The following is a 72,089-nucleotide window of genomic DNA, read 5'->3' as shown; positions in this document are numbered from 1 at the left end:
GGAGAAAACAAGAAGTGGAGACAGGCTATCAAACCCGAAGGCGCCCTCCCTCTAATGTTGTGCTTCCTCTAGTAAGGCTCAGCCTCCTCCAGGTACCATGGCCTGCCCAAATAGTGCCACCAATTGGGGGCCAAGTGTGCAAATACATGGACTCACAGTGGCAGGAAGAAATGGAGCTGATAAGTAGAATCAGCCCTGCTAAGAAGCTTGGCATACTTGGTCCTCTTTTGTCCCCTCCCCACTTGCCTTCCTGGCCCCCAGTGCACTTTCTAGTCGCTTCCCTTTCTTTCTCCAGTTAGTTGTCCTTCAAACTTGGTCTGCTTTTCTATTACACCTATCCTGTTGCATTCTCTACTTGCTCTCTGTTTTAAGATCTCTGTATACCTTCCAGTCTTGTGACCTACACACATGCACATATACAAAGAAGTGCATGTATGAGGTCTGGGGGGCGTAGTTCAATCGTAGAGTGATTGACTAACATTCATTCAGTTCCCAGTACTGACAGGAAAATAAAAAAGGGGACCTTTGACTTGATGTTGCTTTGATAACACTTTAAGGCTGAGACTGTAGATCTCTCTCTCTTTCTCTCTCTCTCTCTCTCTCTCTCTCTCTCTCTCTCTCACACACACACACACACACACACACACACACACACACACTTTAAATCTAGGTTCTCCATATGGAGGAAAACAGTGTTTGATGAGATCATAAGAGGTAGGGTTGGTACCTACTGAGTAGTAAAGTAGGAACTATTCAAGGGCTTTAGACATGTTAAGTGTTCTCCATTGTCATTCCTTCTTTTTTTTTCCATTGTCATTCTTTCAACAAATAGGAAGTCAACTAGGCAGGGAGGCCTAGAGGCCATATAAAGGTGGCACATATTTAGACAACATGAAAGACCAGAAAGGAAAGATTGGGGGGGGGGGGACTGTACAGCTGTACAAAGTGGAGGGCAAACCAGCAGTTCACAAACTGACCAGTGAACAACCAGTGAACACACATATACACTTTAGTTACAGCCCACTGCTCCAGACAGACCTAAGTAAGCAGGTGGAGGTTGGCCTCCCAAAGTTGGAGCAATATAGAGAACCAAAACCCCAGGAATTGAAGGCTGTGTGAGAAGGATTTGTAACCACAGTCGTGTGGGATACAAAATGGGTCTGTGCAAGACATACCAGTCCGAGGAGTGGGACTGAAAGTTACAGGTTGATGATGGGTTAGGCTTTCTGGAAGAAAAAAAAAACACTGTTGGATCATGGACACTGGGAAGGTGAAAAGGAAGGGGGATGTTCAGAGAGCTGGGAACTCAGTGGTGGGCACAAAGGGGTCTTAAGGTGTTAGGGACACCGAAGCCAAGGTTGACAGACCTGCCGGTGCTGTCCTGTGTTCTGCTTCCCAGTTTCTTACACAGATAGTAAGTTCCCCGTGTTCATGTGAAACCCTCGCTGCCTTACTCCAGTTTATCCCACCCACGGGTTTACTCCATTCTTCCTCCTGTGGGCTCTCCCTGACTCAAGGTCTGGCCAAGAGTAAGGGATGCTTGAGAATGCATTGCTCTAAGAAGCCACTATGCTCCTCTTGCTGTCTCAGCTCATGCACTATGGTTTGGGTTCTACCCTCACTCCCTCCATATGCAATTTTTTCTCTTGGAAATGAGGACTGTCACAGCTGCACAATGCTTGGCCCCTGTGCACAGCCTGGGTGCCATGTCTTCAACTTTACTCAGTGTGACAGTCAGTTGACTTCTTGTTGCCTTCAAGATGTAGGACTCTCAGCTCCAGCCTGTATGCTGTCATGCTCCCCTTCGTGATCATAATGGATTGAACCTCTGAAACTTGTAAGCAAGCCAGCCTCAATTAAATGTTTCCTTTATAAGAGTTGCTGTGGTCATGGTGTCTCTTCACAGCAATAAAAACCCTAACTAAGACAAACATCTTGTCATGTAAAGCTGTCCCTTCACAAACACACACGCACACACACATACACACACACTGCAACTAAAACAATGTATGCTTTATCATAACCCAGTGGGAGGAGGGTGTCTCCTGCTCTGAGGATACATTAACAAGGCTACAGAGTCATTACATTCTACCAGCACCAACTGAAGACTTTTGGGCATAGTTAGAAAAACTATGAAGGGACCCTGCTGAAGAGAAAGGTCTACATACATCCACCAAGACATATGTCAGAGTGTTCACATCTTTATTATTCATTTATTTACTTTCACAGTGACTAATCTTAGAAACTGTCACGGCTACTGTTCGTTGCCCACTTGACTAGATTTAAAATCGCATAGGAGAAGGTGAGAAATCTCCAGAGAGGTTTAAGTGAGGAGGGAGCACCCATCCTGAAGGTGGGAGTCATCATCCAAGCAGCAAGGGCTCTGGACTGACTGAAAAGGAGAAAGTGAGTGGGCCAAAGCATTTGCTTCCGTCTGTGGTTACCATGTGACAGTTCACAGTTCTTACAGGGTCATGTCCACCGTACCTCTGAACTGTGTGAGACACACACACACACACACACACACACACACACAATTCTTCCTTCCTTAAGTTACCTTTTGTAACTAATACACAACTCCAAGGCTCAGTGGTGGAGTAGATAGATTGAGTGTGACGTGTGATGGCACTCACAAATGAAGACATTGTACACCAGTGAGATGAACCATATAGAATCACATGCAAACACACAGATGGATCTCATACACTCAATGCTTTGCGTGAGTCTACCACCACATCCCTAGTGCTGAGTCGCCCGGGCACATGGTAGGCTCTCAGCGAATGTTTCTTGGATGAATTGTCTCATTTTACCCTCAGTTCAGCCCTGTGAGGTCAGGAGGACAGGCATCAGGTTTCCTCTCACTGATGAGGAACTTGAGAGGGAGAGAAGCCACATGACTTGTTCCAGGTCACCCGGAACGTGGGTGCTCATCAGGATGCCTGTCACACAGCCCGCCGAATAAAATGTGTGTCAGAGCAACATCGCTTCAAGTCACTTGACTCTTCCCTTAGTCCTTTTAGCACAAATAACATATTTCACGTTCTTTTGTTGTTGTTAAATCACCTTCTGAGATCAAACTTGGAGATGTTTATTTCCACGATGGGACATTTTGGACCGGGTTCTGAAAGGGAGAAGGCTGGAGGACTGCACCGTAAGAGAATGAGGCTTAAGGTAGGGAGAAAGCTCATCCGAGAGATTTATGGCAAGGAATTACGGCAAGCGCTGTCATTTGGTCTGAGTAAGTGTGGCTAGCAACAGGAAGGGGAAAACAGGATCCTGTGGTAGAACAAGGCTTAATGGAATGTCAGAGGAACAGATGGGATGGAGCTGTCCTGGGAACTGTCAAAGGAAGCAGTTGGAAGAGGCCTTGGAAGAATCCCTGTGACATGCAGGTGAACCAGGACAGTGACACATGCTTCCTAAAAATGCAAAATGGGTTGTAGTGAGGTATGGAAAAGGCAAACACAGGCATCTTCTGCAAGCTGCTTCTGAAAAAGTCTGCACCAGGTCAGAAAAAATAGGGGCCCAGGTATCTAAAGTGGGCAAACCTGCCCAGATGTGGCTTTCACTGAAGGAATAGAGTGCAAAAAAAAAAAAAAAAAAAAAAAAAAAAAAATCTGGGGACTGAAGGGATGGCTCAGCAGTTAAAAGCACTTGCCGCTCTTACAGAGGATCTGGGTTCAAGTCCCAGGCTCCTACGCTGGGCGATTAACTCTAGTTCCAGATGATTCAACACCCTCTTCTTGCTCCTGTGAGCATTGAACATGTGTGATACACACACACACACACACACACACACACACACACACACACACACACACGCAGGCACACAAAAACACTTGAATATAAAAACAAATTAATATGTTTGGCCTGGAGAGATGTGAAGGCGTAAATCACAAACAATCCCACACCAGTTTGGAGTTATGATTAATAGAATGGTTATTTATTAAAAGGGGAAAAAACTTACAGATCACCGTCCCAGCCAACAGCCCTCTGGGCAATCAGGAAGGGAGCCTAGTCGCTGGAAGCAGAGCCAGAAGCCAGAGAGGGAGCGGAGGGAAGTGGCCGCATTTTTAAAAAGAGAGACCACGCCCCAATGGGCTGGTATCTCAGCGGCTATTGGCTGAAGGAGCAGAAGGAGCTCCCGCAACAGAGATGGTTTAGTGGTTAAGAACACTGGCTGCTCTTCTAGAGGAGCCAAGTTCAATTCCCAGCACCCACATGGCAGCTTACAGCTGTCTGTAGCTCCAAGCTCCAATCCCAGGGATGTACATGCAGGCAAAACACTCGCACATATAAAATTTTAAAAAATTCTGAAATCACCAATTATATCCTTTTAAATTCCAACAGTGCTTGCTGGGAACAGAGCGAGTAGAGTGAGTGACCCTGTGACTTCCCTGAAGTGCATACCACTTTAACCTTCACAGTACACAGTACACAGTACACATGGGAATGGAAAGGATGACAGGCAAAACAGTTCCACGAGATGCGTTGCGACTGTTCTGACCTTCAAAGTGAATTAATCTTACCCCAGAACAGGAGATGGAGTCTTGGGGTGATGTTTGCTGTTACTTGGTACCGCTGAATGTTAACAATAAATTTAAGTTTATTTATAAGACTTAAATGTTAACTATGTAAATTAATAATGCTTAAATATTGGTAGAAAGTTTAATTATCTTATGATATAGGAATTAAGAGTGAAGGGAATGCAAAGGGAATTGCTTAGCATACATATATGGATGTGTTTTTAACAAAATAGGCAGGAAATATTCATGATAGCCCTCATTTCTGTAACAGGTTATGTATCTAAAGCTCATACTTATAAGCACATTTTCTACTACCCATTCTATACTCTCTGCCCACAGCAAGCATCCTGGATCATCATCATTCTTTACCTTGAGAGATGACCCAAGCCTTCATTTCTGAAGTGTCTCTAAGCCTTAGTAGGTCTGTATAAGTTGGATTGTTATAGTTTCCCACTGGATTTAATCGACAGGCATGGGACATTAAGAGGCATCCTAGCGAATGTACTCTAAACGTACTCTCTCTTATGTTCACTGTGGGGTAGCAGAGTAGTTTTAAATAGTCTGGATCAGTTACCCTAGACAACATACTATTCTTTTAGCCTGTTGCTAGGGAGGATCAGGATCCCTAGGTTGCCTTGACTTCCTGCTTAATGTAAGTTCAATGGGCTTCTTAGAGAAAAATTCTTCCCTCTGAGCTAGCATAAAGTCATAGGATCTGGAATCAAAATTTCTACTAATGGTTCATTAGGGGTAAAGCACAGTGATAGTGTTTATAGAAACACCAAAGGGATTGGGGGACCGTAATAAATAGATAATGGCTGCAGGGTTTCCAAAATCCCAATACCTATGCTGTATGTCTGAAAAAGCCTTCAGGTAGCATTCCTATCTTCCAAGATGCTTCCGAAAACCATAGAATCTACTAGATAGTATTTCTCAAGTGGCACAGCAGTCTGCACAGCCACAAGGACCTATTTTGGAGCCTTCCTTCTGTTCTAGGTCTCACTCAAAACTAGCAGCTAAGGTCACTTGTTGTTGGAGTAGATGAAAATGCCACAACCCTTCAAAATTCAAAGAGCCTACCCTGCATTATCTCACTTTCTTGGTTGTTATGAAATAATAATTTTGTACACTGTAAAAATGTGTCTTTGCCAAGGCACCTCCTGATTGGTTTAGTAAAGAGATGATTGGCCAATAGCTTGGCTGGAAGAGGTTAGGTGGGACTTCTGGCCAGGGTGAAATGGAGGCAGTACGGGAGAGATGCCAGAGGACACAAAGGAAACAGAAGGTGCAAGATGGAAGAGAGGTAAAAAGCTATGAGGCAAAATGTAGATTAATATAAATGAGTTAATTTGAGTTCTAAGGCTAATGGGACAAGCCCAAATTATAGGCCAAGCTTTTAATAATAATTAATAATAAGCCTCCATGTCGTTTTTTATAAGCTGGTGGCCCAAAGAAAAATCTGTCTACGCTTGATTTTCTTGTCAGATGCAACAGCACACCCTTTACCACACAAGGTATATCTCCACGTATCTACACTACTGGGTCCTAGAAATTTCATTAAGTGAGAAAGACCCTGCTTATTCCCTAAATTCTGACATAAGAAAATCTCACCAAAATCTAGAGCAATTATCACTTTTTATCACTAGACCTCAGTGCTATAATGTAATTGATATGATAGAATGGTGTTCTACCTTGTGGAAGGGAAGAGCGATCAAGATAGAAGCAAACCAAATAGTGCGTAGAGATGGAAAGATGGTGCGTTATTATTGCAGTGAGTTCTTGCAGTTCTTGCCCCAACAGCTGGAAGCAAGCTGCTCTGAGTGGGTCTTATGGAAAGGGATGAAAATGGGCATTGTCCAGGTCAACGGCTGCACATCAAGTGCCAGTAGACGTGATCTACTGAAGTAGTGAAAGTATATTGAGTACTGTACCAGGCCCCTAAACCTTAGTAGCCCCCAAATGTTATGATAGAAGCACCACTTTGACCTTAGAGCTGAGCACATAGGCCCCTAACACCTGTCAAAACAGGAACAAAGAAAGACCTAGTCTATCAAAGACCTAGCTCGTAGTCCCAGAATCCAAGAAAATCCTTAAATGTACCAACCTTGCACTTTGGTTCCTGTAGTTCTACCTCTGCAGTGTTCTTGCTAATTGAGGTGTGTCAACCAGAACGTGGTTGTTTGTTTTTGTTTTGTGATAAAAGATAAAGAACTGTGAGGCTTGGGACTGTATGATTTGCGAAAGTTTCCCCTGCAGTTGCTGACTGGCAATATAGACTTTCTTTTCAACTTTAAGAGTGTTCATGGGGGTTTCCTGGTGGGCTTACTTTGCAACAGTATACCACCTGTATTGTAATTACCTCTTGATTAAGCTTAGGATAACCCATTGCCATTCTCCAGTTCCCACCCGTCTTTTAAATGCCAAGTAGGAGAGCGGATGATGTCAAGAAGAGCTCCTAGTTCTCTTGAGTTCTGAAATGCCTCTAGGGGTGGGTTTTGTTGCTGTTCACTGTTCTCTGTTCCCTTAGCTATAGGAAACTCTGTTGGTTCCCATTTGGTTCTTCTTATGAAACCCAGATTCCACAGGTCCTATGATAATAGTTAATATTTTTCTTTTTCCTCTGTTCTTTTCTCCTCTTTTCCTTTGTGATTGTTAACATTTATTGCTAAGGTTCTAGATGCCCAGAGGAAAAGCCTCTAGTTAGTCTGTAAGAGATTATCTAGATGAGATTAACTAAAGTTGAAAGTCTCTTCTAACATGGTGGTTCCATTCCGTGAACTGGGGTTCAGGATTGACTACAAATGAGAAAGTGATCTGAGCACCAGTGTTCGTCTCCCTCTGCTTCCTGACTGCAGATGCAATGTGACCAGCTGCCTTTAGCTCTTGTCATCATGCCTTCCCAGTCATGATGGACTGTTCCCTCAAGCCACGAACCAGAATCAAGCCTTCCTTCCGTAAGTGGATTTTGTCAGGTATTTTGTTGCAACAAAGAGAAAAGTAAATTATCCAGACCAGGAAACCAGTGTAGGGTTCTGCCATCTGTTAAGCATGTATGTTTCAATTATGCATTCTGAGTTGGGAAAACAGCTATCAAATGGAGTTGGGGCTTCAGTGACTACATCACACTGTGAATCAAACTTGAACTAACACTGCAGGTATCACCTGGGTCCTGATTGGTGAGATACACTGGCCTGTCAGTCTCCTAGAATCAGTGTCAGTTGAGACCCAGTCTAGTAATCTCCTATAGGTCTAGCTGTTCCCCTTTCTATGCTCAAGTGTCCTAACAAAAAACTGTAGCCTTCTTTGGGAAAGAAGTGGGAGAAAAAGTAACAGTATTTTCTCAGTGATATCCTGGAATTCTTGGGGTAGATCCAGACTCCCCTTCATTCAAGGGATTACAGTCCTAGAAAGTGGTCAAAAGCTCTAACAGCTTACATTTAGTCCTTCCATCATAACAGACCTCCTTCTCTGTAGCTCAGGGAACCAGTGTAGAGGTTCTGATATACTCCAAGTTTGTCTGTTTTGGAAAAATGAGCACTGGGTGTTTTTTTTTTTGTGAGTGTTGCTGAACATGTATTCATTTAACCTGGATGCTTTCTGCTTGTACAGATCTGCCAAGAATTTAGTAGGATGGCTTTTTATTTTGGAACATCGTGATTGACCAGGCAACACTGTAAATCTCCAGGGGCCAGATCATCTTGACTGCTGCTTTGCTTCTGCCCATCACAGTGATCACTGCCCCCTTGTCTTTGAGTGTTGAGCTCTTCCATGTGTCATCTACCCTCAGGGCATCAAATTAGACTCACTGCATTTAAGCCTTGCAGTTGAATCCCTATGGCACCCACTGTAATTTGTTGGCTGTGGAGAAGAAACTGCAGTCTTCAGCAATGCTGGGGCTCCCACCAATCTACCTCCTGAAGGACTGGTGGAAGGCACATGTTCCAGATACTCCTGTTATAGGTAGATATGTTTTATGTGATGATAGTCCCATCTCTCATGCCAATACCCTGAGGCTTTTGAGTCTCTTCTCTGTAGTAAAGGAAAGGGAATTAGGCATCTCCCGTTTGCTTGTACTGGGCCATCCTTTGACCCATGTTGCAGTCAAACAGATGGATGAGTGAAGGAATGAGCAAAGCTATTAGTACATTTCCTAACTCTCCAAGTTATAACAGTGAACGCAAAATCTGCCCTATACCACTGTATTTTGCCTGAAGTAGCTTTGCAGTCTTTCCATTATTATTCTGCATCATTAACATTCATTTCCGCAAGTTTCCTTGGATTTCTGCCTGTGTAAGTTAGAAATCTCAAGTAGATCTTTGGTGATGCAAATAGTGATAGGATTAGAAGTAGAGAAAGAGGTAGTAGTGGATCCTGAGAAGACTCAGTTTTCTTTCTTGACAACTGCCTCAATGGAGGACATTCAATGTCCTCAGGTAGAGGAGAGAAGGCCTGTGCTATGACAGGAGAGGATGTGTCTGCGTGAGAGGTTACTTCAGGCAAGGAAGTCTCATTAGAATGATGATATCCACATGATATCCACAGTCTTGTCTCGTCTTCCCATGCATGCCCATTCCAACTTTCAAGGATGTCTTTCTTTTCCAGACAAATTCCCTCATCACCAAACCCAAGTCTGTTCACTTGCTACTCAAAAGGGCAACAGAGAACAAGTTGCTAGGGCAGGAAAAGCAATTAATCTGGTAATCCAGCAAAGTTGAGAAGATGGTGGATTAGCATTCTGAAAAGACCATTTTAACTGCACACAAAGTTTTAAAAAAGATTTGTTCATTTTATTTTTATATTTTCCTACATGTGCATAAACAGCAATGTACATGGAGGGGTTTGGAATCCCCTAGAATTGGAGCTATGGGTGGTTATGAACACCATATGGATGTTATGAACTGAACCCAGGTCCTCTGCAAGAACAAGTGCTTTCAACCAGCGAGCAGTTCCTTCAGCCCCTCAGCATCAAGTTTAAGCTCCTCTATCTTTAAGCAAAGGTGAAGAGAGGCCATAAGGTTAGGGAAGGGTGTGGAGTGGAGACTCATCAAGTATCACTGATGGTTTAGAATGGATTGATGTGAAATTTGACAGTTGGCACTCATTTATCAAAAGGTAACAATGCCTCTGGAAATATGTATCCCCATATCTGCCATCAGTGTTGAAGGGGGAAAGAGATTAGAGACTTTTTGAGTATATTTATATTGCATGCATGATAGTTCTGGACAATATTTGTGTCTATTGGAGAAAAGAGTGAGGACAACCCAAAGCTTACGAAAGCAAAGAGTCAGAGACAACACGAAGGCAGAGATGTCAAGATTTTGGTTCTCTTTAGTATCTGTGAGATACCTGTGCCAACTCAGATGATATGGCTGTGTGCATGGCTGTGATCCCAGCCCTGTGGGAAGTGGGGTCAGAAGCATCCCTGGCACTTCCTGTCCAGCAGCCTCCTTCCAGGTTTAGTGAAAGATCCTGCCTCAAAGCAATAAGACAGACAGTGACACAGAAAGACACCTGACATCTTTCTCTGACTTTTGAACTCATACGTATATGTGCGCCCAACACAAACATACTTAAATGTAAAAAAAAAAAAAACTTTAAAATTTCTCAGGTCACTTATGTGGATCTATGGCCAAAAATTAATATCCTGAGCAATCCTTTTCTTTAATCATTTGGCTAGTGACAGATGCCAGAAACAACCAGCCAACATCATCTTTCTTTTTTCTCTAGAAGTGTTCAAAATATGTCACATATAATTACCAACTTGCTTGTCTTCTTCTAAGTGGTGGATTAGGAAAGAAATGTAAAAGTCATTAGAAGCTAAATGCTGGCACTTGTGTGTTTCCTGCCAAGTGATATAAATAAATCTGGGAGGTTATGAAATAAAGGTCCTTATGTGTAAATGCCTGGTGCTGGAACCACTAGTCTTTGGAGAGGCCACCTCAACCCCTTGCTGTTTTGAACATAGCCTAGCAGCTGTGTTTAGCCTCAGAGTGACATTGTTCATGGCTGATTTCCATGTCCAGGAATCATTATTCAAGAACTCCTAATGCGGGCTGGAGAGATGGCTCAGTGATTAAGAGCACTGGCTGCTCTTACAGAGGTCCTGAGTTCAATTCCCAGCAACCACATGGTGGCTCACAACCATCTGTAATAAGATCTGGCACCCTCCTCTGGCGTGTGAGCATACATGGAGGCAGAATGTTGTATACATAATAAATAAATAAATCTTTTAAAAAAAAAGAACTCCTGATGTGATCTTCCTTATTTTTGGCACGAAACACCCCCATCCTCCTTGACTGTGCCTTTCATTACTGTAGATGCATCTTTTCACTGTGATGCTCTGCTATTCCCTTTAACATCCTTTCCCCCAAAGGGAATAGCATTATTCTTTAGAAAAATCATTCTCTGATCTCTTAAACTTTAGGCTGATATCTACAAAGAGTTCATAACATGAACAGGGCTCTCTGCCCTACTCGAAGTAGAATTCTCAGCATTTTCCGGTCTCATCAGATAAAGTTAATTCCACAAAGCCCCAAGTGATTTAGGCAAGCTCAGCCTTAAAGGTCTGTTCTTCAAGTATGATTTTTGGTTCCCAAGTCTGGATTAGTCAGTGCTCTCCAGAGACACATAACTAATAAGATAGCTGTCAAAAAGAAACAGACAGAGACAAAGTCATAGCAATGGGACAGGGGATTTACTAGAGAATTGGCTCCCACAATTATGGGCTCCCACAAAGGTGGTTTGCAGGCTGAAGACCTTGGGTGGCTGAAGCATGTCTCGGTGCATTTTTGAGGCCTTGGAACTAGAGAAACCAATAGTATACCTCTTAGAGACCCAAAGCTTGAGAACCTAGCCTGGGCTGACTGGCATAAGCTCTGGGGTCTAGGGTTGATAGATTAGAAATTCAGGGACAGGAGAGGAAAGGCATATGATAGTTATGGAAGACAGACTGATTTCCTCCTGCTCCCCTATCTTTTCCCCTCTTTCGCCCACTCCCCCTTTCTCCTCCCGTTGCTTCTCCTAGCCTTCACCCTTGACTGGCTGCCTGGCCCCATCAGCAGCACCATGGATATTCTTCACCCAGTCATCTCAGACTCACAGGACAATTGCCACTGGACTCACCCTGAAGGAAATGTTCAAAATAAGCCTTGCCAAGTTGCTAGGTCTTCTTTAAGTTGACATCTAAACTTCCTCATCACAGAGCAAGGCAAACCATGATGAAATGACATTTTAACTCAGAATTATTGTAAAAAAAAGACAATGCTGTGGAGAAATGGGAACTTCTCTGCATTGTTAATGTGAACATGCATTGATACATCTGTTATGAAAAATAGCAAGATATCCCTCAAAAATTATCAAAAATTAGGACCAGCCCGTGATCCTGCAATCTCAATTCTAGTGTGTATCACAGGGATATGAAAGTACTGTAGCTAGCCCGACTTCAGGAAGATTCTAGAAAGTCCGACTCTGCAAGCCGGAGTAGAAAGCTGTTGGTCAGTGGTTCGAGGGTATGTCGGAGGGATGGAGAGATGATGGCCGGAGGATACAAACTCTCCTTTGTAAGATGCATACTGTCTGGGGATCTAATGCATAGCATGGCCACTAGTTACCGTATTGTCTATTTGAAGTTTGCCAAGATCTTATGTAACGTTACCACATACGTGGTGTGCACAATACTAACTACACGAGTATAACGTGGAGCAATGAGCTTGATTGAGATCAAAGAGAATACATATCATATCACTCAGAGTTAGTCTTCATTTAATTATAACTTCAGTTTTAAAACTATAATTTTCCTGAAGGGAGAAAAAAAAAGAAAAAGAAAATACAGTGGCCAGGTTGCTTGGTACGATGGCTTTATGGCCTCATCAGTCAGCAGCCAATGTAGTCTTCAGGGTGCCTACAGATAGTATTGTGTGAGAGGGTGTGTAGAAAGGAAACTACTGTCACGACTGCTCCATTATCACCAGGGAAGGTTTGTATTGTGAATGTGAGAGAGAAGATATCCAGAGGCATCTGGAGGAGTTTTGAGGAGAGAGAAAATAGGAAGCCGACTGACCATGGCCAGGGCTAGGGAGGCAGAGAAGTGGAAGAGAATGGTGGAGACAGTGAGAGAGCAAGAGAATAGCTAGACAGCAAGAAGACAGCAAGGGATGGAGAGAGGGAGGGAGGGAAGGAGGGAGGGAGGGAGAGAGCACAAAAGATGGAGATAGAGTATATCAAGAGAGAGAGTATAACAAGAGATTGAGAGGGACAGAATGGGGTGGAAAAACCATGCGGACTACATGGAAGACAAGTAGTTGTAGGGAGGGAAGGGTCTAGATGCTGATGTGGAGTTTGAAATGTATAACAGGTGCTTGTGGTACTGAGGGAACCTAGAGGTCAGTGTGGGCTTGATATGCCAATGTCACATATGTATATGCCAATCGAGAATCAAGGAGCACTTCACAAGTTTCTGAGGAACACTGGCTTTTATCTAACCTCCAAATCCTGCTATAGTCAAGCTGGATATTTGGACAGCTTGCAATCTAACAACTATAAACTGATTGTATTAGGACACTAGTGGGTTTGTAAAGTTCTGTCCTGAAGAAAGTTTTCTCTCTCTCTCTCTCTCTCTCTCTCTCTCTCTCTCTCTCTCTCTCTCTCTCTCTCATATACACACACACAAACATATACACTTCATTATTTCTTTTCTTCTTCTTCTTCTTCTTCTTCTTCTTCTTCTTCTTCTTCTTCTTCTTCTTCATCTTGTTTTTCGATACAGGGTTACTTTGTGTAGCCTTGGCTGTCTTGGAATTTGCTTTGTAGACTAAATTGTCCTTAACTTCAAAAAGATCTACCTGCCTCTGCCTCCCAAGTGCTGGGATTAAGGTCATGCGTACCTCTGTGCAACTGAAATGTTTATTCTTTAATAGGGGCACAACCTCAAGACTAATGTACTGGCTAATTTTATGTCTTTTTTTTTTGACACAGAGTTTCTCAGTGTAGCTTTGGTGCCTGTCCTGTAACTAGCTCTTGTAGACCAGGCTGGCCTCAAACTCACAGAGATCCACCTGCCTCTGCTTCCCTTCGCGAGTGCTGGGATTAAAGACATGCACCACCACTTCCCAGCTTTATGTCTACTTTTTACATCAGAGAGGAGGGTGCCTCAACTGAAAGATTGCCTCCTTATGACCCCACTGTAAAGCAGTTTCTTAGTATCAATAGGGGAGGGCCCAGACCACTATGGGTGGTGCCATCTCTGGGCTGGTGGTCCTGGGTCCTATAACAAAGCAGGTTGAGTAAGCCATGGAAAACAAGCAAGTAAGTAGCAACCCTCCATGGCCTCTGCATCAGCTTCTGCCTCCAGGATCATACCCTGTTTGCATTCCTGCTCTGACTTCCTTCAGTGATGAACAGCGATGTGGAAGTGTGAGCCAAATAAATTATCCTTCCCTCCCTAACTTGCTTTTTGACCATGGTGTTTCATCCCAGCATTAGAAGCCCTAAGACAAGTGCTAGCGAATGGTTCTGAACACATGACCTATTTTAATGGGATACAAAACTGGTGTTACATATAAATTAACATAAATTAATGATGCCACATAATGCATAATAATCCACAGTTCGGATATGGTGTAGCGATGTATGTATGCGTAGCTAAGAGAGGTGGCAACATTTGACTATGAGGACTATTGGGAGTGACTTTCTTCTCTGCTTGCTGATCTCCACTTTTTTACAATTCAGACATGACTTGATGATAAGTCTCATAATTAAACTGTTGACATTTTATAACATCTGCTTAAAAAAAAATCAAGCACATTGCAAGAGGATGAAAGAATTATAGTCCACTGGGCACCAGCTGGGTGAGACGGAGGAAGCCTTAAACACAGCAGTGATGATCCTGGTGCCAGACCCACTCTTGCTTGTTCATGTCCATAAGCAAGCTATTTGGCCACCATACATGCCGATTCTTCCAACAAAGGCTGCTGTGAGACTCTTGACTTGTGGGCTTTCAAGGTGATACACAATATTGATTTCCATGGATGTTGTTAGGTTCTATATATGTTGGGGAAGAACACTGGATTAATCGGATTTTTATTTTTTTAATTATGTGTTTCTGTGTAGGTATCTGTCATAGTGCCACCATGCTTGTAGAGGCCAGAGGTGTTGGAGTTCCTTGCAGCTGGAGTTATAGGTGGTTGTGAGCTACCTGACATGGGTGCTGGGAACTGAATTCCGGTCCTCTGCAAAAGTCGTATTCACTCTTGAGCACCGAGGTCCTGTCACATTTTGTTTTTGAAACAGGGTCCTAGAACACCTTATGTAGACCAGGCTAGCCTCAAACTCACAGATCTGCCTGATTCTGCTTCTGAGTCCTGGGATTGAAGGCACACACTATTATGACACGGAACTTCAAAGTGGAAGGACTCTTGAAAGCCTTATCTCCGGGAACCAGTGCTTTATGTCATGATTTTCTGTCTCCTCCAGTAAGTTTCTGAAAAGTTGATGTGGTGATAAACATGACACCTTTGCCCCATCTTCCAAGCTTAACTTCCAAAATGCTCTTCACTCTGAATTCAAATTTGCTTGAAATATTTTATACTTAAAACCTGAACTGCATAGCTGGCCAGGCGTTAGTCCTTTGTCCCTTGCTGTGTTCTGCAGAGGTATCTGTACAGCAGTTCTGGCTTGTCACTGCCACTCCTTAAGCCTTGGGTTCATGATGCATCCTGGCATGTGCAAAGTCCTAGTAGGACATCTACTTCCCAGAACTACAGTCCTGATGGTAAGATGCCCACGGTAACACTTCCTTATCCTGAGTATGTGAGGGTAGGTTTAAAGATGACTGAACAGTGATTTTTAGAAAATGTAATGTGTGCTTGTGTCAGGATGAACAATAATAAAAGCAAACAAAAAAACTAAAGCAAACTTTTTTTTTTTTTTTTTTGCCTATCAGTTAATACTCTCTCCTGGGATCTCAAGTGAGCTGAGTTTTCATCTTTTACAAAGATGCCTGGAAGAAAGCTCTGTTACAGCTAGTCCTGAGGGCAGCGGGCATCTGCAGAAAGTTCATCACCTCCTTCCTATGGGCAAAGGAAACAACCTTCTGGACTAGGGCTTGGAGACAAGTGTGGTTTCCACAGTGCATCAGCTCACTATTAGGGGTGTGGTGCTCCCTGCTGGCTATTCCTACTTAGGGTGAATGTGACTAGGTTGAGCTATTTAGGAAGTCTGGATGGTGGGAGCTAAATTTGAGAATCTGAGGAGGTAGGAGGGAGGCCAGAATCAGAGATAGAGAACTGGTGCAGAATTGTCTGTATTCTGTCATGTTTTAAATAAACGCTGCTTGGCCAGTCGCCAGGCAGGGAGTATAGGCAAAATAACCAGAGAGGAAGTAGAGACGGGGGAATGAGAACAGGCGTATTCTGGGAAAAAGGAAGCTCTTTCCGCAGTCCTGCCCAGATCACCGAAGAAGCAGGATGTGACCTGCCCTGCTGAAAAAGGTGCTGAGCCATGTGGCTAACACAAATAAGAATAATGGGCTAATATAAGTTATAAGAGCTAATATGAAGCCTGAGCTAATGGGCCAATTAGTTTATAAGCCTATGGAGACCTCTGTGTGATTTTCTTTGGGACTTGCCGGCTGTGGGAACCGGGCAGGACAGAAACCCAAACAAAGCAGGCCCGCATGCTACAGAGAACACTAGTAGGCTATGAGCAAGCAGGTGTCCTCTGTGGGCCACAGCATCCTGGCATCTTCAGTCATGGGGTACTCCACTAACTTTGATTATAGCTCTGTAATGGAGGCTTCTGAGGTAGTGGGGTGGTGGCAACATTAAGGCCAGCAAAGAAACAGCTGGAGATCATCTGTGTTTCATAGTGGTTAGTAGGAGAAAGTCACACGTAATTTGAATTGTGTATTTTTTTCAAATGTTTATGTGTATGAGTGTATTGCTTACATTTATACATGTATGCACGTGTATGTATGCATGTTCACCAAGAGCATTCCCATGAACGAGCATCAGATCCCCTGGAACTGGAGTTATGGCTGGTGGTGATGGGACTTGGGGCTTCTGAAGCAACAAGGGGTCTTAACCGCTCCTCTATCTCCAGCACCTGAGCTAGCTAGTCCTTAGGATCCTGGGACTACAAGTGTGAACTAGGATGTCTCATGCTCCGAGTGCTTCCATTTTGCTAAATACTTTCACCATCAAATCACGACGAAGAACTGCTTCTTCAGATCTGCAATACCTCGTATCCCCTAGGGTTGCTTCTTTTCTCAAGCTTGGCTTCAGAACACTGGAAGTTACTAAGAGGTAGCTGACTACCCCAACAGACTACTTGATACAGTTCTACAGCCTGGTTCCACATGTTAGGAGGCAGTTTTTCCTCACAGGTCCAAATCAGTCTCCAGGCATCTCTATACTAGTGAGTACTGGCTTCACAATGAGATTGTGTTCAGGTGTGCACTGATAATGAACCAACCAACTTAACATTGTTACTCTAGGAAGAACTGTTGGAATTCAGCCTCACTTCGAACTGTAACTGGCTTTTAAGATATGAGGGGAAAAAAAAGTTCTTGTCACTCAAGTTTTAGGGAAACATTTTATAATTTATATATAAAATTTCAGTAAGAAACAATGTAAAATGACAAGATTATCCACCTTACATTAAGAGTCAAAATAAAATAAAACCCAAATTTAAAAAAGACAAAAAACCAAAAACCCAAAACAATGAAAAACCCACACACAATGAATGTAAATTTTAATTATAAAACAAGAGTATGAACAGAGCATTTAAAATGATCTCAATCATTTGGCAACTCATCATATCATTGCAAGAAACAAATCTGATATTAAGAAAACATTATTTTATGAAAAACTTAAGTTGGACAGTTTGTTCATTATGGGAGTTAAAACATGTTTAAAAAAGAACCTGGAGATAAAACCAGTTTCTATCCTGAAATAACTGTATAAAACAACATGACATCTTGAAGCTGAATAGACCGGAACAATCTCATCTTCAAGCATTTCCCTTCACTGAAACAGACAGTATGGAGATGGGGCAGAGACTTGGGAATAGCACAAAGGAGAGGAATGAACCCACAGAGGGCGTAGGGCACAACTTTACCTGAACCAGTCATTTATGTTAATGGAGCTGGTGGCAAAGCCACAGAGGCAGGGGTTATTGGAAAACAAGTTACATTCTTTAAAACCGGTCACGACTGTGGACGGAAAGCGGCGGAGTCCTTTCTTCACCTAAACTACTTGACTTGGATGCATGCGTGAATTTCTGTTTCCTGCCAGGCCATATGCAGATAGTTACAGGGCAGGTAGAGTCTTAGAACTCTTCTACTAATGACTGCATAGCATTTAAAACCCCTTTTTCATTAAAAAAAATAATAAAATAAAATAAACAGATATATAGTAAAGTTCACAGATAAGATTTCTCTGTAAAATAAATAAAGTGTTCATTGATTAGCATCATACATTGAGTAAAATACAGCCTATTTTTACATGTTTATATATTATACACAGATCCCCAGGGGGTGGCCTGGTGTCTGATGGGCTGGAAGGATTGCATTAGTGATGTGTCTCATTGGGAAACCCCAATTTCCACTGTTAAAATATACACCTACTTTGCTGAGTTCAGATACAAAGTAAACTTATCTTCCTTTATCTGAAGTGAATGTACATAATACCGTCTATGAACAATGGTTTATAAAGCTGTTTAAAACATAATAAGAACAAGCTTGCACCTAGGAACTTATAGCACATGCAAATCCTTTCCTTGTTTTAAAAAAGAAAAAGCCCATGGGGCAAGGTTTGTCCTTTTTCTCTCCACTGGGTTGTTCTTCCAGAAGCCAGGGCCAGGGCGTCAGCATTACCGCTTTGCCTTTTTCAGAGGGGTTTCGTCCACTCTCTGCTGGCCTCTTGTTCGAGCTCCAGGAGGGCTGACTTCTCTCTTGCGCTTGATGGAAGGAGAGAGCTGCACCTTTGATCTGCATTGAACAAAAACCAAGGCAGTGAGGAGAGTTAAAATCTGCTGCTTCAAATAACTTGGGAGTTCTCTAAAATGTGACACTGGAGGAAAAACCTCACAGTACCTAATACTAGAAGTGGCTGGAATGGTCTGGTTCTTTAGAACGACCTTGAACAGAGCACAGATGGGGCTCTGGAGGACCACAGAACCCTGCACTGTGTCCCAGCTCATGAGGTGCTGACCTTGGTCTTATCAACATCCTTTCCTAGACCCTTGACTGATTGAACCACACACAGTCCCAACTTGAAACAATGAGCAAGAACACAGCAGGACTTCAACCCAGCATCTGGCAGAATCAAAACCTTGCTGCACCGAGTAGTAAAGAAGCCAGCTGGCAAGGTAGGAGGTTTAGAGGAGCAGGGTAACTGACCTCAGTCATATCACCATCCTCAAACATGTACAACTCTTGCTGGATCTCTGAAGCTTCTAGGACAAAGTGAGCCAGAGCACAGTGCATGTCTTTACACAACCAGCTCCCTACTTTCAGCACTCTGCACTGCTGTCCAAGCACTACTGTGGTCAAACAATCCTTCTTTCTTCATGCTTTGACAAGTGATTTCTTTTCCTCTTTTGAGATAAAGTGTTATGTAGCCTAGGCATGCCTTGAACTCCCTATGCAGCACAGGATGCCTTTGAACTTCTGATCTTCCATGGTGATTGACTTTACATGCATGATCACGCCCTGCTTACGTAGTACTGGGAATCCAACCCAGGACTTCATGCCCTCTAGGCAAGCACTCTTCTAACTGAGCCACTTGCTCAGTTCTTATTCCTAGTCATCCTCTATGACCCATCTGACCATTTTTTTTTTTTTTAGCTCCAGCTCAAAAGCCGTCCTCTTGGAAGCCTTCTACAGCACAGAACAAGCAGCTTCCTCCCCAGACACTACACAGAGCTTTAGACTTTTACCACAGCACTAGCCTGTATAACTCGTCCCCTTTGCTTTTTCAGACTGTAGGTTACGATCAGTATTTTAAAGCAATGTGGTAATAGAGGATGACAGAAAATGCCACTGTCACTACCACTATCAAGTTTTACTAGTGAGCATTTGGTTTGTTACAGTAGTTAGAATCTGAGCACCAGTTGTACTACTAAATATCAACTGCGAGTTGCTATCAAAACTTTGAAAGTCTCATGCACATTCATTTCTATTATTAGAAGAGTTATTTCTTTGGGCAGTTGCTAAGATAAATCATGTTATGTAGCTATACTGCCAATATCTGTTCATCACATGATAAGCAAGCAGCAAATTCTTATAGATGAATTAAAAAGTTGAAAAACTATGGCTGGGCTGTGGTGGTGGCACATGTCTTTAATCCCAGCACTCAGGAGGCCGAGGCAGGCAGATCTTTGTGAGTTTGAGGCCAGCCTTTTCTACAAGAGCTAGTTCCTGGACAGGCTCCAAAGCTACAGAAATGACATGCTTACTGTTCATCTGATAGCAAAAGAAATCACACCAAGTTGAATAGTGTTGCAGATGATATTTACAGGTTATCTATGAATGAGCTGAGAATAGCTAAGGAAGATGTTTGTTAATAACCTATTCCAAGCTGTGATATGGGAAGCCATAGGCCACAGGGAACACTAAGTTACTATAGAGCTGCTTACTTACAGCAGGAGCCAGTGTTTTGCTGTGAGTTGTTAGCAGGGAGCAGAATCTCTAGTCAGGCTCCCTTTTCCTTCTTGTGGGAGCTTGGTATGTTGATCAAGCCCTTTCCTTATACCCAGAAGCCTGCTGGAAGTACAGACTTAGAGGTCCAATGCTTAACAGTCACAATTGGCATGTCCACCATGTGATTCCTCTGCACATTCAATTCTGAGAAACATGCAACCAGACTGTCCTGATATTCTGACATATACATGGAAAATAAGAATGAATATTTTATCTCACCCAGCAAGGATGAGAATTTTTTTCCTTTCTAAGACTGGTTGATGGATCAGAGTACAAACATATGACAAGTGTGCTATGAGAATCGATCACTGTAAGAGAGTGCAGAACAATCTTTGTATTCATGGAATCATCTTTTGTTTATGAATGTTACCATATACAAAGAGCAAAACAAGTTCCCAACATCAAAAAAGAAACTTAACAGTTCAGGTGAGAAGCAAAATTAGGCTACCTACACCACTGCCACCTGCCATTACCAACTGTTTAGTGCGGATTGCAGATGCAATAGGAAGGAGATGAGAAAGAGCTGCGACAGAGAAGAGGCCCTGAAGGAAGGGGGCTTGAAGACCTGACTCACCAAAGCAGGCGGTGAGCACCCACTGCTTTAGCACAGCAGAGGCAAAGAAGGACTGTGGAAGCAGAAGAGAATCAGGCTGCGGTGGAAGGTGCAAGCTGCAGGTGGCTGTTTGAGAGTGCTTTTGTTCTGTTACCTCTACAGTACTCTAAACCAGACATGACTAAGCTGTGACATGCTTCACCACATGGTGCAGATTAAACTAAGCACTCAGACATGCAATCACTTGAGAAGAAACATGCCTGACTTTAGTCTTTGTACATGAAAGTCGACCAGTAAGGCTCACAAGAGTCAGGGACAAGCCTGTATATCTAGGTTACATGGCAAAGACACTTTTATTTTAGGCCTTCCTATTTCTGGAAACCCATGATTCCCCCCAAGACAGCTACTCTTAAGAAAATAGGAAAACCATTACTTGGGAGTTAAACAACTTGAAGTGTAGGCAGGGACTTACCTTCCTAATGGGGGAGATTTACTAACTTTTTCGCTGGTAGGTAACTTCTCTTTTGCTAACTTTTGGCGATTTCTAGGAGAAACTGTTTCTGGGATGCCAAGTTTTGATGTTGCACGTGTAGATGGCTTGCTATGATGCTTTCTGAAACACATTATAGAGAAACTGGGCAATAGCAGCACTGGATTCTCTAGGCCATTGGACTACTGGAAAGGAAGAGACTTCTCATGGGCCAGACAGCTATGGACACTCAAAGAATCAAAGGATCTGAGTCTCTTGATCACTGTTATTAGAGACTTCAGTGTCAGTCAGGACTAACTCTACCTCCAGGACATTTTCTTTGCATATTTCACCAAAATTGAGAAGATGACCCTGAAAAGAGCAAATATGTTGGCTGGACAGCAAAGAGTTTATCAAAACAGAGGAAGAGGCTGAAGTTATTGATGACATGAATCACAGTGCTAAATGCACAATAGTCAGTTATAACAGAAAGAAATCAGATTAGGAAGAGCTAACTTTTAAGAGAAAAGGAAGAGAAGGAATTTATTTAGTGTACGATATAGTATAGGATTCAATTAGAAACAACTCCAATTTGAATGCATATTAAAAATCAGTTATCTATAAGATCAGAAAAACCCTTCTGGATTATTTAGTCCACATCTGATATGGAGCATTTGTTTCTTAGAGAGGATATAGACTAGAGAGCAAACAATGATTAAGATGACAAGGAAGTGCAGGACAAAAAGAAGGCCTGGAAACTGTCCTCAAATACTTAAAGGAAATCATTATGAGGCACCAAGAGATGAACTTGAAACAAGAGCAGAAGTCATAGGGAGGCTGGCTTCTACAGTGCACAGGAAGAGAAAGCCAGGGTGGAAGAGTTTCGTCTGCCCCTGAGTGAAAGAGCAGGACTAATACAGCGGAGGTGCTGGGACGTAGGTGCTCAAAGTTAGCAGTACCAGAGGGTCTCAAACTGCACAGCTGACAATGAGGATCCGGGAAACCACAAAGATACCAGACTTCTAGGACCAATCAACAGATGTTGAGAAATTTAAACCAAACAGAAAAGCATCTGTTAATAAATAATATAATTCAGGCTGGAGTGGTTCAGTGGTTAAGAATACTGGTTGCTTGCTCTTTCAGAGGTCCTGAGTTCAATTCCCAGCAACCACATGGTGGCTCAACCATCTATAGTGGGATCTGATGCCCTCTTCTGGCATAAAGGCATATATGCATACAGAGCACATTCAATAAATCTTAAAAACAAACAAAACAAAAACCAACTCATGTTTTATAACATTGATAACTCAAGTAATCACTAACTTATAAATTATGACTTATTCTTTAAAAAATGTATTTTACTTATTCTTAAATAATACCATGCATGTATATAATGCAATTTGGTTATGGTTTTGAAAGGCAAGCCTACTAGTGATTGTTGGATACACTCCGGAACACAGAAAGTCTAAGGAACTTTCTATAGTTGAGTCCCACTACACTGAAGGATTTCTAGGATTGTAAGAGGGAAGCAGAGATAGGGTGCTACACTCTAGCATGTTCACTATCTCACTAGGGCTCTTGGCTCAGTGACTCCTATTAATCTCAGCTGTCCCTCCTCTTTAACGCTTTTCTCCAAAAGCCCAAACAGTGGGCCACTTTAACTTTAGCCATGTGAGCTCCTGATTTTGTCTTTTGTCTTTAAATAATCCCACTCTTTTGAGAAATCAAACCATGTTGCCAAAGGCTAAGAATGTCTAAGTTTGGATGCTTTAGAAATGGGTTGATTTTAAACGTTTGTAAACATGATACAGTATTATTATTTTATTACGGGAACAGGTGTTAATGGTAATACTTTCAAAGCAAATATTTTGGACCTTTTTGATTAATTGTGGAGAATGAAATTATAGAAGATTATGCCAAGATCAACAGTGTGTGAATGACACTGAAAATGGGAAAGTCCTGCTCTGGAAAGCGCTGGTGAACACTAGGAAGGGCTATGCAGCACAGCCACCCTCATCTCTCACGGTACACAGTAAGAAAGGGCAATGCTGGTTAGCAGGTGCAGTGACATGGGAGGAGCTAGGGAGGAGTCTTATGGGCAAATACTACAATAGGTTTTCTTTCTTTAGGGCTTTGCCAAACCCGAAATATTTCATTTTATTTTGTTCATTAACTTAGAAGAAACAGAGAGAACTAACTGACTTCTTTAAACTCATGGGCCCAGTTTTCCCCCAAAGTTTTGTGCCTCTACTAAGGTTTGAGAGAACATACTTTAGGGGAACACACAAACTCCGGCAGTTCATCAGGATCACACAGGTGATGGCTATGTGTGGGCCTCTGGGCTCCTGCATGTTCCTTAGCACAGTGTCTGAGAAAATAGATGCTTAAAAAAAATGTCTGGAGAGAAATGACAGTTTTCATCACACAAGCCCTTAAACCAGCCAAAGACTTTCAAGTAATCTCCCAGTAACTGAGACAGAAAATACATTCTCTATGAGCTGACACAGTCAAGAAGAGAACACGGACAGGAACCGGCTTCAAGAGTCCCATGACACCTGGAGCTGCTTCCAGACAGAGCAGCTGCTGACGGCCTCCGGAGGCTCTTGGTTGTTCCCATTACCTCTGTGCCTCTGATCTAGTGGTAGATCTCGTGGTGGCTCCCAAGGGCTCATCCTCCTCCTCTTCATCCTCTTCCTCATCAGACTCCTGATCTTTTTTGTCCTCTGATGTTTCAGAAACTGATTTCTGACGCTTTCTTTCTGGCTCTGAGGATTCTGTTCAGAAAGAAGGGTAACACCTGGACTATACAATTCCCAAAGACACTTCCAAAGGACAGTCATGGAGTAGAACTTAGGATATTAGCAACTTGGAAGCAGAAGAAGTGCTTTCCCACTTCCTTTTGGTTTCAGTACTTGCAATTCACAACTGTTTACCTTAATCTCAAACACATTTGGGATAGTTTACTTATGCAGTTCACAGCCAGCATTTGCAAAAAATTCACATGAGCTCAGAAAAGCATCTGGGATGTGCCATTTCTGGCAGGGATTAGAGCATTTCACACACATTTATGCAACATTAATTCTAGTTGCACCCAGCTGGATTTTTCTTCATCCAAAAAAAGGTTTTTTTTTTTTTAAAAAAGTGTAATTTTTGAAATAATGAGACTGCAATTAAAAATGTACAAATGTATTTATTTCTTGTGTTTTTTGTTTTGTAATCTAATTTGCTTTGTTACATTTTTAAAAATTTATTTATTTATTTATTTAACATCTCAGTCAAAGTTTCCTCTTTCTCCTTTCCTCCCACTCCCCTCTCATCCCCTCCTCTGTTCCAGCCCTGCAATCTGCTCCTTCTGTTTCTGTTTAGGAAAGGGCAGGTCTCCCATGAGCATCAACAAAACATGGCATATCAAGCTGCAGTAAGACTAAGCACCCCCCTCCTATTTTTTTTAATTGACCTGTTTACTAAAGAGACAGATACAGAGAGAGAGGGGGGAGAGTTAAGAGTCATACCAGCGTCATCTGATGAAGTCAGTGAGCGTTTGAGCTTTCTTCCTCTCCGACGCATACTTGCTAATTTTTCTTCACTATCATCCTAGAAGCAACAGCATTAAAGTTGAAAGTGTAGTTAGCTGAGCATTTATTAAGTTTATTTCTAAAAGATAAATCTTAATGAGAAAACTAACACTTACATTGCTTGTACTTTTTTCTTGTAGGTTGGATGTTTCTTTATTAGACTCATCTTTAAAAAAACAGAAATTAAATTTCAACAGTAGGTCTGGCCCATTATATCTGTCATTATTCTAATGCTAATATACTGTTATACAATTAGTCAGTTTGGATGTTTTTTCAAGATTTGGGAATATCAGCAAATACCACAACGAAAGATCTTCGGAAGGTAACCTACATGCAAACATAAAATTGGGGTTTGCAGAGGTAACTAGCTCAGTAGTGAAATGCCTGCCTTGGAAGCATGAGGGCCCGATTTCAGACCCTCAAACAACATGCTGGTGAGGTGGAGAGAAAGCCTGTGGCTCATGGGCAGCCATGAGCCTAACTGGTGATTCCCAAGCTGATGAGAGATCCTGTCTCAAAGGAGGCAGATGACATTTCTGACTATAACACCTGAGGTTTTCCGCTGACCTCCACATGCAGGTGCAGACATACGTGCACACAACTACGTCACCCTGCCCTACTCTCACATACACATATTAAAAAAGCAAATATAAAATGTACTTATATTTCATATATAACTCATTCACATGGCCAGAGGTAATATCATGCAATATTTTTAGTGCATCTGTATTCTGAGAGCAACCCACAGGGAAGTTATGGAAATTTCCACTTTATCATGTCAACACTGGAGAAGTTTTGGATTCTGAAGCATTTCAGACTTTTGAATAGAGATGCTTCTTTTAAATCTCAGTACTGCTCTATAAATACTTCAACCTCAGTTTACAGTTTGGAAAAAGTATTTTGAATAACTTGGTTTCTATAATTTGTTCAGTCACATAATTCATGAGCAGAGTGGAATCTGGATTCTTTTCACTCCAGATACACAGATCAGGGAAACACACAAACAACTACAGTAGAAGTCTGTTGGTAGACTATACTTTATTCTTTAAACATCTGTCTTATGTAGATGTTACAATTTTCTGAGAAAACATTATAAGGAAAATAAAGATAATGTAGTATATTATTTGTATATAAAATTATGGGCAAATACTCAAAAACATGAGAGTTTTTTTTTTTTTTTTTGGAAGGGGGTAGGGGAAGTGTCTAATTTTATAGCCTAGGTCACCATGCTGGGCTTCAAAGGTTCTGCTACTCAGATGAAGAGCGTATTTTCTCTTTTCTGAAAGCTCACTAATGAACATGGAAAAGTTAATCCAATAAGAACAAAGAAGTCTGTCCTACGCTGGTCATCATTACCCAGACGCAGAAACTAACAAAAAGTCAAAACCACCACATAATCACATAGATCACAAGCTTTACAGTGAGTTTGAGATATAGAAACTTCTATGGATTTAAATACTATAACAAAAGAAGGCTAAAAACCCAACAGAAGCAGAGTCTTCCTTTCTTCACAAATCAAAAATAAAAATGTCAAAAGTCAAAAAAACTCAAATAACAAAACAACCTTAATTTACCAAAAGACAAGAAAAAACATGAAGCAAGATCAAAAGCTTATAGATAATTAGGTGTGTAAACACTGTAGACAGGTTCCTGTCCTTGCTGTGTCTTGCTGACCAAGACTGTCTGCTTTCTCAAGTTAACAAACAGCTGTCATATTCGTCCTCTTTTCATATTATCAACCCGTTAAACCCACTGATACTTTTTTCTTTCATTTAAAAAATCAAGCTAGAAGGTTAAAATGTACAAACTGTTAAAAATCTGGAAAAGACAAACTAAATAGTTATATTTCTATTAAGCTTCCCATCCAGGGACAACCACTGGATGGTTTGGGATTTTTGGGGGGATCTCCCCACTTTGGAATGAGGATAAATTACTTGAAATGGTTTCATCTTTTTAAGATCTCAGGTCTGGAGGCTACAGAGGGTTCTTCTGCAAATTATTATTCCTCTGAGCACAGTAGGTTCTCGGGGTGAGCCCCTGCTTTCATGGTAACATGCTCCAAAGAGCTACTTCTTCCATTTCATCTCAGCACTAACACAGCACTCGGCAGCTCAGACACTGCAGTCATCTGTCTCCAGCCTTCACTATTCTGCCTTCTACTGCCTTGTCCTTTTGTGATGTCACTGTCCTAGACTGAAACTCTGCCTAAAAAAGAAAAACAGTAAGTGTATGTAACAAAAAGCCAACTCATTTCAAGCAGAAACAATGAAACTGTAAAATCTCCCTTAATAGCCAGGCTACGTTCGCTGTTCAAGTAGGAAAAACCTTTTTATCTAGAAAACCACTCTGAACAGTCCTTGTGCATGAACTGAAAACACAGCAGCTCCTTAGACCACAGGCAGAGGAATTTCTAGTACATACCTGTTTGGCTGGTTTTCAGTTTGCTGCTAGGTGGAGATTGTTCTACCTAAGTTTAAATGAGCAAAAATTAAGATGAACAGTTTGTTATCATCATACAGAAAGGCAACCAGTAAATTTTAAGCTGTTTACTTAATACACAATCAGAATAATGGGGACCTATTTGCTGTGACTAGTCAAGAAGAGCTAGCACGTGGGGGTGTCCACGCTTCTGAACAATCTCTAATAAGTGTCTTTTCTGTCTTCCCACCGTCATGCTGCAACTCTAAAGACTGAATGCCAGAAAAACGAAATGTCAAAGCTGTCAGTTTTCCCTGAGGCCAGCACGCCTTTGACACGTGGTTCTCTGACTCTGCAGTCCTACAGTACTATGAGAGGAGCACTTTAGGTGCTACAGCACTTCATAGAAAGCAGTCTCGAAGGGTTACATGGCTGGCCACAGGCCACAGGCCACAGGCCACAGGCCACAGGTCTGGGAGGAAGTGACAAAGCTGAGGTTTAAATCCAAAGTGACGGTTCCTAGGCCACAGCTCCCCACCACTGAAGTACATGGAATGACATCCTCAACATGACGATTTCACTAGGTATGTACTTCAGAGTCACAGATAAGAACATTCAGTGAGATAAAGGAGCCGTACGGGAGATGGCTGACTTAATAAAGCACCTGCTCCATAAGTTGGAATCGTAGTACCTGTGTAAAAACTTGATGCAGTGGTGAACACTGGTGACCCAGAGTTGGTGGAAGAGGCAGGTAGATCCTCGAAGTTCCCTGGTCAGCCACTGTACCTGAACCATGAGCTATAGGCTAACTGAGACCTTGCCTCAAAAGATAAGGTGGGGAGTTATAAGAAAGGCACCTGATGTCAACTCTGGTCTTCATGTGTATATGCACATGCATGTATTTAAACATGTGTGCTCCGACATGAATGCATATATACATTACACTCACACCCACACAAATGGCACTGATGATTCCTCTGCTCTAAAATTAGGGTATATTAAGTATAAAAACAAATCAAGAGAAAACAATAAAGGCAGCAAAGGTTATCAGAAGCTTCCCTTGGGAAGTCACTACCTGAAACCACACAAAACAGTAAACTTCTGTATTTTAACCAAGGTGCTCTATTTTTACATAGCTGAACTTCTAGGTACGGATGGAACGGCTTAATAACAGCTACTGAAACTGTGCATAGTAGGATACTACTAGTCAATGCATTATCTGAATGGCTAGCCCACAGTTTAAGAAAGTCTTTTCAAGTAAATAAATAAAACAAAGTTGTTCACAGCACTAGCTGCTCACAGGCCAAGAGCATATATTTGAATAGGTCTTTTCTCATCTTTTGCAATTACTTACAGTGGTAATGTCAGTCTCTGCTTTGGAGTCTTCTACTAAAGAAATAATAAAAAAATTATTTAGACGGTAAATTCAGAAAGTTCTTATGTACAACTTGAAAATGAGCCAAACACCTACTTGTTTTCAAGCCTATTTCTGCTGGATATTTGCGAGGTCTTCCTCTTTTCCTTTTAGTAGTTATTGGCTGATCGTCCTAAGAGGGAAGTGAAAAAAAATGCCCAACAGTAAAAGAATAATTTATTCAACTGTATTGACTCAGAGTTCCCTTGCTAACAGGAATGGAAGCAAGCCTAGGCATGATGTTCAAAGTTTTGCATTTATTCTAACTGCAGTCCCTTGCTTAGAGAGTACTGACAGATCTGACTTCAGAGTTCCATGGGGGTAACAGGGCTCAGTGAGTGCTGTCCCAGACAAGAACTATGTTTGCCCATTTAAACTGGGATTTGGTTAAGCTACTTGTGGCCAAATGCTATCTCCTACAAAAAATATAGAAATCTAGTGAGTTTCTCACAAGAAACTGTTAGAGAGTTGGTACACTACCTATGGTTGGTTTGGATTTAGAGGACTGTTTCAGGCCACTCTCATTCTCTGACCCAGAAGCTCCCTGTGAACGATTAGGTTGGAAGAAGGCATGGCTGGCATGGCCTTAGTGAAGTTGCAGCCTCCTGCGAACCCGTGACCTTGCCTCACCAAACTGGGTCTCCATGGACGCTCCTACTGCTCCCATTTCCTCATTTTCTCCTGCAGTGCTAAGCTGCTAGGCCAGGAACCCGACAGTGCCCATGTAGAGCATTGTACTGACCATATGTGATGATGACATAAGTAGGTTTCATATAAATGCTTTGATGAGATAAGATAAAAAGAACGAAATTAATCAGAATGACATGAATACAGTATACTGTTTGGAACAGAGTCCTACTGCACTGAAACTGGCTAAAAATTACTTATGAAAAACTCATGCAGAGGAACAGGAAACATTTGAAAGTTATTCTGAGAGAATCAATAGGAAAACCAATTCTCACCTCCTGTGACTTGCTACCGTCATCTTCATTCAACTCAATCTTTTCACTTGTACCATCATTGCTGCTCAATTCATCTGAAAAAAGGGCACAGTTCAATGTGGTGCTGGTGACCAGATAAGCTTTCATCACACCCCAGAGGATCTGCACAGTCCCAGACACACACACACACACACACACACACACACACACACACACACACACACACTGTATTTGCATATCTTCATTATTAAAACCAACAAGCCTGATTATAGTTAACTAAGTAACAACATACTTTTAGAAGAGGATCCAATTTAAAAATGATCCCCAAACTTAAGCATAAGGTACTATGTTCACTGGGGGGAGCAAATGGGCAAAAGGATATTCCAGCAGATGAAGTTTAGTGTTGGCTTAGCCACCAACACCCATGAGCAGGGCTTTCACTCACCTCTATCTTCCAGGGAAGTACTGTTTGACTTTGAACTCATTTTAGAGAATTCCTCTAGATCTCTAGAGTTCTCTTCCTGTGGAGAATTTGAACAAGATCAGAAGCTCCATTTTCAAATTTAACTTTGCCTTCATTCATACTCCCCTGAGTTTCTCTCAATAACAATTTCCTAACTGTCAGTTAGAATAGTTTGATAAACGTGTTTAAAAACATAACCAGTATTACAGTTAGTAGAACTGTTAAAAAGAGATTTTAAAAAATTGAAGGCAGAAAAGCAAGTTTAGATATAAAATACCAAGGTCAGGGTTAGTTTTATGTTCTTCCTCCAAAATGTACCTTTTCTATGAGACACTTCAAAGGAAGAATTACTATAAATTATATTTCTTTATGGAGTGGTAGAGGAGAGTAGTACAGTGAAGGATTAGGAGAGAATATGCCAAAAAGCACACCTGAGGATTCAGATGAGCTAATTTAGAGTATTAATCCCTAACAATGAAATTATTCACCATTAGTTGAAAAAAGTTTTGAGCATGAAACATCAAGTGAATCCTGACAGCTGCAATAACGACTGGCCTGGCAAGACATAGCCATAAGTGCTACAGTGGCATGAACACCATGAAAGCAACCAACCACTTTCTGATTTAAGTCCCACTCCACAAGATGAAACTCATACTTGGACTACTGCTGGGCAAAGAACTTGTGACTAGACTACTATTTCTGCTAAATGGACACAGTATTAAACTGACTCTTAATTACTTTCTATTATACCCAGAGATGCGTCTCTTAACCCTCATCAGAGAAGCTTCTATTTGTAGTAGACAGAGATTAACACAAAGATCCATGACTGGTCAAAGTACAGAGAATAAAAGAATGCTGACTGCTCAGCCCTAAATGGGAGATCTATATCATATCCCCTCCTCCCAAGGCTCAGGATCTTCACAGGAAAAGGGGCAGAAAGACTAAGAGCCAGAGGCGGTGGATGACTCCAAGGAAAAAAAGAGTCCTTTGGACACAGCAGGGGAGCTGCACATATGAACTCACAGTAACTGACAGTATGCACAAGCTCTGTGGTACAAGCTCAAGCCAGAAAACAACCAGACATGGAATGGGAAGACAGCTCTCAAGTCTCAGCCCTAGCTGAAGAGCTACTGACAATGGATAGCTATTGAGAGAGGGAGAGTCAGTTCTCCTTAAAGTGTTTTCCCTGGTGGGTTTATCACACTCCAGTGCAAGCCCATCCAAGAATATATGGGTAGTACAATTAACCTAACATATTAAAAAAAAAAAGTGTTTCTGGTGAGTAGGAAAGGGATGGGAACAAAAATATATATCTAACATGTGTTTTGAAAACGTCTTTTGGTTAGTCAAGGATCACTAATAGGAGAATCAGTTCTGGTGCTCTACTGTAAAGTAGTATGACTATAGATAGCAGCAATGTATTATATTAAAAACTGGAAGACAGAATTTTGAGTGTTTTCTACCACATCAAAGCAATAATATTTAAAGAAACAAATAAGCTTATTTATTTGAACACTGCACTTATACATGTACCACACTACATCATGGTCTTTCACCACAACTATATATATACATATATAGTTTTTATGTCAATTAAAACCTAAGTTAAAGTTTAAACAAAACTCCACAAAATGTTTACAACACTAACATACTCAACAAAAGCAGACAAAGGGAGGAGATCAAGATAAATTAAAAAATTCAAGTTTCAATTTTACTACTCTAATGGTCTTTTATATAACTATAAGTAATTTCCATTATTATAAATTTTACTTAAATTACTTTTTAATAGCCCATTATATTCCTCTTTCCTTTCCTTTCCTTTCCTTTCCTTTCCTTTCCTTTCCTTTCCTTTCCTTTCCTTTCCTTTCCTTTCCTTTCTCTTTGTGGCCCTGGAGGGTCTAGGATTGCCTTCCCTGTCCCCTCCCTTCACAAAGGCACTCAGTGTCACCAGGTGTTTTATTTTAGCATGTGCTTGAGTGCACATCATAGCACATGTATGGAAGTCAGAGGATTTTTCAGGAGTCAATTCTCCCCTTCTACCATGGGAGTCCCAGGATTTGAACTCAGGCTGTCAGACTGGCCAGCAGTGCCTTTACACACTAAGCCATCTTGCTGGCCCACTTTTCAAATGAGGTATAAATATATATAAAGTAAAAATATCCACATTATATCACAATAAAGGCTTTCTAAACATTTGAGTTTTTGGCCTACTTTGAGGCAGGTTCTTTTTCCTAATAATGAGGATAACAAAAAGCTTGTGGTATCTCCTAGTGATAGCATTGTGAACTCAGACATTTCTCATTTGTCTGTGACTGCAAAATGAATGTTTTCTTTGCAAGAGCCCTAAGTATCCACTGTGGAAGGTCACTCCAGTAAACACTAGACTAACAGATTCAGAAGGTTCATTATTTGTAATCTCTAATCACATGATGTTGAAACCTAGGGGTCATTCTCAAGCCCTCTCACCTGTGGAACACCCAGCTTTCCGTCCCTAGGGTATCCTGAAAGTACTATATGGCCAGGACTAAGACAAGGAATTATGGACCATGACTGACAATGAGCTCAGTACTTGCAGACACCAGGGCAGTCTCTGTTTTATTCACAAGAATTTTAGAATAATTTTAAATAGAAAGAAGAATTAAAAAGCAGTTCTGTCATTTAATTATTATTCTAGAGTAGTGGTTCTCAACCTTCCTAATGTTGTGACCTTTAATACAGTTCCTCATGTTGTGGTGACCCAAACACAAAATTATTTTCATTGCTACTTCATAACCGTAATTTTGCTGTGATGAATCATAATGCAAATATCTGGGTTTTTTTTTATTTTGATTGTCTTAGGTGATCCCTGTGAAAGGGTTGTTCGAGCCTCCCCTACCAGAGATCACGACCCACAGGTTGGGAACTGCAGTTCTATTGGCTTCTCACTCTTTCAGCTTGGGAGGGCACAGTTTAGAACATGGAAGATCAGCCCACCTGAGAAAGCCTAATAGCTATCTCTAAAGCAGGCTATTTAACCTGCCCTCATTAATACTCGGGCTCATGTACAGAGTGACTTCCAACCTAGACCTTTTTCATGTGCTGGAGGGTAGAAGGACAGAGGCGTGCCTGTGTTAACTGTTGTTTGCTCAAGTTCATGTGTGGCTGAAGATGCTGTACAGTCTTCACGTCTATTTCCGGTTATGGGATGATTCTTATAGAATGAGCACTGGGTCCCTCAAATTCTGCAAGCTCCCAATGACATGCATGAACTCATTTTTATTCTGTTATCCTTTTTCCAGTGCCTGGAGTTTTTCCAAATTCAATTTTTAACTTCCTTTACTCTTGCCATGCCAACTTGACAATGACTTTATTGCTTCTAAAAGTGATACATATTTACTTCATGAGCTGTCATAGGAATGGTAAAATCACTACCAACCTAGTAGACTAGTCTTCAGATCACCATTACTGTGACGTGGAACATTAAATAGCTTCTGAACACAGCTTCTGTACAGGAAAATATTATCCATGCATGCTTTTTTCATTTATTTATTATGTATACAGTGTTCTGTCTGCATATATACCTACAGACCAGAAGAGATCTCATTACAAATGGCTGTGAGCCACCACGTGGATGCTGGGAATTGAACTCAGGACCTCTGAAAGAACAGCCAGTGCTCTCAACCAATGAGCCATCTCTCCAGCCCCTCAATGCATGCTTTTTTATGTTGAAGGACTGAAGACGGAGCCCAGAGTCCTATGCACTCGAAGCAAATGCTTTATCTCTGAGGTATCAGATTTTACTTAAATTCATTATTTAAAAACTTACATGAAATTGAGGGGAAATAAAAATCTCCTTCAAACTGTTTCTCTATTAATTTAAAGGATTATCTTATGATCCTAGCTGTGAACAGGGCAATGAGGAATGAGTTAAAAGCTTATTTCTTTCCTAGGTACAAACTCACTGAAATTCATGGTACTATGCAACTTTTCCTTTTGGCTGTTAAAAGTCCTTTTTTTTTTTAAATTTAGTTCCTCAGTTCTTGGGAACACAAGAACGGCTTAAATGAGTTGAATATCTGCATAAAACTAGAACTAGGTGGAGAAAAATAACGTGGGCAAGAGAGACAGAAAGACATCACTCAAGATGTTCCCAGAAGAAATCTGGGACAAGCAGAAAAAAGAGCAGAGGGAAGGCAAGGACCCATAGGCTGCTTCTCTGAATCCCGAGACAAATATAAGAGCAATAGAAAAGTTCAGATCCAGGGCTGCCAGACTTGGGGCAGAAAGTATTTAGAGGCAGCATATCAACATTTCTATGTAACACTGTATATCACCACTGGTGTAAGTATTATCTACGGTAAAGACACCAGAGCTGGAAGAAACCCTGAAAATTAAGCAAGACCACTGAGCAAAATTATAAGTGAGCATTGCCTCTAACTGTCACATTACTACAATCTTGTAGACTACAAAGTAGAAAATTATCTATCTTTTATAACAAGGTGATTACTGTTAGATAGATGATATAATATAAGGATAATAAAATAAAAATTATAAGTATTTACAGTGATGCAATTTGGCTACCCTCCCTACCCACCTCCCCCAAACTTAAAACTATTCAGTAGAAAAATACCTTTGTGTCATGTGGCTCAGTCTCAGAATACTGTCTCTGTGCTGTTTCTATTCTGGAAACCAGGACATCTGGGCTATCATCTGTAAATCAGTTTGGAATCACAAAAGAACAAAAACTAACTTGAAATACAGTTCTATTTTAAGGCAGTTGCAGTTCTCTCTCTCTCTCTCTCTCTCTCTCTCTCTCTCTCTCTCTCTCTCTCTCTCTCTCTCCTTCTTTCAGGTCTATGATACACTAAAGCCAAAAGTACTGTAAATATATTTAAAATGTTCGGGATTTGAGCACTCAGCATTGGTCTTTGGCTTGCCAAAGAAAGAGAACATTAAAAAAAATCTCCAAATATTATCAGGATATAATAGTTTACCCTAGAACTCAGGAATGGAGGCAGGAAGGAGTATTGCCAGCTCAGGGTCGGTTTAGGCTATACCTCAAAACCTTGTCTCAAAAACAAAAATAAAACAAATAACCACCCAAAAGTTTATACCCTGAGGTCTAGTGGGAATGGCTGGGCACATGGAGCACCAGAGACACTGGAACTTTACTTCCTTGAAAAAGTTCCATCTAAGAAACATAGCCTTGAGCTGGGACCTGGGTGTGGGAGCAGGCTGCTTGAGGAAGCAGAGTAAACCCCTCAGAGCTTCAACCTTTATACTAGATGCTGTGAGAATAAACTGGGGCTATATATAAAGAACCATGTATAGTGTCCGAATGTAAAATATGAACAATTTATTACCATAAAATAATCACATGCATCTACTAAAAAAGGAGAAAAAATGCATTCTTTCTCATATGTTCACTAAGTATTTAATGAATTTCTACTTTGTGTCAGGCACTGTCCCACATGGCAGTCACTAGCAATGTGTTTCAGTCTTACTCTGTAGCCCAGCTAGGCTTGAACCTAATGTCCTGTTGCTCAGGCTCTTGAGAAGCTGAGATTCCAGATCCATGCCATCAGGCCTAGCATTAAGACAGAAAATTTCATGGTGCTATGCTATTACATATTTAGATTTTAGTATAGCCCATATACTGAAATACATATTAATGAAAAAAATTCAGTCTTTCATCTACACTGACCATATCCAAATGCCCAAGACCCTCTAGGACTCTCTAGCCATTATACTGATAAATAACTATGGGATATCCACTATTGTAGATAATTCTGTCATATGGCTGTGTTACAGACTATATAACATCTATAGGATGATACAGAGGCATTATCACATGTGCTTTGGCTAAAGTATCTCATTAGCTCTCTGCCTGGTATCTGCATTCAGTACCAGCTGGCTCAGTCATAGGCCCCCATTACAGAGACTGTGAGATGTCCACAAGTTGGGTTTTCTGTAAGAAACTGTCTAATTTCTGGATCGATGTATGAAAAGAACCTATTGGTGCCTCAAATTAGCCTCAAAGATTATTAAGTAAACAGTTACTATCTTTATGAATTATTTTCTTGCCCCCACATCATTAAATATGAATATAAATTTTCAGGCATCTAAAATAGAAGCACCCATTAATACCTAGTTCGTCTTCTGAGGAGGGGTAATGCTCCTTCCTGTTTCTTTTAGACATGTGCCTTTCTTCCTCTTCAACCTGGAATTTACAATGACCATGTTATAGGCGCAGGATCCAGATCCACTCAGTTAAAGTAGGGACACATAGTAATAACTTCTATCATTTACAGTAAGTAGGTACATTAATTTTAAAATAATGTTATTAGAGACTTTAGCACCTGTTGGGTGGTGGTGGTGGTACATGCCTTTAATTGCAGCACTTGGGAGAAAGAGGCAGGAGGATTTCTATGAGTTTGAGGACAGCCTGGGCTACAGAGTGAGTTCTAGGACAGCCAAGGCTGCCTGTTTTGAGAAAAAAAAAAACTCTAAAAATCTCTAAAAACAAAAAACAACAACAACAACAACAAAAAAGAAAATAAAAGGAAACTTTGGCACCTTCACTTAGACTGAGAGCTAATACAGCAGATGAAAGTTAGTGCAAAACGATACATTCTGAACACATAGCAGGGACACAGTACCTAAGCATTACAACAGAGTAAACAGGCACAAATGATTTGTGATACATACCACTCTAACATCTGTTTAATTTATACGAAGAAATAATATTTTGGCAGCACAAATTGGAACTTTAGAAAAAAAAAGACGCAGAGCTGGGTGGGTAGAAAAATACAGGTGGTAGGGAAGAACTGGGGAGAGGGCAAATATGATCAAAACATACATGAAACTTCCACATAACAATCAAAGCACAAATAAAACAAACAAGAACCTTCTAACACCTTCTTCACATAGAGGTTAGAATCCTACATACAACACAAGAACACTTGAGTGAACTATGCAACACACCTCTTCAGAATCTGCTTCAGCGCTGCATCTGCTTAGGGCTTCCGTGCTGTCTTTTGCACCACTGAGTATTTCTGAATAGTGAACACAACAACAGAAATCATCTTAAGCCTGGTGTCTGTGCACGTGGTTAGGAAAACTGTCCAGGCATCCTGCTGCACAGCAGTTATGCACTGGGCCCTGTGGATGGTAGTCCAGGAGGCTTTTGATGTATTCTCCCAAAAGTGCTGTTAGGGAATTGTGGAATGTGAACAAACATGGCCTAAGCATGAAAGGACTATGCCAGTGCCATAAAACTCAATTTTGCACAGCAAACTTTAAGGCCTTCTTCCTTCAGCTTTGTAACCAGTGCTAGGAGAATCCAAAGAATCCCCATGAAGTACTGCACACCAGACAGATCAGCAAGCATCACAGCCTAACATGGTCAGGTAAAACACTAGTGTGAAGTGACAAGTCTGTCACTGAAGAAAAGCTAGCATTCAGTGCATTGAAGATGTGATTGTAACCAAGCAAATCTAGAGATATAGGACACTGCTCATGTTTTGAAGGACAGGGACATGCAAAGTAGTACTCTGTAATTAGGAAAGGCTGCAAAAAATTGGAATGTTCATCAATAACAGAAGCAAAAAATAACCGTGGATATTTATACAATGGGACACTAGCATTACTGTAAAGTAACTGGACTTCTATCATAAGGAAGATAGGGTATTAGAACATACTGCAAAATAGGCAAATAGGGTGAAAAGTGGAAATGGTTTATAAAATGTGGCTACTATTCACCTAAACCAGGCAACATATGCTATGTATCTTTATGAAACTAAAACCATACCTAGTATATGCGGAACAGTGGTTCCCTTTGAACTGCGGTAAGAGAGACTGTGACTAGGAAACTCTCTGGGGACTCACTATATTTGTAACATTTTAATAGATGAGTGAGACAAATATGCTAAATTTTAAGGTATGATAAATGAGGTGATGGGCACATGAGTGTCTATCAACCACTATCACTGTTCTATTGTTGTCTAAGATACAATTCAAAGCAATTATGAGAACTAAGTATATATCTTTCTCCAATCTTGGATTACAGAATCAACAAAATTAGCTAGCAGAAACCAACAAAATTTCACAATTTGGTTGAGAACAGAATTTTCTCTTTGGAGCTAATAGCCTTTGAAGGTTATGTGTAACAAGGATTGACTCACATAAATGCAACTGCCTGACCTGTTATCACACTGAGACTGCAAGAAGTTAACAAATGCTCAGCTGGAGGCATGGCACAGCACTCCATATTTCTACCACAGACATCACAGGAGACTATGTACTTGGCTTCAGCACAGAAGTGAAGTCGCTGTGAGGTCACTGGCAAAGTTCTTGTAGCCAGGTAAGGTCAAATACCACTTCTTAGCTGTATGGCCAAATTACTAAACCTCTAAGCTATTTCCTAAACTATAAATGTGATACTTAGTGTTCACTTTATTGGACTACATAAACTATGCGAGAACATCTGAGAAGTAAAAGAGTAGAAGAAATAGAAGGCTCTCAGCAAATGGTAATTATAATTAGTACTAAAATTACTACTGTGGAATTCATTAACTTACCTCCTTTGTTTTGAGATTCACAGTGTATTTCTTCATTGATTCTTGAGTCTGAATTTTCTACCTAAACATACAATAAAAGGGTTCTGTATGGACAGTCTCACATAAACTTCACAGCAGGTAAAAAGATGTGTGTGACGTGGCTGTACACAACAATGCTGTCAGGACTAGGCTGCATGTTCCCTTCAGCTCACCCAGAAGCTCAGGGGCACAGAGGGCCTTTTTTGTGAAAACATTCTAGCAAGTTACCATGCTTCAATGTTTATTCTCCTTGTCTTTAAAATGATTTTGGAAAAAGCAAAATAAGCAAGAATAATTTTAACCTCTGAATTCTATTCCATTAAAGAGCTTTTACAAGTTCTCCTTTCTTTATCTTTAAAAACTCTTGAGCTGGGTACAGTGCACACATGTGCAATCCTAGCACTGGGGAGGGTGAGGCAGAAGGATTGCTATTAGCTTGTGGCCGGTTGACCTATATATGAAGCAACAGGACATAGTGCAAGACCCTGCCTCGGAAAAAGTTAGAAAATCCCAAACAAGATCCATTAAAACTCTTAAGTATTTTTGTCATAAAATTACCTATTTGGCTAATTTTGTCAATCATACTTTATTTTATACTACGCAGTCTTGATGCCCTACAGCACTTTACGTTACTAACTATAGGCCCTCATGACTGCTGGAGACTGTACTCTGTTGGGGACTTGGGACAACAGGGTGGCACACACTGTCTGGTGCTAGAAGTTTCAGCTTGCAGGGCAAATCAGAGCCCCACTACAGGGGCTTCTCCTTTGCAGCATAGAGTGCGAGCTTCTAGGTACAAAACTGGGCTGTTCCACGAATTGAGGTAAAGATTCTGACCCCACAGTGCCCAGAAGCAAGCAAAGTTCTCCCATCTCTTCCAGAATTCATGGATGTTCTGGAAAGCACAGCTAATGAAGATTTGTAAGCATTCATAAAATAGTCACCTCTGGTGTTATGTTCCCTACATATACACTGACACAAAACAAAACAAAACTAAGCTTTCAAGGGATTCAAAGAAATGATGAGAACCACAGCTGGAGAAAAATGTTTATTACAATCACAGTTCAGTCTCTTCAGACAAGCTTTCTACCATCATAAAGTGAGTCTAACTCTCAAGCTAAAAACTATTTTGCCTATAATGCCAGGAAGGTTTAAGCTATTACAACTGAATTTGTGATTCTATTATAATAAAAGTCAGAGAGCTCAGAGTTTTTTGTCCTAGCACTTGGCGACTATGGCAGAGGTCGACCTTAAGCGCTGTTAGCATGGAGAACTTGAGCGGAGCACACGCTACCAAACAGCCTGCTGCACAAACACCTTCCCACACTAGCTCTCTCTCCTCATCCTCAAACCAAACACTACAGTTACTTACATTTTGTGATTCGCTCACCAATGACGCTTCTTTCACCTGTTCACCTGTTCAAAAACAAGATGAGACACAAGAAAATAACACTGTGTTTGAAATGGAGAGCAACACATTTAAAAATTTCCAGAGCAGAGGAATTGAACAGGATAACATCAAGTGACCTGTATTTTTGAGAATCACAAAACTCTAATCAATCAGTTTTTACAATCTGTGTTCTGCATATTATCAGAAAAACAGCTTGTATTTTTTTTTCAGCTTGTATTTTTATACTAATGTCTGTAGCCCATTAAGTCATGCAGTGACTTACCTACTTAAGTCATTGGAGCTAAGGAAAAGGTGGAAGACCTTAATGTTATCTGCTAGGCTGCAGTTAAACTAGCTCATTTAAAAATAATGCCATCAGATGAAAGGTTAGAGCCTTTCCCCTCACACAGCAATGGTCTGTTTATAGTCTTGGAACTTGAAGTACAAAGCCTACTGTTTCTCCTCAACAATGACAGAATATACATTTTTCTTTTAAACAGCTTCCTTCTATGTAAATAGATCTCTTATTGAATTGTACCTAAACACAGTAAAACAGTCTAAAGCTAGCTATGGGAACCAAAGACTGAGAATGCACAAATATTTCCTTTTAGACAGTGAACATTATGCACGATTGAAACACCCATATGCATTAACTAATTTACTCATGTTTTGGATTATTTAACTTCAGAATGAATGACTCAGCATCTGCTGCAGTCTGAAGATTATATGAATTTCTGCTCAGAAGGCTCCTAAGTTCATTTCCTTTCTAATTCTGAGGTTTTCTCCTTAAAGTATTGTGGCTTACAACAGAGAGTGCTGTAGACTAAGAGTGGTTTTGTGCTGTCACTAGGGCAAAAGTCAGAGTTCTAGGGCTGAGAGCCAAGGTGATCAAGTGGGCACATGATTGGTTGTGGGGAACAAGCTGCAACAGTCCTCAGAAGGGCAGTAAGGGCATGGAGAAACACACAGAGAATAAAGCGCCTGTCGCTGACAATTTTTCTTTTACCAGTATTATTTGGAGAGATTATATTTAAACAACAACCCTATATAAAACAGGATGAGAAAAGTGTATGTTAAAAACAAAACAGTGTGTGGCTCAAGGGAGAGGTCAACACTTTTGAGGTGCACTGCCCTTTTAGAAGACTGAAGTTCAGTTCCCAGTGCACTTACAAAGTGACTTACAAAGTGCCCCTAATTCCAGCTGGAGGCGACTTGACAACTCCGGCTGCATATATGTATGGATCACCTGCATACATTCATGTGAACACCCAGCCATTCACATCAACAAATTTTAAATAAATCTTTAATTTAAAAAAAAGAAAAAAGAATGAAGAATTTTGTCTAAACTAAATTAAAAATTAAGAGGCAAATTCATAGTCTGTCAGTATTTTACTATAAACCACCCACCAACTTTAAGCTTCAGTAAAAGATAAAAATATATGCAGGGGCAGACAGTGAACAACTGCTAAAACCAGCCTACCTGATGCACTTGACCTTCCAGCACAGGGGTTTCCAGATGCTACTGCAACTCCATGATTTGTATCTTCCTCTGAATGCAAAGATGTCTACAAAATCCAAAGCACCACAAAAATAAGTGAAGTGATACTAGCCAGCAACTGTGGTAAATCAGACTATCCTATCCCCTAGCATCGAGAAGCAACTTAAAAAAATCTATCTTCCCATGAATTGAAAAATGAGCACATCAACATTTAAAATAATACAGGAATGATCAGTCTAATCTCACCTTCACCATCTTAAAGTAAAAGGTTAAAACCACAGTTTAGTACAATACATGTGATCCTTCCTGATTGGCCCCACTACCTTGCCAGACTGAAGCCTCATACCTGGGAGACTGGGGTACAACAGTTTCACTCATCCCATCTCCTTGCCTACTTTTTCTCTCTTTTATCTTCCAATAAACTTCAACTCTACTTTCAAAATTCTGTACCAATGTCCTTTTGCAAACGCTTCTTGCTACCTGCCCAATACTCTTTTGGGGTAACCCCCCATTCATTGCCAGCTTGTCACACATAGCTGGCAAGAACTGTGGAATCAATTTAAGAAAAAAAAAAGAGTCTAAATTGTGTATGGTACAGACCTAATAAAAATAAGAACAATTTTATCCAAAATATGAAACCATGGAAAATTTAAGCAGAGCTATGACATGACCCAACTTATGTTTTAAAAGACATTAGGGCCGGGCGGTGGTGGCGCACGCCTTTAATCCCAGCACTCGGGAGGCAGAGGCAGACGGATCTCTGTGAGTTCGAAGACATTAGGCATGGTGACGTCAAGCATAAGATTGGAGCAGAAATCCATGTCTAACAGGAAGCCATTAAAGTGGTCACTTAGGTGAGGCTGGTAGCTATGGGAACAGAAAGTAATGAACTTATGTTTTGTTGACAGCAGATTAAACACAGATGAGAGAAATGGAAGGTGATTCCATGTTTGCTTTGAGGAGCGAGATCTGAAAATGGCACTTTTTACTAATATTACTGGAGTTCCTAGCTTTTTATACCAGGCTGACAATAATAACACCATGTGTCACTGGTATGAGAAAAGGTCACATATTGCTGATGTGTGCACAGCCAACAGCCCACACCACTCCCTGTCAAGACTTACTGAACTACTGGTCTTACCTCAGTGGCCAAGTTGGCTGACAGTCCTGATTCTCCTATACTCTTTGGTGGTAACTCCACATTGCCTAATGAAACTCAAAGAATTAACATTAGTTAAAAATTTGAATGCAAAATACATCTCACACAGAAAAGTAACAACATGTTACCAGCACTCAGAGCCACCTACCCTTGCTGATTTAGTTCACTGTAAGCAAAACAGCAGAAAAAGGAGTACTCTGTGGGTAAAAGGGGGCTAGAAAAAAAAAAAACAGTGGCTATTTGCTCATTTGTGGGACAATGGAATTATTTCTTGCTTGCATAAAAAGCTAAATGCCCAGAAAGGGAGATATTATTTATGGAGAGATCTTACTTCCTAGTATTGTTCTATAGCCAGCAATATTAAATTTGTTCCTAAAACTATATGTGCAACATTCTGAACAACAGAGATTTATAAACGCCTAATCAAGACATGATTTATAGACCCACTTTACTTCTTGACACTGAGACTGAACGAAAAATGGAAACCTGTCAGATAGATCCACAGACAATGGGATTTTCTCAGGTGGGCAATTTTATCCCGTCCCTTTGTAGCTGTGGCTTCGTTTCCTTCACTTCACACTGACACTAACAAAGAAAAGCCTTCATTTTCCCCAGAGCATGCAGGTCTTTCTTTTTAAAAGCCCTTCTGTCTGCCCTTCCAGGGGACAGAAAAGGGGATGGAGGAATAATAGCGTGCAGTAACACTGAGTCACAAAAAGCATCAGAGCATTCAATTCATTCTCCACTAAATGCAATGGGAAAAGTTATAGTTATTTATTTCAATCCTTAGAATACTTCTTTTCTTCCATTTTCTTTTATTCTTGAGATTATAAGTACATCATTTTTCTTTTTCCTCTTCTCCCTCCAATCCTCATATATCCTTATTTGTTCTTTCAAATTCAAGTCCCTTTTATCACTAATTGCTGCTACATCTATCTATCTATCTATCTATCTATCTATCTATCTATCTATCTATCTATCATTTATCTGTATATATATATATATTTTTTTTTCTAAATATATAATCTGGTTAGTATAACATTACTTGTATGCACATCTTCAGGGCTGACCATTTGGTACTGGACAATCAATTGGTGTGCTCCCCTCTCTGGAGAAGACTCCTTAGGTCATTTCTTAATGCTGTTTCTTAAGTACCTATAACAAAAAGGGCTAAATCTACTAGCGTCAGCTTTCTGAAGCTAGACTAAGTGCAAGAAAGAATGGTTCCATTTTAAAGGTTCAGGATGCCATAGTTTATAAAGCTAGAATGGAGATGAATCAAGGTTAACTGGCCCCTTCAAGCCTTACTCAGGAACTTGAGTTTGTAGAATACGCTATTCTTCACTTCCACCTAAACACCTGTTATACTTGAATCACTGCCAATGAGTGTCACACGAGGCAGAATTCATAACTGTCTTCCCATTGATTATCTGTATGTACCCTAGACCCCAGAACAGTAGTACTGTACACAGCATCTGAAACGGGAGGAATAACTGCAATTATACCTGAGAGTGACTACTGATTTCCACAAAACCAGCACTCTCTGAAATCTCTCAAAAGGGAACATGGATCCCCTCACCCAAATTTTCTAAACTGGAAATTAATGTGTCTTACTTGAATGGCAAACTCAGTCAAGAATAAAAATAGGAGGTGGAAGTTCTATGTAGCTCAGTTGTCGAGTATTCGTAAGAGGCCCTGGGTTCAATCCCCAGGATACTGCAAATCAAACCAAACCAACCAAGGCACAAACAAACGAGAAATCTGAAGACGGCTCAGAAACGTGCCAGTCATGAAGATTAACAAGTTGACGTGCCTGCCCTTAGCCTCCTGCCTTTTCTATACTGACACATGAGCTACAGGTCTAGTTTTAATGTTTAAAACACAGGATGTTATAAAACCACCTCAGTAAAGTGTTAGACTACATAATTATAATGGATTCTCACCTATGCCACACTCATTCTCCTCAGGAAGAACAGCATCGTCAAAGTTTCCTTCCCTGTGGAGTGATTGCCTTATACCAGGAACATGTTTCTCAGCAAACTTTTCACTAGTCCATGTGCCACTGTGGTCACTTTTTGCAGTCAAGTCCCCCTCCCGTTGTGGAGTAGATGGAGCTACATGGCAGGCAGCTGGAAGGACTGCTGTGCGGGAAGGACCCATTTGTGACTCTTGGCCAGTAATACATATGGTGGTAGTTTTCAAGTTGTTCTCAGGTGCCTGCTGGTCAGAAGGACACTCCAATGCAGCATCTCTGATGCGCAGCATGTCATCAGTTTTAGCACCAGCATTTACTGCTGCCAGACAGTGACTACTGCCAGAGGAGTCCTCAGCAGACGTCTGTCCTGGTCCTGTCAGACAGTTGGTCTCAGACAATTTGTCAGACACCGAGTTTGCATTCCTCTCTGAGTACCTTCTTGCAATACCACTAGCTATGCTACTGTGTCCTGCTGCCTCTGCCTCTGCACTTCTGTTCTCCCTCTGAACAGAGGTCAGCAATGTATTCCTTTCTTTTGAACTGAGATCTTGACCAGGGCAGTCCTTGCCGTGTCTGTCTTCCTCTCCTATGCACGAAGCAGTACCTGGCTGGCTTTGCCCTGCAGACGGCTCACAGACTGGCAGCCTGTCATTCTCCCCTTTGGTGCTCACTGCCATCAAGGGGCCCACTTCTTTGACTATTGTGAATGGTCCAGGGCACTGACAGTTACTCTCAGCCATGAGGCTGGGCATGGGTAGTTCACACTTACTTTGCTTTGTAGTCAAATGATCATCATTTCCTTCTGGGTTGTGTGTGGCTGGCTGGCTCTCTTCAAGTCTGCTTAGGCTGGAGCACATCAGCACACACTCTGTTGTGCTGGTGGAGATAATGGCAGCATCACTCAGATCTTCCCCTCTCGCAGTGGTGGCCTGGTCTTCATCTGTAGGGACAGTACCAAGCATGACTGCTTCACGTCCTTCAGAGGTGCTTGTGGAAATCATAGCAGTGTCACCCGTCTCCTCTACTGGTATGACTGCTTCCTGGGGGACAGCACTGGACACAGAGCCTTCACAGTCTTCCACTGAACTTGTTGAGATAACTGCATTCCCATCGGTAACAGAGGGTGCATTTTCACTTACACCAGAGACAGAGGCTTCACAGTCTTCCGCTATGCTGGTAGAAATGAGAGCACACTCATCCTTTTCTTCCTTGCTGGTTGAGGCAAGAGGACTTTCAGCTTCAGCATGATGAGCACTAGGCATAGGTACCTCAAAGTCCTCGGTGCTTACCAAGACTGGACCTGCAGTGCTTTCCTCAACTGCTGCAACTGGCTGCTCGCTCTTAGCACATGTGACGGTAACTGCGCTGGAAATAGGAACTTCAAATTCTTCCCCTATGCTTGTGGAAATCATGGCACACTCATCCTTCTCTTCACTTCTGGTAGCAGAAGTGAGTTGGCTCTCATCACCTGAAAATGCACTGGGCATAGGAGCCTCAAATCCTTCCATGTGTATTCTTGTGTCTTCTGTATTTTCTTCAGTGCTCAGAGGACACAAATGCCCTCTTCTCACATCTATTGTTGCACTTATCTGAAGGGTGCAGACATTTGTACTGGTAGAAATCATCAAGCCATTGCCTTGACTTTTACTCCCAGCTAAGCTGTCCTTGTTGGAAACATCAGAACTGGCTGTAGAAGCCATAAGGCCATCACAGTCTTCACTTTGTACAGAAGTGATGACACCGTCATCTTTTCCCCCGGGTGATGTGTGGCCGACTTCATATTCTGGAACTGCACCAGACACGAGAACATCATCACCGCCCCTCACAAACCCAGTGGAAATAGTTGTCTCTTCCACTGTTTCCTTCCTGGTAAGCTGGCTATCACTGTGATGAGAAGTTGCACAAGCCACGGGGCCTTCACTACCACTTAGAACTGGAGGCCCATCACTGTTTCCTGTAAAGGCACTGGTCACACTGCTTTCCACAATCCCTTTGGCACTGGAACAGATATCAGTGTCTTTGATTCCCTTCTCTGCACCACTCACACTATCAACATTACTGTCATTTGTATTCACAGTGGTCGCCCCAGCCTCAGCGTCCACACGTTCCAATGTAGGGCCAATCTGAGCCCCCCCTTCTGCACTCTCACAAACTAACATTCCTTCAGTTTCTTCTATCCCCGTGCAAGTCGAAGCATGGCCACTTTCATTTCCTCTTCCAGTACTAGTCACAACACCCTCCCCCTCATCATCCTCTTCTTTTGCACCTGTGCTGGTCACAATGTCTTCGTCATCACAGGGACCAGCAGCCACCAAAGGTATGTTTGTAATGTCTTTGGCCTCTGTGCTATCCATTGCACTCTCTGCATTCTCTTCTGTTTCAGAACTTATGGCACAGCCTTCCCTGCTGTCTTCTGAGCCTGTGCAGTTTGCTGACCCTTCCCCCTCTTCTTCAGTAATGCCTGTGCTGGTGACTGCACTCTCACCTTCTGTACCATCATTTGCAGAACCATCTCCTTGGTTGGCACTTGCCTCTCGAGGCTTATCATCATTTACTTGGACCACATCTGCACCTGTAACTACCCGTTGTTCTGGGGTTTCCACTCCAGTTACCAAGGAGAAGATGAAGCTATCACTTCTTCCTTTGGCTTCAGTACATGTCACAGTGCCTTCTGTTTCTTTTTTAGAACCAACTCTTGTCCTATTTTCCTGGGACCCAACAACATCTTCACTGCTCACAGATCCTGCTCTTATTTCTGTGCCAGCACTTGTAACAGCCCCATCACTTTCAACTTCACCAGTAAAAGTAGCAGTCCCCTCAATTGTACACGAAGAACCACCACACTTTTCCTCAGAGCCTGCACTGGTTACTGCATCATCCTTTTCCTCTGCTGCAACGCTGTTCACACTGGCTTCAGTCTGAACTGTATGAGCTACCAAGGGGTCTGCCACTCTGTCTTCTGATTCAGCCACAGTACACTCTCCACTTTCTCCTTCCTTGGAACTTGTGAGCAAAGTCTCACTTTCAGCAAATCCTTCTGTGACAACACCCCTACCCTCTTCAGCTGCAGCAAAAACAGTGCACTCACTGGCTTCTGCCCCAACCTGAAGGGGATGGTTTCTAGGGCATGCACCCATTATGAAGCCTTCATCTGCCTCAATACTTGTGCAAGGTAAGGTCATCCCCTTCTCTCCTGTTTCAGATGAAGTGGTGGGTGCATCCCCAGCCTTGATGGGATTTAACATGATGCCTTTGTCCTTCCCTTCAGTACTAGTAGCAATGAAAGCTTTGTCTCGTCTACCAGATCCTGCTGCCACCCTCTCCATTTCCCCATGCCTTGGCTGTGACACAGCAGCAGTATCCCGCGTAGCACTGGTATCTACCTCATTGTTTTCAGTCTTCCTTTCCACACCAGTTGGTATTTGTTTGCTTTCGTCTGGGTCTCTGTTATGCTTACGTCTGGCTGTTTCAGCCTCCTTTCTTGTACTCAGGTCTACCACATTCTCAACAGCAGCACTGTCCTGCTTCACATCAGGTTCTACATTCAGATCACTCTCTTTTTTGGCTGTGCCCATCAAGTTCCTTTGCTTGCTAATGCTCTTATTTTCTCCAGTCATGCCCGTTGACCTGCCAGCAAGAGGTATGCTTGCTTTGCTTTCTTTATTGTGCAGCAATGTGGTCTGGCCATCTTCAGGAAGGTGCCTTTTGCTACTGGTGTTTGCTTTTGAGGGTATATCTGCTGTGGAGCCATCACTACCTTCTTTGCTGCCGTTTGTCTTATGGACTTCTGACTTCTTAATCGTCAAACTTTGGTTAGGGCTATCATAATGATTTACAAGGGAGGTGCCAGCTGTGCCACCTTCCGGAATCATTTCTCTGTCAACTACAGGAACTGTACTTGAGTCATGAGATTCTTTCTGAGGTACAGCAGCGGAGCTTGAGGATGATGAGAGGTCTGAGTCTGTAGAGCACTCCAAAGAAGCATCCCCTTGAGCGCCACATTCTTCGGTGGCTCTGGATGTGCCTTTCAAATTCTTCTGTATCCTCTCATTTTCTGACAGGGCCCTAGAGAGCACTCTCCGACTCCCTTCGGAGTCTACATTTATGTCATGGGCTCCTCGCTGAACTGGCTCTCTCTCCCTAGTTGGTTTTGATGTAGCACTTTGCATATGCACTTTCTTGGTCAAGGTGCTTTTATGGTCAGTATGCTTTTCAGAATTGCTAGTAACTGCTAGTCCACGCGCTGATTTACAGGTCACAGCTGCTGGTTTTGAATCTATCATGGAAGTTCTTAACTCATCCTTTAAAACCCCAGCAGCAGCTTTATGTTTTGTAACATTTTCAAAGTCAATGTCTTGCTGAGAACTATTATTACTGATGTCTTGGGTTTTAGAATGTTCAGACACATTTTCTGCAGTCGCCTCAGAATCAATTTCCATTGGTTCTTGTTCAGGGATGGATATGGTTTCACTGCTTTTTTTGGTTCTCTGCAGGGAGGAACTACTGGCAGGGCCTAAACTGGTTGCTGCTAACTTATCTTCCTTGGCCATTTCCTGTGATATGCTTCCTCTTCGGTTTTCACACAATCTTTTGCTTAATTTCTTTTCTATGACTGAGCCATTCCCTTTGCCCTTTTCATGACTGCTGTCAACTTCTTTACCATCCTTGTCATCTGGTTTATTTTCTTCTCTTTTTTTCATGTCTTTATTACTGTGCTTTAAGCTTCTGCTTCTGTGCCCATCTGAGAACCTCCTCTCAGGTTTGGAGGAGGTTGAGTCTTTATCGGTCTTATGCTTCTCTTTTACCAGTGGTAACTTAGTTTTGTGCCCAGAGTCCTTCTGAGCACCATGTGCTGAAGGTGTAGCATTCTCCAGTGCAGGGTCAATGACAGCTTCTTCTAAAGATCTGTCTTCAAGTTTGGACTTGCGTTGCCTTTCTGGGTCATTGTCTTCTGTATTCTTCTCCTTATCAGGTTTTGAAGCTGTCACCTGTTTTGTGACACCTTCTTGAGATTCTGTTTCAGCAACTTTTATTTGTTTACCTTGACCTTTTGATTTAGACTTTAACACAAGCTTCTCTTCCAACAAGCTCTTCATTTTTCGCCTCTCTTTATGAATCTCTTCAGGCTTTAAACTGCTATCGGCATTAGTGGAGTCTGTCTCACACTTCTCTTCAGAACAGCTCTCGCTTCTTTTCTGCAATGTAACACTGTGCTGCTTGGAGCTTACATCCTTCTGAAGTTTAGAGTCACTTGACCTTCTCGACTTGTGCTCCGCCTTGGCTTTTTCAGATGGCAGGTGCCTTTCCTTTTTGCTATCTTTACGTGCATGCTCATCTGTTTTTATAGCGTACTCAGAAACTGGCCTTCCGTCTCTACCCAACACTGACAACTTCCTTTCATTCCTGTGCTTACTTTTACGTTCAGCTTTATCGTCTGAAGAAAGTTTGGTTTGTTGACTTTGCTTCTGAGTATTTTCCTCTGTTTTTAAACCTTTCTCAGAAGAGTGAAGTTCAGTCTCATCACCCGCTTTATGTATCCCATCACCTTTGTATCTGTGTTTTGAAGACAATTTTTCTTCTGGTTGAGCTTTCTCCTTCTCAGGTTTCTCCTTGGTGGACTTTGCCTCTTTTTTAGGCAGGCCTTTCCCATGAGTTTCAGGTTCATCTTTCTTTTGATACTTTTCATTTTTAAGGGTGCTTTTCTGTTTCTGGGGTTCATCCACGTTAATTTCTGAGCGTTCTGCTTGCTTTTTTCCATCTCTTGTATCGGTTTCTTCCAGAGCTCCTTCCATTACAACAGGGGTGGATGTCCGTCGCTTATGTTCTCTTTCTACCTTCGACTCAGTTTTGTTTTCCTCAGCTGAATGCAGAGATTCTGAAAGCCTCCGGGCAGGCTTACTTGAGTCACCTTTTCCATGAGCATGCTTCAGGTCCTTGGAGGAGGCCTTTTCTTTTTCACAGTGCTGTCAGAAAACATAGGGTTCCTATGAGACACATGTTATACACAAGCTTACTATTAGGTACACTTAATATGTGAGCTCTGGAATATCCGAGACACTTCATCTGTTCCACAGATAATGCAGCCTATGGTAGGTATTAGACACCTCTAAGCTCAAACTCACTGCAATATAAGTGTCTAGATGATCACACTGAGTCTTGCATTCTTCCCAGCTTTATGGAACAGTTATTCCACCTAGCTGACCCATGCATGCACTTAGGAAGTCTTCAATTCTATAAATGACTATAGCTTACCAATACCCAATAGTTCTTAATAAATGCAAGCTAAGAAACAGTCTGGTGTTTTTCAATATAAAAATACACATGCTGATGAAGTAAAGGTTTATTTTTTAAATCTAGAAACCCAAATCACTTACAGAAGCCATGTGAATTTAGACTATTTGTATAATACTCTATTTATAAAATCCAAATGTATGTATAGTAACTGAGTAACAGTGTAAGCATATACATGTGACAAAAGCATATACACATATATATGTTCATGTGTTCTGGGCAGATGTTGGGGAAGCATGAACAGTACTTGAATTTTCCTTGTCACCCCAGTTTTGAAACTTAGTACATTAACATGTAAAACTTTATGAGATAATTTCCACAAAAAAGTCACAAAAGCAAGTAATATATCTAAATATATGCAGTAACATATCAGGATATATGCCTAAATACAACTCCAATTTCTAAATAAAGAAATTTATTGGTTATTAACAATTACTAAGTCATTAGTGTCTCTATTCCAGAAACATCATGAGTTAGTTAGCTATAGAATTATGGGTATGTTTATACAAATAAAAGATTTAAACTCAGTTAAAGCCAAAATCTGTTCCAAGAGAATAACTGAACACAGGGAATAAATGTATCCAATATATCTATTTTCACAATTTTTTTTTTTAAATCCCAAGACAAGGTTTCTCTGTGTAGACCTGGCTGTCCTGGAACTCACTTTGTAGACCAGGCTGGCCTTGAACTCAGAGATTTGCCTGCCTCTGCCTCCTGGGATGAAAGTGTTAGATTAGAGTGCTAGGATTAAAGGGGTGTACCACCACAACCAGGTTTATTTTTAACATTTTAAAATGAGCATATTTTGGACACAACCTTAGTGTCAAATACAAGCTAGTGCTTAAGTAAATAAGAATGCATCCATTCAGTATGACAACAGTCAATCATTAAATAATTATGAAGCCTATGAGGTAACACAAGGTGAGCAAATTCTTAATATTTTTGGTTAGAGTAGTTTCCCTCCAAAAGACTATGTGTACGTAGACAGAAAACCAAAGAGATAAAGTAGAAGACCTGTTATGGGGATTTTAGTTTTCTCTCCTCTTTCTTCTTACTGACATTTTTGTTATTGCTATATATAAAAAAAAACAGGATAAAGAAGGTAGAGAAACAGTTTCTTACCTAGATCAAACAAAATCATATGCATCGACTCATCACAACAAGGAATTCAGGTCAGAATGGGAAGAGGCTTAAGAAGGTGATGGTTTTAATACATCACACAGAAAAGATCGTACTATGCTGTTTCACTGCAAAGGAACATGAATGGCCCACCCTTAACAAAAGGGCAGGTAACAAAGGTCTCATTAAGACGTACCTCACTTGTTTTGAGGGCTTCTTTGGACTCTTCCTCAGTCTGCTGTTTCTTTTTGGAATTCTCATCAACATTCCTGAGAGGGGAGCAAATCAAATATGAATTTCTAATCTGAATCTAAGAATCTCACAAGAAAGTTGAAAGAAAGTCTTTTCTTTGCCATGACTTTTCCTTTCATTTGTGGAGGACGGTTACAATTTAATCTAAACCTCACTCTTAGTCATCAGAGAGCACAACTCCTGGTGCTAAAGGAAAACATGTTACAAGGACAATTCCTAATGTGCTGCACTGTGAACACTACATCTGCTATGCAGACATTTGAAAGTCCAACCATCTTTTCGGTAAGCAGGGAGGCCTTTATGATTCAGAGCAAGGTGAACAGGGTACAGTAAGTCTGAGAACTGACATCTCTCTCTGAGTTCTGTAAATCTACTTATCTGGAAGTTTATGATTAATTTACGTAATTGCGATGATGGACTGGAGGGAGAGCACTCAATGACTTTCAGAGGACCCACATGGCAGCTCACAACCACTTTTAACTCCAGTTCCAGAGCATACAACGCCAACTCGTGGTCTCCATAGGCTCCTGCATATATGTGGTACAGATAAATGCTTATGTATACACATACACATAAAATAGTAAAAAAGTAAACTTAAAAAAGAATTGTAATTTAAAAGAACAGTAAAACTGTAGGCCACAGTTCACATCACATGGCTACTTTCAAGAGTGTCTTTGCCTTTGTAATTTTTTTTTTTTGGTTTTTTTAAACTATTAGCAATGACAATACAGTGTTTAAAAAATTAAAAGAACCTGACTTCATGTGAAAGGGAAAAATGATGGGATGATGTTAAAAAAAAAGTTGTTGAAAAGACTGGTGAACAGATGCACCACCCACTGTTAGTAAGTGGTTACCATGGACCCAGACAAGATACTTCTCCAAGTACTTCCAGGGGCCCTTAAACTCAATTCTCTGATACTCAGTAGAAACTTCATGCTTATGTCTGTATACTTCTGGAGTAGAATCTAAAGTTTCTGTCAGATTCTCACAAAATTAATTAAAATATTACTTTAAAATACTCTATTCTTAACACAATGAAGAATAAAAACCAACTCCAAGGCCATTATAAACACACGGTAACATTTATATTCAAGGTGAAACTTTCACTTTCTTTCTTTTTTAATCCAACAGATTGTTGTTTTCTTTATTCTGTTTTTCTGTACGATTCCACCCCCCCCCCCCAATTACTTCCTATTACAAAGTAGTACAAATTATTCCCATGGGTGCATCCACTTCTGTTTTTCAATTAAGAATGTCAAGGTTAGCAAGACGGTCCAGCAGGTAAAGCTGCTTCCTGCCAAGACAAGTGACCTGAGTACTATCCCTGGGATCCACAGAGGATGATGTGCCCCCAAGAAGCCACAGGTTGCCAAATAAAAACCTAGACCAGGTATGAGATGCCTCCCCTCAAGTTGTTGGCTGGGAGGAGGTCTCAGAGACCCCCAGCACAGTATAGGCTATTGTCACCAATCTTAGTAGTCACCATAACTGATGACAGCAACACACACCTTGGTCACAGAAAATGGAGAACTCAAGCTGGTGCTACTCTGAAAGCGTCTTCCCTACTGGTTAGATTTCATAGTGCCAGAGGGTTAAGCAGGCTCCTGGGGATGGAGTGAGTCATCAGCAATCATAGAGTTGTGGACCCAGTGAGCAACAATAATGACCAGCATGGCAAGACATGCTCATAGGTGCAATACTGTGATGAATGTCACGGGTGCCACTAATCATTCTGCTGGATTGAAGGCCTGATCTATAAAAAGAAACACATGCCTAGTACTGTAAATCTGACTAAAAAAAAATGCATAATTGAGGAGCTCATAGGACCCAGGGGTGAACACACTACCGTTATTCTGCTAAATAGATAAAATATCAAGGTGCCATATAAATTTTTATCTCTAAAAAAGCCAGGTGTGATGGCACATACCTTTAATTCCAGTACTTTAGAGGCTGCTGCAGAAAGACCTCTGTGAGTTCAAGGCCATCCTCGTCTACACAGGCAGTTCCAGGGCTATTTCTATACCTACAGATTAGTGCAACTCTCAGACCGCAACAGAGATGTTTCCTTGCACAAAAATGGTAGTTAACACAAAAACTCACAGCCCATCAAAGTGCAGAGACTAAGTAAAGAGTACTTTTTTTTTTTTAAAATGGGAGACAGGGTCTCTTTCTATAGCCCTAGTTGTCCTGAAACTCTCTATGAAGACCTGGCTGGCCTCAAACTCACAGAGATTCCACAGCCCATGCCTCCTAAGTGCTGGGATTAATGGTGGGCACCACCATGACTGGTTACTTTTTAAGACAGCCTATGACCACTTTCAATGCCCTCTTCTGGAAGCACACCACTAATGTGACAATTAGAACAAGACAGACAACAATGTACCTCGAATCTTTTCTTCTCCTTTTGCTTAATGCTACTTTTTTCTCTAGAACTTTCCGTTCTTTAAGGACTTCTTTAATTCTTGGGGTTTTCAGTTCCAAAGTCTTGGTTGATGAGTCTTCTAGGTCCACACTACTTTTTCCTAGAAACACACACACACACATACACACACACACACACACACACACACACACACACACACACACACACACAATAAGTAGATAAATAAATAAGCTTGGCTTTAGAAGACAGTTTTGTGACAGTGCTATATTTACTTTTCACTAAGGTTTTATAATTACTTTAAAGCACAAAATAGCTTTGAATGGATCTCAATTTCTGCTAGGAAAAACAGATCTCACTTTTGTTGTAGTCACTCTGCCAAATAAATGTCAGCATACTCCCCAGGATCAAAGAGAGGAGCAGAAAAGGAAAGGGAAAAGCAAAGATGATAAAAGGTACAGTCTAGCTGTGTTTTCTTCACCAGAAATGCTCAACTACCTTTATCTGAAATCCATTTATCCACTACTACAGGATAAATTACTTCCACACTGAGGAACAGATGACACTATTCTATATGCATATGTCACAAGCAATAGGAGACTAACTACAAGATGACTGTGTGTATAATGTACTCTCAAATAGCAGCAATATCTGCTATACCTTGGCTCTTCACTTTGGAAGATTTTGTCTTCTCTGCTTTCTGTTTTCGTTTTTCTTCAAGTTTCTCTCTATTGATTCGTCTTCTCAAAAGTCTCTCTTCTTTTTCTTTAGCCTAAAACCACAAAATTGCCTGACAAGTTATCAGGTAAAACAAAGACATTCTGAGAGAAGATGTGTGAGGAAAAGCTGAGAGTGCATCTCGGAGGGCGATCTGGCCCGCAAATGAGGCCTTGGGTGTGGCTGCCAAGTATTCAAAGTCCCCCAGCTAACACAGTTTTAGTTTGCTCTTCTGATGTTCTTATACATCAATGGGATACACACATACATAAGGCTAACAAGATGGCTCGGGGTTAAAAGCACTTTATGTTCTTATAGAGGACCCAGGATCAGTTCCCAGCACCTACATGATAGCTAACAACCATCGCTAACTCCAGTTCCAGGGGACCCAACACCTTCTTCTAAATTCTGCAGTCACTAGGTATACAGATATATCACAGGCAAAACATACACATAAATCTTAAAAAAAAAGTAGACATACACTAAGTGTATATACGTATGGCTACGACTGCTCTATTTTGGAAGCTACCAGATAGAAGACACAGATAAGAAAACTTTTAATTACTGTTTTAGAATGCCATTAGATTGAAAGGAAAGATATATCTCTGAGAAAAGGTGATTTAACAAACTAGTTGTTACAACAAAAAAGGGGGGTAAGCTATAAAAATATGAATAACAAGCTTAAGTGGGTAAGCCCCTCATAGCTTTTCAATTATTCCTAAAGGAACAGTTGAAATGCAGATTTAAGTGACAGGTAAGTTCTACACCAATCTGTCTTGGTGGTTATATTCCTGGGTCTAAGGTGTGGCCTTGGAGCTTTCTGAGGGTAGAATCTCAGTTAGGGAGAGTTCACAATAATTTTGTTATTCTTACCACCCCTTTCTGCATCAGAGCTCACAGCCAAAATTTCAAAAATCCTAAGCAGGAGCACAGCTCCTATCCAATATCCTCTCTAAGAAATAAGTCTAGAAGGAAAACTAGCTAGCAATAACATTTTGTAGTGTTTTCCGCAACATTCCCCGTTATCTTGAAATATTTTCATATTTTAATGTTTCTTAAATTGTAAGCAATTTAAAAATCAATGAATTTTACTTTAAAAACTATCATTAACTGAATGATACTTGATAGAAGCATTTTCAAACCAGGAAATCAATGGACTGCATTTCCCTCAAAACTATACTAGTTGCACACTGTATCTTTATATGAAATGAGCATTTTCATAATATGCTGCCTTTTTTCACCTGTTAGTAACAATGATACAACCACCTTTGTGTCAAGTTTACGTAGTTCCATGGCAAGCTCCCTGAGGGCAAGGCTATGTCTGCCCTGTGCAAACTTGTACCTTGGGCAGACTACTATTCAAATTCTGTCAACCTGGTATAGCAGGTTAAATCACAACAGTTCTGAACCTGGGCATTGCAATCCCTTTGAGGGTTCAACAATCCTTTCACAGGGGTCTCATATCAGATATCCTGCATATTAGATATTTACATTACAATTCATAACAGTAGCAAAATTATAGTTATGAAGTAGCAATGAAATAATTTTATGGTTGGGAGTTACCACAATACGCATTAAAGGGTCATAGCACTAGGAAGGTTGAGGGCCACTGCTAAATCAGCAAGGGAGGGAACTTAACTTACGATGGACTGGCGCCGTTGTTCTACTGTGAGTTCATCATCAGAATCACTGTAGTACTTTGAGTAAAGGTAAGGTTTGTGAACATAAGCATGCCGTACACTTCTGGCTTTCCCATCACCAGACTCAGTGGTTTGAGTTTTTGCTTTATTCTGCTTGTTTTTCTCTTCATCTGGAAAGAATTCAATATAAAGAGTGAGTGCTTCTCTTAACCAGCAACAGCATCAACATGTCACATAAGCAGCAAAAAACACCAATATACTTTAAGTATATTTAAAGGTCCAAAGGGGTGTCTATCTAAGAAAATTCAGAAGTCGACATTGACAAGTAGTTAATTCTTGCTTGTCAGTGGACATGTGAGGAATGTCTTTGTCACTGCTGAGGAATTTCACCTGAAGGTGCACTTTAAAGCACACTTGAGATCTCATGTCTGTCTGTCTCCTTGGCTGTCCTGGAACTCATTATGTACACCACACTGGCCTTGGCTATGGAGAACAAAGTTTTACAGTAACTTGTACAGGGCGGATTAGACAGACAACCCTACAGCTCAGGCAGAGGCCAATCTTACAATCACAAGGTAGCAGGTTCTTGTTATGTCACACTCTGTTAAGAAGTAGCCATACTAGAACACAACACAAATAATGCTTAACTGAAACATCGCAGAGACACTGAGAAAAGTGCATTACCATCTGATGTAATCTCTCCTTCTTCCATGCTATCAGACATGACAACTTCCTCCTCTGTGTCTTCCTCAAAAGATGAAAGGTCACTGGTGTGGACAGAGCTAACTGTGATGTCAGTGAGACCATCCACATCAGAATCCATCAAAGAGCAATCTTAAAGAAGAAAACGAAACAAAATAAACAACTAGAAATAAGAGCATATTTAAAACCTAAACCTGTACATTAAAAATTCCCTCCTTTAAACAGATGTCAAAGAAATTAGCTTTCAGAAAGGCTATCTTAATAAAATACAAAGGTAAAACAGTAACTTGCAAAAATAACTATTAATTTGTAATGTGAAGATATGCACAAATGTAAATTTTTAATAACTGATTATTACTACCTAGTATTTTGAAGATCAGCATATATAAATTAAGTTGCTTGGAACAGTGTGAATAAATTATAACACAAGTTACAGAGTTTATAGTTTTTCTGTTAATTTTCATTGAGAATAAATACATATGTATAGTAATGAAGTTGTAAATACTTATTGCCTTTCTTCCCCCCAGTGCAAATAAAACCTGATTATTTAGCCCAGGCTGGCCTGGATCTTGCAATCAGCATGCTCAGTGCTGGGCTTTTTGTTGTATGGCACCATGCCCAGCTTATTATTATTTTTTAAAAATATTTATTTATTTATTATGTATACAATGTTCTGTCTGTGTGTATGCCTGCAGGCCAGAAGAGGGCACCCCATTACAGATGGTTGTGAGCCACCATGTGGTTGCTGGGAATTGAACTCAGGACCTTTGAGAGAGCAGGCGATGCTCTTAACCACTGAGCCATCTCTCCAGCCCCGCCAGCTTATTATTTTATAGTTTTACAAGTTTTAAAGTTGATATGGAAGCATCAAAACAGATCATTAAAATCCAAAGCCAAATGTGACACTGTCACTCTTCCTCTAAGGACATTCTGCTCTTGAAAGCAGCATGGATGTGTGTACGCACCTTCTTTTGTCCCCTCGGCAGTCCTGGCTCTGCTGTTGATCTTTTCAGAAGGAGGCTTCATGTTCTCCACTTCTCTGTCCTTTGACTGTTTCTCATCTTTCACTTTCTGTGTCTCTTCACTCCTTTTGGAGTGATCAATTTTTTTTTCAGTCTTTTCCTTCTTTTCTTTCTTTCTTTCTCCTTTCTCATTACTGTCTGGTTTCTTTTCTGCTTTGTCCACTGATTTATATTTTTGGTCACTGCTTTCCTGCTGAGCATCCTTACTTGGTAAAAGTAAGCTATTCTCTTTCGTGTGATTTTTAGCTTCTTCCACTGAACAAGAGAGATCACTAGGTTCTTCTGACTTGGGAGCGGTTTCTATCCCTTCGGCTCCAGAATCAGGGGTAGCCTTTTCTCTATCAGCTCCATCCTCCGAGCCTCTCTCCTTATCAGTGCTGATGTCAGTGCTAGGCTGAGATGAGAGTTTTCTGGGCACTCTCTCATTGGTTTTGGCATTTGACATTTCTGTTGAAGCGCGAGCAGCATTAGCTTCTTGGTTAAGAGAAGTTATGGTTTCCAAGATTGACATGGCATCACTGGCCACATTAGCACTGGGCCCAGGAGCAGGAACACCTTCAAGGAGAAGATAAGACGTGAAATAAATTTATGCAAAAAAGTACATCCTTCTACTTTATCCACACAACACACCACTGTTACAAGCTGTGCAGAAATGCATGTTCCTGTAGGTTTTCAGGTACAGTACTGGTATGCAAACTCAGAAATTTCTGTCTCCTGAAAACAGTGTTTAAAGGAAAGACACCAACACATCTGAGAACATTCCAGTTGTGAGAAGAATGCCTTATTATTCCAGTTACTTACTTTCTTATAGTGAGCACGCACACATAAACTCTCTCCCCCAACCCCCAAGACAGGGTTTCTCTGTAGCTTTAGAGTCTGTGCTGAAACTAGCTCTTGTAGACCAGGTTGGCCTCGAACTCACAGAGATCCACCTGCCTCTGCCTCCTGAGTGTTGGGATTAAAAGCGTGTGCCACCACTGTCCAACTCATAAACTAATTATTATTAAAATGCTTTTTAAATTTAATTTCAAAAAAGAAATGTCATGCCAGTTGAGGAATTTGAGAAATATTGAAATGGAGCAAGGTGTCAGAAAACCAAATTTCCCTACGTAGGCAATCAGATCAAGAAGAGCACAGGGACTGACAAGATTAAACCAAAGCACCTTGGGTAATGACAGAAGAGTCCGGCTTCTCATCGTCAGGAGCTGTGTTGCCAGCTGCTGCTTCCTCTTTGTGATTCAGTGTGGCCAGAAACTCATGCACAGCCTTTTCCACCTGAGGCCTGAATGTGTGGTTGATCTTTGGATCTACAACCTGTGAAATAATTCGGTCGATACCAGACTCCAGCATTCCTGATCTAAAACACGGGTAATTCACAGAGAGGTAAAGAAATAATTTTATATTATTTGCATACATTATCTTAAATAATTAGTATCTATTATAAATATGTTCAACCTTCAATAGTCTATTCGGGAAGTTTACCACAGCAGTGGTTTTAAGGACATCTGTAAACTCTCCAGCAATGCACCACTGATGGAAAAACTAAAACATATAAAAGGCCTTGGAAGTAGCTTCAGCACTTCAGAACACATGGGAGGTGGAGCTTCCATCAACCTCCATCCCTGGGACACAAGAGCACCTCACGACTGATGAGTTCCAGGGCTAAAGTAAATCTCTTGACTTTGAAACTTTCTTATTTTAAAAATAGAAAATATAAACTTTTTATAAGTCTTAGAGTTTCCAGTTAAAGTGAAGAATATACACAAAGTATAATTTCATCAAATTAAGGAAGAAGAAACAAGAAAAGCAAAAATAAAACTCAAGATGTCTGGCTTTCTTTTTATTACCTTCCTGCTATAAAACAGAATGATTTAGTTGTTCATGAGTCAGGTTATGAATGTCTTCTACATAAAAGGCACCATGCTGGCCACCAAGCAGCTACAAACCAGACCTGGGCCCTACACTGGTTAAAGATACAGACACAACTAAAATACAAGGGGCTAGGCATGAACTTATACCATGTACTGTAAGGGATTATTGCCTATGTCTAAGGTAAGTTGAGAATATTCCACTAGGAGAAGACATCTGAACTGAGTCTTGATACATATAGAAAAGGAAGGGAGGAAAGGGGCTCCAAGTTAAAGAAACATCACAGAAGACAGAGAAAGCAGTGACATAAGCAGTACTCTTATAAAATGACATCTGAGTACAATAGACTTAGGAACACATTTCCTCCTAGAATGCACCAGGAGCAATTAGTGCCCAGGACACTGTTGGAAACTGAGGTACTAGTCACCTTCTGCTTCTTGGCCTCCCTCTTTCTGGATAGAACAGATGAGGTGTTGATCCTTAAAATGTCAAATGCTGTTTCTAAGTGCACCTGTCAGAAGTGAGGGTGGACTGGATTCTTAATCCCGGAGGCTTTGAACAACCATGTGTTACTATAAATTTTATTTATGTGGGACATAAAGAAAAATGAGCTGATATGCAGCAAAGTAGGTTACCTGCTTTTTAAAGTTCTAAGATTAAAAAACAGAATGCAAATACTGAAAACAGTGTTGTATCTTAAAGGTTTCTTTTTTGTCCCCCTTAAAGGTGACTTGCAAATGTAGTAGAAAATATTGAGGCCAGCCTGATTTACAGAGTGAGTTCCAGGACAGGCTCTAAAGATACAGAGAAACCTTAGTCAATCAGCTGAACATTTTCTCCAGTGTGTTTATGAAAACCTGCTTCAGATTACAGTTGTTTATAGGGTTAGTTTATCCATATAGTATTAATTTGCATACAACTAAAAAATCCTTTTCTAAACCAGGTGTAGAGGTGTATGCCTTTACTCCTGGTACTCAAGAGGCAGAGGCAGGCAGGTCTCTGTATGATTGAGTCAAGCCAGGTCTACAGAGTGAGTTTGAGGACAGAGAGCCAGAGTTACAAAATGAGACCCTGTCGCAAAACAAAAACACAAGCAAAACAGAAAAAACACAAACAAAACAAAACAAATCCTTCTCTAAGGAAAAGAAAAACTTTAATATACTACTATCACTAACATAAAACTTTGCAAATGGGGCAAGCAAGATGTTTCAGGAGTTAAAAGCATTCCCTATGTAAGTCCAGGGACCTGAATTCAATGCCTGGATTTCATAGTGGAAGGGACAGAAATTACTCCCAAACTTTTTCTTTGACCTCCATACCCAGAGGATAACAAGAGGAAATTTAATAGAAGTCTTAGGAAGAATAGCATTTAAGTTTTCCAGAATTCGGCCATTCTCCTTCCCAGGCTCAGGTCTAGAGAAAGGCAGCTCACTACTTAGGCAGCACCAGTGTTCACCACTGCCATAATCATTGGCTTCTTTACCTTTTACCAACATGAAACTGTGGTAAAGATCTTATTGGTACTAGGATTGTAAGTGATTTTTACATTTCCCTTACCTAAAAAAAATAAAAATAACAGCTTCCTTATCTTACAGATTTGAACATTAAAGTAACGAAGCAATGCAATCATGTGTGAGAAGGGCAGCAGCTAGAAGTGCTGAAAGAGAGCCCTGTATTATCAGCAGCATTGCATGTAAATGTGAGTCGGCACCATAGCTGCCCCCTCCTCCCCATTCCTGTGCTACTTTGCTTACTGTTCTACTGAAGGCCTTTGTGGAAATAAAGGGCCTTCTTGGCCTGTCACTCAAAAGACTCCTTCTAGCATCTTCTTTTCAGGAAACAGCTTTGACTTTTTACCAGCAGGTATTATTAAGCAGCCTTCTGATGGCATCTTTTGTTCTCACCTGGACTCTTTTACAGGTGCTCACACAGCTTTTAAAACACAGACAACAAAGCCAGTGCTATTTCCTTTTCTCATACACAGGTCGACACAGTCTAAGCTCCTAACTCCAGGTTTCTAGTATTACCTGGGGCTAAATGGACTTTTTGGTGAATTTTTATTTCTGGGCTTCCTGGGGCTTGGAACTACCACACTACATAGGCTTGAGCTAGACTGCTCACCTGTTTAAAACCATGTTTTATAAATGTTCTTGGATATAAATATTTGTCAGAGCAGGAAGAATAGGTACTCTTTAAACAACTGGGATAGAACATCTTTTTGTCTTAGCAAATATTTATATTCAAAAACAAGTAAAAGGTTGTAAATCAAGTTTGTTCTTTTTAAAAAGTAAATATTCCAGACTTTTAAAAATATTGCAGCTTTTTAGTCTTTGTTTCTTGTGCTGATGCAAAAATGGCCAGACAGATCAAATATATTTGCTTTTGGCGACATCCTATATATTTAGAAGTCAAAACACCTACAAACAAGGGATTCTTTTTAACTTCAGGGTTCTATCATGTTCTATTTGCTAAATAAGAAAGTTGTCATTAAAGTAACTGTCTAGGACATTATAGCATTTGCATCTATTACTATTTACATAGAGATCTTTCTTGGACAAATTGTCTTTTCAGTCATGCTATTTCTTTTCTTGAATGCTTAAGTACCACGACAATAAAAGAATAGAGTTAGAATTTGTAGGAGAAAAATGAACTGATGAGGCCATTCTCCAAAATTATGCTGGACCAAGTCACATCAACCTCCCCAAACTGCCAGCATCAGAACAATGTATTTCTGCTGGCTTTTAGACAAGGTAAGGAGCAGCATTTTAAACTGAGCTGTGCACTCTAACTCAGACTTACTTCAGAACTTGCTGTCGGATATTGTTTCTCAGTTGGTTCTTATTAAGGTGCGGACTCCAGGTATGAGTAGCCAAGTGGTTTGCAACAAAGTTGTCAACTCTCTGCCTCAGATTCTGATAGGCAGGCTAGAAAGAAAAACAACAACAGCAAAAAAACCCATAAATTCCAGAAACCATTAATTAATTAATATAATATTGATAACTATTTCAGAAATTTTAGTTTACTTAATAGGCCTAAGGTTTCTTAATAGTGTGGACGGAAATCTTCTCAGTCATAACTTTTAAATAGTGCCTATTTTGTCTAAGACAAGCTGTTTGAAAATAAAGTAAGATAAAGGCTTTTTTTGTAGACAAAAGACTAGAAACAAGACAAAAATGTTAATGTTGGAGTATTGGAAAGGAAGAAAGGCATCAAAGCCCAGGAAAGAAGCCTTGATTGAGAATGTGGCATTTGACCTGGAAAATTGGTTCAAAGTTACATGATGTAACTAGGGAGAAGAACGGCCTTCTTTGTGGACAGGAGAAAATAACAAGGGGACTAGGAAAAATACAATGTCAGAAATATTAGGGAACCCTATATTGGTAGTCTAATTTTGTTGGTGAAGAGAGCACAAGGGGCAATGGAAATGAAGTTTAAAACACAGACTGGGACCTGGTGCTTACACAAGGAGGTTTGAAAGTAGAAATTCATTATAAATATAAGCATTGTGATTCCATACCTGAGCATAACAGACACACAACTCATCTGGCAAAGTATGCAATAACTAAAATAATCAAAGTCTGCGATAGTAATATATCATGTAAAAGGTATGGACCCAAGAGAAATTTTCAGGGACAGACCGCTGAACTATAACCCAAATCTGATGTAAAAGTAGGTCTCAAGCAGGAGTGATTATAAACTCTCTTCCCCAAAGGGGGCATTTGCCTAAAGCATTTTAGATCATAACTGAGGAGGAGAGAGCAAGGATGCTATTGACTAATCCACACAGCTCAGGACAGATCCTACAAGAACTAGTCTGCTCAAAAGGCACAGTGTCTAGGGCTCAGAACCCCCATCCTTGCCTTCCCCCAAAAGAAGGAAGAGCTGGGCAGTGGTGGTGCACGCCTTTAACCCAGCACTTAGAAGGCAGAGGCAGGCAGATCTCTGTGAGTTCGAGGACAGCCTGGTCTACAAGAGCTATTTCCAGGACAGACACCAAAACTACACAGAGAAACCCTGTTCTGGAAGAAAAAAAAAATCCCTATTTAAGAAATAGTTGTAAGGACAGTGGTGGTGCATACCTTTAATCCCAGCACTTAGAAGGCAGAAGCAGGTGGATCTCTGAGTTTGAGGCAAACCTGATCTACAGAGCGAGTTCCAGAACAGCCAAGTCTACAAAGAAATTGCCTCAAAAACTCAAAACCAACCAACCAAGCAAATAAATAAAAAAAGAAAGAAGTGGTCCTCACTGAGTAAGTTAGTCCCTTCACCTACTCATTGAGGGTTATCTTTCCTTTATCAGCCTTTTTTTCTTCTTTAATATAGGTAGGTGACCTAGAATGATTTTTAAGCACAGTATCACCCTGTGCCACTTCTCCCCCTCTCCTTTAAAAGCATATATGCCAGCAGCCAATTTTCATACACCCATTCCCTCTACTTGTCCATCTGACAAAGCTCTCATCTTCAGAGCTCATCGGAACACAGGGCATTCTGACACCCCAAATATCATACAGCCATTCTTTCCCAGTTCCTGCCATCTTCTATACATACCACCATTCACCAGTTCTTGCAGGGCACTGTATTGCCGTGCAACCCTGCTCTTGTCTACACCGCTTGGCAAGTAAGTGATGAGTAACTAGGTAACTACCGTCCAACACACCGAAGGGCCTCGCCTTAAGAGATGCTCTTCCCTCACTTTCAATTCCGGACTTTCGCTGTCGTCTACTTTCTCTTTCGGTCGCTCAGTTATTTACGTATGCCCCGCTCCACTCAGTTTAAATCACCCTGAAAATGTCTTTTTCCCTAACGTTTATAATGTGTATTTCTTCTTTTAACAAGTGTTTATTAAACTTGAATTATTTAGCTTTTCAGTCCCCTCAAAAGAAATTATAATTTCAGCTCCACCAAAGGAAAGTTTTTCTGGTTTCTAAGATTTTCCCATGATAAGATTTTAGCAGAGCATGATGGTACAGGTCTGTAATCTCAAGGCTGAGGCAGGAGGATGGCAATTTCAAGGTCTACTTGGGCTACATACTGAATTCAGGCCAGCTGTGCTCCATGGCAGATCTTGCCTTAAATTTAAAGTCAACGGGCTCTTCTGATAAGCAAAGTCTTCAGATGTCAGCTGAAGCTCCACCTCAGGAGGATGTCCAGAACTATTTCCTACCACCTTTTCCACACCCATGCTCCAAGGCTTCTCATTGGCTGGTATTCCTGCCTATCCAAGCCTAACTGAAGTCCATCTTCCAAGAGAGTATGTTAAATTTTCTAACGCTAGTGTTATCAAAAACATTTGTTCAAAGTAGATCACGAATTATCACCTCATCTAAAATATAAGTCAGATCATGATCTTTTGCTCAAACTCACTAATAACTTCTCAGTACTAGAAGTCCCCCCACCCAAACAATTAAGCTGAGACACAAAATTGACTAGAATGGTGGAGGGGGCGCTGGGCTTTCTTCTCTCAGCAGTTCTGCCTCGGGTCTTCTGCACTCCCTCTGCTCTAGGGTTGGAAGGCATTCACTTTTCCAGTCCTTTCAAGGACAGCTCACACACTATCTTAACTGAAAGATTACCCAGAACAGAACAGTAAGCCTCCTCATGCTTTTCTTGCTTTATTCTTTTGTACAGAGCTGATTACACACTACTTACTGTTTATTTCTCTTCTGGGATAGCTGTCAAACAGCAGGGTTCTGGTTTACTGCTATATTCCCAGCTTCTAAGGAATGTCTGGTACATAAGGTTTGATCAGCAAATGAACTAATTGACCAGGAGCCATTCCTAATTGAGAAAGGATCAAAAAACTGCCTTTGTCACTAATAAAGAGAAGCTCTATTTTCTTGCTCCACCAACTCCTCTAAGACAGAATGATGGGCCACTTGACCATCCCTCCTCACTCTCCAGCTGGTAACCAATAAGAAGGGAGCAAAATGGCTAAGACATACACCTGACTCAACATCTGACGACTGGTTGTCTAGATGGAGAAACTTTACTGGTATAGGTGGATTTTGGAGTTGCTCAAGGTCTAGACTCTTCAAGAATGACAGTCGTATCTGGTCTGCAACAGAATAGTCTTGTTAACTAAGGGCCACTGATGACTGCAGGAGTACTGGGAGGACTATATTATATAGCTCCAGGAGTGGCAGTAGACAGTGGCACATCTTATCCTGGTGCAGACACACTAGGGTAGATAATCTTTCTTGGACAGCATCTGAAAGCTATCAAATGTCTTGACTCTTACACATGTATGACTGACAATCCACTGACTGTTAACAGCCTATACACTACAGGTAGGGAAGACTGTTAGGGTGAAAGCAGGACAGTCTTTTAGGTTCAATTGTGAAGAATACCATACTTTACATGAGTGGCAGAAGAGATTCAAGAGTTCTATTAAAATAATAATAGTCCTTTATATGACTAGGGACTATTATCTCTATTTTGGCTTACTCATTGTATTGTAAAAATGTGACATTCCTAAGTAGCATACTTTTTCTTTTTTACAAATTAGAAAAAAGTAGAAATGTGACTTAATCACAAATATTTTAAATTAAACCAGCACAACTGTTATCTAGGGGAGAAGAAAAAAGAGAGGGATAGAAAGAAGTCAAAAGTCAGGCTGGGAGACAGAAAAAGTCATTATAGAAATTTCCAGTAACTATGCCCTCCTGTGTCCACTTTCTGGGCAGAGGATGTTGTTTCAGTTTTGCCCTTAGCTAGCTTCATGCTTCTCTTATTTAGAGAAGAATGTTCTGTGGTGTCTCAGCTCTCTATCCTCAGCACAAGGTTGAACCACATGAAATCATCCAGAATCAACTACTGTGAACGTAGAAAACAGCACTTTAATGCGAGCATTTAAAGAGAAGGGCCTAGCTTTTCTTAGATCATCATACCAACTTCTCTTCCCTAAGGAATATCTTAATATTATCTCCTTTTAAGAGTTTTGGGAGGAATACAGCAGTAACAATGAACGGGAATAGTATATATAAAAGGTTGAATTATAAAGACTGCACATCCATTAGTATATTAAAACTTAATTTCTATATACAATATACACAGTGACAACACAGATATACAGTCTTCTGAGACCATCAAAGTGTAATATCCACTTGCTGCTCACAACCAACTAGCTTTATATGCAGAAATATTTACCTGATCATGTCATTAGATATAATTTTCCCACTATTTTTCAAAAGGAAATAGCAATGACTTTAAAATACAGCTGCGATAGTCCCTCAGTAAGGTAACATTATATTTCCTATACGCACCCCAGTAAACTAAAGTCCCTGTGAATAAAACCTCCAGCATGGGCCCAGGACCAGAATCCTTGGAGGAGAAGATGTCCTCGGGTACTTAGGAGGAATTTTTCTAGAGGAGATGGCACAACTGTGCTCAAAGGCCAGGATTTGCAGGTGCTGTAAACACCCGCCTTTTAAGGAATCTACGTTTTTCAGACCTGTCAGTCTGGGGAAAAACAAAAAAACAAAACAAAACAAAACTTGCATCATCACAACTCCAATCAAATGAACCCAACCACTTTGAAGCAAAACAAATAAATACACTAAACCCTCAACAAAACCAAAGGAAGGCAACTACAAGCCCACACTAGGAAGCAACACGTCTCCCTTCACCTGCTTCCAGACACACTCCCTAGCTCTTCCCCAGCTACACTGACCGCTCCTTCCTGCACCCTCGGGTCACTCTGCCAAGATACATTTCACCTGCCCCGGCTAAAGCACCTTTCGGTGACAGTGCTGGGTTCCTCCGTTCTCCTTCTTTTTGGACGGGGAACCTTTTTTGCTTCTTCTGGCCTCACCGTCCTCGCTCGCCTAACGCACCCCCGCCCCAGTCTTTCTTTCACTTCAGCATGTGCTGTCATTTCTTCTCCATGCTTTCCCCACGGAATGGCTCCAATCTATCTCCATCTCTCCCTCTGCCTCTTCTCATCTTAGCAAACTGACTTGACCTAACTACTAAATCAGGCAGTCATTGCTAGAGATCAAACGACAGTCCCATATCCCAACCCACTTTTCTGTCTGCCCAGGTTTGCCTCCCTACAACCGCGTCTTTACTCGACCTCCCCCACAACACTCAGCAAAACACATTGCAGATTACTCCATTACCACTTTACGATTTTTGCAAACGCCAAATTTGTGGCGTTTACAACCGAAGAAACTTTAGGGGGGCAAAAAGCAACTTGGGTGCAAAATTAATAGAGCGATAAATCACGAGAAATGAACACCAAACCGAGTCCCGTTTGCCCTAATGCTTCCAAACCAGTGTCTCTAAGTAGAATGAATTGGTCTCGCTTACCAAGCGGTGTAATCGTGGAGGCCAAGCAGTGCCTGGCATATAGTAGGTACTCAAGGAACACTAGCCTACGAAAGGAACACAAGGGCACGGGAATGAATGAACATTCCAAGCCTTGCAGAGTGCACGGCGCACCGCCTCAGGACGGAGGCGGCTGCAAAGGGAGCCCTGTGAGCGAGACAGTCCCGAGGGTCCGGTCTGGGGACGCCGCTCCCCGTGCCACCCGCCGTCCCGGCCCCGCACCTTGGTGTCCACGTCCGCCAGGCAGTCTCTGCGGAACTGGTCGAAGAGCCCCTGGCTCTTGAGGTGGTTCACGATCATGGCCACGAGCTGCGGGTCCCCGGCGCCGGCACCCGCGCCGCCCGGCCCGCTCGCTCCGGGACCAGCCCCAGGGCCCGGCGGCGGCGGTGGAGGCTGTGGCTGCGGCGGCGGCGGCGGAGGCGCGGGCGGTGGAGGCTGCGGCTGCGGGTTGGTAGCCATGGCGGCCCGGGCCGTGGAGCGCGCGAGCCCAGGCGGGCAGGCGCTCCGGGGGAGGCGGCTACACAGGTCCCGCCGCCTGAAGGAAGCCAACGGGATGTTGTTACGGAACCAGCGGATCCACAGCAACCCCGGAAGTGAAAGGGAACTGAGGGAAAGAAGGAAAAGGCGGTGGCAGCGGCGCCTAAGGTCTGGCTACGGGGGCCGCCGAGGTCCAATTCCAGCCGAGGCGAGGCGCGAGCGCCCTCGCGAGGCTGAGCCTGGCTGAAGCTGGCTGTGGTGGCGTCCGCGTCAGCTCAGAGTAGACCAGAGGGAGGCGTTGCCCTGGTTTTAGCTGTGTGGTTGCCAGTCCCACTGCTCCTGCTCCTTTTTCTCCGGGTGGTGGAGACTCGTAGGCGTTTATCATGTGAGCCGTTCCTGGGACTGCGGGCAAACTCTCCGGAGTCTAGGATTCTGTCCATTTTCTTTCCAGAAGCGTGACTTTAGGGTCTTCGTTTTTCTGTTCCACCCACCCATCCCGTTTGCCCTTTGGCATTCCTAGCTACTCTTCTGGTTTTGCCTGTCTGTCTTTAACCTACCGGCCTCGGTATGGGAATAGTGGGTGAAGCTTATAAGGGATTGTGTCTCAGGCATGGCATATACTCACGTTGAGGCGTTTATTCCTTGGAAGACACTTAAGAGTAGGTCTCTGTAAAGTCTGCTGTTTTTATGTCAGCTTGACACAGCTACCGTCATCTGTGAGGGGGGTACCTGAGTTGAGAAAAATGCTTCCATAAGATCTGGCTGTTGGAAAGTCTGTGAGGGCATTTTCTTAATTATGATTGATGTAGGAGGGTCCCAGTCAATTATGGGTGCTGATACCCCAGGCTGGTGGTTTTGGTTTTTTTTGTTTGTTTGTTTTGTTTTGTTTTGTTTGTTTGTTTTTAAGGAAGTAGGCTGGTAGGGAGCAAGCCTGTAACCCTAACTAACTATGACACTCTACTTATCTCAATTCATACAGCAGGAAAGCTACACAGCTGGGAAATCTCCTGTCCTGGGGCTAAGTTGTCTTTACAATTGTTCTTAAAGCTGGGCAGTAGTGGCCCACTCCTTTAATCCCAGAACTCAGGAGACAGAGACGGGAAGATCTCTGAGTTCACTCCTTTAATTCTGGCACTTGGGAGGCAGAAGCAGGCAGGGCTTTGAGTTAGGAAGCCAGCCTGGTCTACAGAGCGAGTTCCAGGAGAGCCAGTGCTACAAAGAGAAACCCTGTCTCAAAAATAAAACAAAACAAAAAACATTTTAAAATATCAGTCACGTTTAAAGTGGTGTAAAGTGTAATTCATTTCTTTTTTTCCTTTTCTTTTTTTTTTGTTTGTTTTGGGTGTTTTGTTTTGTTTTTGAGACTATGTCTAGCCATGTAGGTTTTGCTGGCTTTGAACTCACTATGTAGATACACCTGGCTCTGCCTCCTGAGTGCTGGAATTAAAAACATGTACCACCACACTTCCCTAATATATATTTGTAATCATTTTTCAAAACAAATTTTGTCAACAAGATGAGATTATAAATTGTTTTTCCTTAGTGTACCAAGAGTGCAATGCAATATGTTGTTAAATGTATGTTATCAAGTGTGTATATAATATGAAAAGGCTTAGTGTTTTATTTGGGATATATGTATATATCTAATTTATCCAACTTTTCTGAAATAGCTAAATGAGAATCATCCATAAAACTGAAAACTTCACAAATTTAATTAGGCACAATGACAAAGCTTTAAAAATTAATAAGAAAGATATTTGCTGCTAAAAAGAATTTGTTTAGGCTAATAAATATTACTATTTATATTATAATATATATAAGGTCCTAAACCTTTTCAAAAATGGTTGAAGGTGTGACTTGATTATAATTTAGATAATTCACAACTGATACACTAACATATGTGGTGGTTGGCTTGTTGGAGAAACTTAAGAGTCCCATGTTTGTTTATGGGGGTTCTAGCTACACTGATCATACACACTAGATACAGTGTAGCTTGAGCTATTCCATAGCCTTGAAAAACCTCCTGGATACATAAAAAGAATCAGGTCACTGATCTGTATTGCTGGCCGGTTTCAAAAGCACTTCCTTTCCTTTCTGTTTGAGAACAGAGTCTAGGGATGACTATTGCAATTACTTGGAGAAGAGGAAGGGAACTTTTTTTTTACATTCCGAAAGCTGTTGAAAGTAGTGTTTCTTTTCGGTGGCCTCTTTCGCTCTGGATTGTTTCCTTAGAAATGATAATATAATTTTGACAATAGTGCATGCAAAAAATTGGTGTTTCCCCCCTCCGCACCCCCCCCCCCCCCATAAACACAGTGAACAGGCACTCTGTGAACAGCCTCTGTGGGAATGCTGAAGGCACACGGATATATTATCTGCCTTCCGAAGGCTACCCCTGTTGCAGCTATTTTTCTGTTTCTGGGGCAATATGAAACAGCCCGTGAATGCGTGCAGGTCAGCTGGGAAGAGCATTCTGCACTGTGAGACGAGGGTTTGGTTTCCTTATGAAAGAGTCTGGAAATTGTAAATAACTCTGAGTGAGAGTGACCTGAGGAGAAATAGGAAAGAATGGTAGGTGCAGACGGTGAGGTACGATTCTGGGGCAATCTCTAGGCACTAGAAGCCCCACCCTTGCCAGTCT

The 72,089-nt window shown here is 41.3% G+C and overlaps 1 protein-coding gene across 7 annotated transcripts; it reads right to left on the bottom strand.

Moving 5' to 3' along the window:
* Nucleotides 1-17,256: 17,256 nt before the first annotated feature.
* Bod1l1 (biorientation of chromosomes in cell division 1 like 1) lies at nucleotides 17,257-69,430 on the bottom strand. Of its 7 annotated transcripts, none has more exons than XM_038321188.1 (27): nucleotides 69,194-69,430; nucleotides 63,446-63,570; nucleotides 59,941-60,134; nucleotides 58,721-59,332; nucleotides 57,738-57,887; nucleotides 57,057-57,223; nucleotides 55,357-55,468; nucleotides 54,700-54,838; nucleotides 52,261-52,333; nucleotides 44,623-50,617; nucleotides 42,662-42,735; nucleotides 41,503-41,587; nucleotides 40,005-40,048; nucleotides 38,615-38,675; nucleotides 37,020-37,090; nucleotides 36,183-36,255; nucleotides 34,666-34,745; nucleotides 30,039-30,114; nucleotides 29,615-29,688; nucleotides 28,710-28,785; nucleotides 28,593-28,627; nucleotides 27,242-27,287; nucleotides 24,937-24,986; nucleotides 24,758-24,839; nucleotides 23,866-24,019; nucleotides 21,249-21,389; nucleotides 17,257-18,510 (listed from the first exon to the last, which is right to left on the bottom strand). In XM_038321188.1, exons 1-27 carry the CDS (start codon nucleotides 69,428-69,430, stop codon nucleotides 18,393-18,395), a joined length of 9,144 nt encoding a protein of 3,047 aa, XP_038177116.1. In that variant the 3' UTR covers nucleotides 17,257-18,392. The 7 variants fall into 7 exon arrangements, with proteins under 7 accessions (XP_038177116.1, XP_038177123.1, XP_038177133.1 ...); XM_038321195.1 differs by having other exon boundaries at nucleotides 28,593-28,624; XM_038321205.1 differs by having other exon boundaries at nucleotides 42,662-42,726.
* Between the last annotated feature and the right edge of the window lie 2,659 nt (nucleotides 69,431-72,089).

The sequence above is a fragment of the Arvicola amphibius genome, chromosome 1, assembly GCF_903992535.2.
Source record: "Arvicola amphibius chromosome 1, mArvAmp1.2, whole genome shotgun sequence".
In the NCBI taxonomy this organism is placed as follows: Eukaryota; Metazoa; Chordata; class Mammalia; order Rodentia; family Cricetidae; genus Arvicola; species Arvicola amphibius.
This window is presented reverse-complemented; position numbering and strand designations above follow the sequence as displayed.

Bases quoted from the DNA above. Each gene is read 5' to 3' on its own strand.
- Bod1l1 (XM_038321188.1), bottom strand. From the start codon at position 69,430: ATGGCTACCAACCCGCAGCCGCAGCCTCCACCGCCCGCGCCTCCGCCG. The intron at 29,689-30,038 runs GTGAGTGAAAGC...CCCTTTTTTCAG, and splicing joins TACTTCCCTGGAAGATAGAG to ATGAATTGAGCAGCAATGAT. The intron at 27,288-28,592 runs GTAAGTAATTGC...ATTTAAACTTAG, and splicing joins CAGAGACTGACATTACCACT to GTAGAACAATCTCCACCTAG.